This window comes from Pinus tabuliformis, chromosome 2_2 (genome assembly GCF_031772625.1).
Source record: "Pinus tabuliformis cultivar Carrire ecotype Pingquan chromosome 2_2, CPIR1, whole genome shotgun sequence".
NCBI lineage: Eukaryota > Viridiplantae > Streptophyta > Pinopsida > Pinales > Pinaceae > Pinus > Pinus tabuliformis.
The window spans coordinates 984,348,997-984,421,085 of NC_142300.1; the positions used below are offsets into that span (position 1 = coordinate 984,348,997).

Sequence of the window (72,089 nt, forward strand, 5' to 3'; positions counted from 1 at the left end):
CACCGAAGTGGTGTTATCCTTTAAAAGTTGGAGAACTTGTTGTTGATGCTCGATGTGATATTTCATTACTTGAACCTTTTTCTTCTTGATATGTCCTTCTATCTCTAGAGTTTGAGGAGTGGTAATTTCTTCCAATCCTTTACAAGATATGGTTAGATTCATTTTTTGATGCTCGATGTGATCTTTCACTTCTTGAACATTTTTCTTCTTGATATTTCCTTCTATCTTGATAGTTTGAGGAGTGGTAATTTCGACCAATGAATTACAAGATATGGTTGGATTCATTTCTTCTTTATCGATGTGATCTTTCACTTCTTGCACCTTTTTCTTCTTGATATGTCCTTCTATCTTGAGAGTTTGAGGAGTGGTAATTCCTGCCAATGATTTACAAGATATCATCTGATTCATTTCTTCTTTCTTTGGGGTGGGGTCGTGGCGTATATCTTATTCCTTTGATGTTTCATGATCATTTTATTCCTCCTCTTCATATTCTATGTAAAATAATTTCTTCTCAGCACACTTATGACCTTTAGTGCATTTGCTATCACAATTGTAACAAAGCCCTTTTTCTCTTTTTTCTTCCAATTGTTGTGGTGTAACCCTTGTAGGTTGTGGAAGGCTAGGAGAAACAACACTTTCATATTTATAGTTGTGAGGGGTATGCTTCCTGGTTTCCATAATTTTGCTTTCCAATATGTCACAAAGTGCTTTTACTCTTTCCAATTGTTGTGGTGTTTCTCTAAAAAAGGTGTTGCTCTTTGTATCCTCATAATGTGCTATCATTTCCTCCGTGAAAATTGACCAAGTAACAAGTTGTTTACGAGAACAAAGCCCTTCATACCATAAAAATTGATCCGATTCTAAATATGAAGATGCAATACATATCTTTTGTAATAGTTGTACACCATGTAGATTAAAATATTGCTCCATTTGAAGTATCCAATTTACCGGATCCTTGCCATCAAACTTCCTCATCTTGCTTTTTCTTGATTTTAGGAGCTTGATTTTGAAACAACTATATCTCTGTATTTTCAGATCTTTAAGTTCTGAAATTGTGACCTGTAGTAGCCCTCTGTGTCCTCTTTCCAATGCCACCAGTATGATCCAATTTGGATTCTCCAAGGAAGAGTTATGCACAATCTCCCAATATGACCGGATTATAGACTAGTTCAGTAGAGTGAACTTGTATTACGTGCCACGAGTCACTGTTTCAACCTTTGGATCTGAAAAATGCATACAAGAAATTACAGTCCATTCTCTTTCTATACCTTCTTATGAAATTTTAATCCAATCCCAGAGAGAAAGTTATGACGATTTTCCCCAGGTCACCTGTTTTGAATGTAATTCAGGAGTCTGCAAAAAGACCAACTTCCTCAGATCCTATCTCCGCAAATATCGCACGAAAAGCTCTGAAATTTGGATCCAAGGTTTAGCGCGATTTCTTCTCGAATGGGTTTTGTTTGCGACTTCTGAAACATCACAGAAAAAAATTTATAGAGAAAATTCCACGATGACCTGTTTGGAGCAGCGAAACCCTAGAATCCAAAGCTCTGATACCAAATGTTATGAAACCAGCTCAAGAAAAGATAGAAAAGATAGATCAACGCCTTAGAATTCAGCCTCTTCGAGGGGGCAACCTCCTTTACATTACATAAATGAACAATTCTTGGATGATACAAATGAAAAAACCTCCTTTCTATATATAGGAGTCTAAGGGGTCATAACATAATCAGAGCCGACATAACAATAATAAAGTAAGGGCACAATAGTAACAATATGGGCACTACATGGGTACATCAATATAATAAGTGGGTTGTACTAATAACAATAAGGGGTTACACTAATAGTATAGTGGCCTAACAAAAAATATCTACACCCTACCATATCGAACGAGGAAACTGAGTCCAAGTACCACACATGCCCCATCATCATGTTGGCCGTGCATGCGATAATGGTGAAGTCTATCTCAAACTGTGAAGAGAATGGCTCACCTACTGCTCCTCCTATGTTATTCTCTCCAGAATTTTTTTGTGGACATTTTGTAGCATAGTGCCTAAATTTGTGACAATTGAAAGATTTTATTTTGGACAACTCTTTCTTCTTATCCCCTTTGCTAGATTCTGGTTTGGTTTGAGACTTATTCCCTTTTCCCTTCTTTCCTTTTGCAACCAATGAAAAATTTTCTTCATCCTCCCCCTTGGATGAACTTCCATATCTGGTATTCCGCCTAATATTTTCCTGTACCAAATCAGACAATAAGAATTCCCAATTTAGTAATTTCTCCCTCCCGTTCACGACTCCTGGTAGCTATGCCAACTTTTGGGAAGTCCTAGAAGAGCTAGACTTAGCAGGTCATCTTATGTAACATTCACACCAACCCCTCCAAGCTCATCCCAAACTTGTGTAAATTTGGTGAGATGCTCTAGAATAGTATCACTCTTTTGTATCTTGATGTTTTGAAGTTTTTCTTTGAGGACTAGGTTTCTGTGGTCACTGTTATTCTCGAATAACTCTATCAGTTCCTCATACGTTGTGAAAGGAATTGCTTTCCCATGGAGGTTTGAGACAATGTGGTTTTGCACTCCATCCAGGATTATTCCCCTCGCCTTGGTGACATCTTTCTTCCATTGGGCTAGGTTCTTGGCATCAACTGATCCTAATTTTGGAATATTTTTCTTGACATATTCCAGCAAGCCATTATCATCAAGCACCACCTCCATGTTATCTTTCCATGAAATGAAATTTGAGCTGCCTCCCAAGGCATACTCTAGTCTCAGTCCATTGAAGTCCATTCTCCCAACTTTGAAGAGATCATGTTACATTGAAGCTGCAAATTTGAACCTCCTGAGAAACAACATTGAAATTATTGTTCTAATGTGAATCTCACTCTTATACCATGTAAAAATTTAGTTATAGAATTGCAACTGGTCAAGAAATTTAGTCTAAAATCAAGAGACACAATTCTACTCTATTGATCTGCAAAATTTAATTCATAATTTAGAACAACATTCAAAAACATGCAATAAGAAATAACACACATGACTAATATTTTTCTAGGGGAACCCAACTAGGGGAAAACCCGTCAACCCTCTTTGAATTGATAAGATGAACAAATAATGTATCAAAATTACTTTCCCACACTAAGCACAACATGAAAGTGAATAACCTTTCCCTCTACTCACTAAGAAGATATGACCCAAACTTAGTCAATTTCATCCTCTGCTTAAGCCCCTATTTCCTTGCACAAATCCTGAAGAATTAGCTCCTATTTTTTAGGAAGTTTCCTCCAATTTATTATGCAATTCCCAAGGATTTATCATCTAAATGCATGCAATACCTGTACAATAAAGCTAGTTTACAACTGCTTGTTACATTGCCTTAGAATCTCCAACACAGTCGGGAACTCTAATTCTCTACATGCACTAGCTATTTTTGGTTGATTGATAAATTAACTTAATGATCATTGAGTTATACTATTGTCCCACTACACAACTAACCTTCCACTAGTTTCTCTAAATGTTAGAAATAGTTTAACTAGACACAACTAGATATAAATTAATGTGATTATGAAAATTTAGCAATCACACATGCTTAACGAAACTCTAAGCCCTGTAACTTGAATTTATTGAGCTAACTAAGTGACAAGATCCATGTCACACAAGTTAACTACCTCCAAGTTGTCCGTTGATGTGAAAATTCAAATTTTCTCAATCTGACCAAGGCAAAGTCAAATTGATCCTTTCTTGCTACACTTTTCAACAAGACCATGTGAAACACTACTTGAAATGAGGTCTTGAGTCACCTGTTGCACTTGAATGCCAACCTTTATCCACCAAGAAGAACATTTAATTATTTCAAAGATGCCCAAATGTGAACAATAGCAACTTGTGAGCCAGATGGTGCCTTCGATGGGATGTAATTCCCTCTAGACATAATATGTGGTTTGTGTTCGAGTGGCCATCTTTTGTAGATGGATAACGAGAGTAAGCATAATGCCAACAACTCATGTCATAAACCCACTCCATGATTCATAATCACTAAACATTTTGAATTGAATGACATTTTGAGCCCAAACCCATCACCTTGATATTAAACCTGATCATGTCATTGTTGGTTCCTAAATTTTCCTACTTTTTACCCACCTTTTTATCCCTTTCCTATACTCAACTCATGTCCTTGTTGGTTGATTTGTATTCTAAACAACAAAGGTATACCTATTATCATTTCTTTGTGAATTATTAATTGATGAAGCATAGTCGTAGGGGATTATTGCCTAAAGCAACTTGTTAACTTAAATTTCCTTGCAGATTCGAAGGAATGATGATCAAGACCGTGATTCAGCATATGATGACTATCGAGCTGGTAGCACTATCTTTGAAAATTAGTTGCAACCTTGGTTCAACTTATTGACCAACACAAGTGCTATCTTTATATTATGTTGTATCTTGAGAATTGTTATGTATTTGTATTTTCTCAATTTGACCAAGGCAAAGTCAAATTGGTCATTTCTTGCTACACTTTTCAACAAGACCATGTGAAGCACTACTTGAAATGAGGTCTCGAGTCACCTGTTGCACTTGAATGCCAACATTTCTCCACCGAGAAGCACATTGAATTATTTCAAAGATGCCCAACTGTGAACGATAACAACCCGTGAGATAAATGGTGCCTTCGATGGGATGTAATTCCCTCTAGCCATAATATGCGGGTAGTTTTCGAGTGGCCATCTCTTTTAGATGGATAATGAGAGTACAAATAATGCAAACAACTCACGTCATAAAACCACTCCATGATTCATAATTGCTAAACATTTTGAATTGAATGACATTTTGAGCCCAAACCCATCACCCTGATATTAAAGCCGAGCATGTCGTTGTTGGTTTCTAAATTTTCCTACTTTTTACCCGCCTTTTTATCCCTTTCTTGTACTCAACTCATGTCCTTGTAGATCAATTTGTATTCTAAACAACAAAGGTATACCTATTATCATGTCTTTGTGAATTATTAATTGATGAAGTGTAGTTGTAGGGGATTATTGCCTAAAGTGACTTGTTAACTTAAGTTTCCTTGCAGATTCGAAGGAATGATGATCAAGACCATGATTCAGCATATGATGACTGCCAAGCTGGTAGCACTATCTTTGGATATCAGTTGCAACAGTGGTTCAACTTATTGACCAGCACAAGTGCTATCTTTATATTATGTTGTATCTTGAGAATCGCTATGTATTTGTAGGCAGACATCTACCATAATCTTAGGAATTTTCAGTTGTTAAATGAAATGTATAAGTAGTGTTACGGGGTTGGGAAAGCCACCGCTAAGAGATACACGAGAATTATAAGTTGTAACAACATACCTCTGTAATTTTCTTTTGACTAATGAAATTTCTGATCTTCTAACCATTTCATAGTTCTTGATCTTGCCACAACCCTGATTAGGTAGTTGGGCCCACTCACCTGACTAGATGTTGTTGGATTAGTTATGTGCATAGGTTTATTTTTGTTGCATTATTTTCTTGCTGTGAAATGATTTATCAGTGTGTTGTTGTGAGACTTAACTTGTTGTTACTATGAATGTTTTCATAGTTATTACCCACTGTTACACATTGTTATGTTTATGATTGAATGTTCAATGTTGGGTAGGGAAACTGTGGCTGCATATACCTTGCATAATAGACACCATTATCGTGGATGAAAATGTAGGTCCATTTTTCAAAAAGCATTTTTTCCAAGTTAGGGCTATTTACAATGTCTATTGTACTTTCAATTATGTGCTTTGTTCTTAAAAGAAAACTAATGTCTTAGTTATTATTTCTCGTATGCGGATACATGTATTTTCTAAAGGAAAGCTAATGCATTTATTACATGCAATAACTTGTTTTTTTTCCAAGGTCTAACATAATAATTATTCTTTTTAAGTACACGAATCCATGTTTCTCCTTAAAGGGTCCAACATAATAATCATTTCCTTTCCATGCATATTTCTTCTCAAGGATCCTACATCCTAAATGTACTTTTAATGGATGCAAATACCATATTTTCTTTTAAGAGATCAAACACAATATTTCTATTTTTTATGCAAGGAAATAACATATTTATTTTCAAGAAATCTAATTCATAAACTATTATTTTTTTTGCATGGAAATACATATCTATGTTCTCAAAAAGAGAATTTAAACATAATAACCATTAAACACATGTTTCAATTTCAAAAATTCTAACACATAATCATTGATGGTATACACATCCAAGGATTTCTTAATAGGTTGTCTTAACCATATTACTCTCACTTCTACCATAATTATCGCCTATCCATAATACTTTGTAAAACCCACATTCCTTTTTGTAAAACCATCCCGAATATCTTAACTCAGCACAAATCATTGGTAGTTCCAAACCATTATCAAGAACCCCAACCAATTCTTGATGAAACGCTTAGTCAAAAACTGAATTTTTTTTTTATTTTTTTTTCCTTGGAAAAATTCGTAATTTCCATTAATTTTGAAAATTACATTTTGTAGATGCCAAAGCATTGCAAATACAAGGCTATGTAGCCTGACAATAAATGGTTGACACAAGTGTAAAGTACAGCGAAAAAAAACTAATAAAATAAACCATGTCTGGAGCATTGGGATGCTAGATAGGGGGAAGATCAAGTTTTCCTCCCCTTTTTCTTCTCTACCTTGCGCCACTCGCCTTGGGCCGGATGCATGGGAACGAGTTGAAGTGGGTTTTCCTCACTGGGTCGAGGGTTTTCCTTGTCAGAGTCGGAGGTGTCCGATTTATGCTACCTTTTGTGTTATGAAACCAGCTCAAGAAAAGATAGAAAAGAAAGATCAATGCCTTAGAATTCAGCCTCTTCGAGGGGGCAACCTCCTTTACATTACATAAATGAACAATTCTTGGATGATACAAATGAAAAAACCTCCTTTCTATATATAGGAGTCTAAGGAGTCACAATATAATCCAGCCGACCTAACAATAATAATATAAAGCCACAAAAATAACAATAGAGGGATTCTATGGGGCACAGAAATAACAATATGGGGGTAATAGGGGCACAACAATATAAATAAGGGGTATAACTACAATAGTAATGGGGTAATCACTAGTATTATAGGGACCCAACATGCCCCTCTCCTTCAAAAAAGTGTTGTCCTCAACGCTTGAGTAGTTCTGGATACTTCTGCATAAAATTCTCATCCTCCCATGTGGAATCTTCAGCGGATAAGTTCTTCCACTTGATAAGATACTCTGAAATTGATCGATTTCGTAGCTGTCGAGTTCTTGTTTCTGTGACTGCTTCCGGTTCCAATATAATTTTTCCTTCCTCGTCAAGTTCTGGCAATATTGTTTGAACTGGGAGCTTGTCGCCTATAACCTTCTTTAAACATGAAACATGGAAAACTGGGTGCAATCGAGAAGCTGCAGGAAGCTCCAATTTGTATGCCATAGTACCAATCTTTTGCAACACCTTGTACGGACCATAATACTTTGGTGATAATTTATTATCCTTCTTAGCTTGCTTTAGGGACATTTGCTTATATGGTTGTAGCCGTAGGAATACCCAATCACCTACATCAAAACTTCTTTCACTGCGATGTTGATCTGCCTGTTGTTTCATTCTATTTTGTGCCAACACGAGGTTATCCTTTAAGAGTTGGAGGACTTGTTGTTGATGTTCGATGTGATGTTCCACTGCCTGAACCTTAGAATTTTCTCTTAAATATGATGTGATGGATGGTGGTTGATACCCATAAAGTGCCATAAATGGGGTCATTTTTGTTGCTGTATGGAAGGAAGTGTTATACCACCATTCAGCCAGAGGCAACCATTTGACCCATTGTGTCTGTTTATCAGATACAAAGCAACGAAGATATCCTTCCAAACATTTGTTTACTATCTCAGTTTGCCCATCAGATTGAGGATGATAAGATGAGCTATGAGCTAACTGAGTACCAAGACAAGAAAATAATTCTGTCCAAAAATTTCCAGTGAAAATGGGATCTCTGTCACTTACAATAATCTTTGGGTTTCCATGTAGCTTTTGAACTGTTTCCATAAATGCAGTAGAAACTGTACTGGCTTTAAATGGATGTGATAATGCACAAAAGTGTGCATACTTGGTAAGTCTGTCAACTACCACCATGATGACACTCTTTCCCTCAGACTTGGGTAAACCTGTGATAAAATCCATTGAAACCTCCTCCCAACGTTGGCTTGGAATGGATAAAGGTTGTAATAGACCCGGTGTCTTAATTGTTTCAACTTTATTTTGTTGGCAAACCAAACATTCCGCCACAAACTTTTGAATATCTGATTTAAGGCCATCCCAAAAAAATTCCTTCTTAACCCTGTGGTAAGTTTTTAAAAATCCTGAGTGCCCTCCTAAGGGAGAAGTGTGCAATTCCATAAGAATCTTTTGTTTTAGCTGGGAATTCTTACAGAGGTATAAGCGATCTTTGTACCATAACGAATCATTTTGCCAGCTAAATGTATCAGAAGTACTGGAATCTTGTTGTAGCTTTCGAATAAGTGCCCACACTTCTTCGTCATTCTTCCATTCCTCCCTTGCTTCGTTTATCCAATCTGGTTGGATAATAGAAATGGCACACAACAATGCTTCCACATCCTCATCCTTTCTTGAGAGTGCATCTGCCACCACATTTTGCTTCCCTTTTTTGTAGATGATTTCAAAGTCATAACCCAACATCTTTGTGACCCACTTTTGTTGCTCTTCAGAGGATAATCTTTGTTCTAAAAAGTATTTAAGGCTATCATGATCCGTTTTTACCTTGAAGTGTCTTCCCATTAGGTAGGGTCGCCATTTCTTAAGTGCATGGAGTATTGCCAACATTTCCTTCTCATAAATAGCTTTGCTTAAAAACTTTCCCTTGATTGGACGACTTTCAAAAGCAATGGGTCTTTCATCTTGCATTAGAACAGCACCAATTCCATTTCCTGAAGCATCACATTCCACAATAAAGGTTTTTGTGAAGTCCGGTGTAGCTAAGACCGGTGCTTGGCACATTGCCTCTTTAAGATGTTCAAAGGCCTTTGTTGCTTCCGGAGTCCATGAAAATGAATCTTTCTTCAATAATGTTGTTAGAGGTGCTGCTATTCTCCCATAATTCTTAACAAACTTGCGATAATACCCTGTCAACCCAAGAAATCCTCGCAGATGCTTTATGGATGTGGGGATTTTCCATTCCTTAATGGCTTTAATTTTGCTAGGGTCTACCTTAACTCCTTCATGAGATACAATATGACCCAAATATTCCACCTCCTGGACTCCAAAGAAACATTTGGATCTTTTTGCATATAATTGTTTCTCCTCCAATAGTTGTAGCACCTTGTCAACATGTTCAACATGATCCTTCCAAGACTTGCTGTAGATTAGTATATCATCAAAAAATACTAACACAAATTTTCTAAGGAATGGTTTGAAAATTGAATTCATCAAACCTTGAAATGTTGAAGGTGCATTGGTAAGGCCAAAAGGCATGACCAAAAATTCATAATGACCCTCATGAGTTCTAAATGCCGTTTTCGGAATGTCTTCAATCTTCATTCTGATTTGATGATATCCCGAACGAAGATCCAACTTGGTGAAGTAAATTGATCCATGCAATTCATCCAGTAATTCATCAATGACAGGAATGGGGAACTTATCTTTAATAGTGAGCTTGTTGAGCTCCCTATAATCTGGACACATGCGCCATGATCCATCCTTCTTGTGCACCAATACTACTGGAGCTGAGAAAGAACTTTGACTCGGTTGAATTATACCAGCCTCTAGCATTTCTGCAACCATACGTTCAATTTCACTTTTTTGGACATAGGGATATCTGTACGGCCTGATGTTTGGAGGAACACTTCCTGGAATCAGATGAATAGCATGATCATGATCACGCATAGGTGGGAGACCTTTGGGAGTCTCAAATACCTTGGAATGATTGTCCAGGACTTTTTGGAGATCTGGAGAAATAGATGATTCCAATGTGGAAACATCTAGCGAACATAATTGTGCAATTACACCTCTTTGCTCCTTTTTTAGAAGCTTTGTCATGCCATTAGAGCTGATTATCTTTCCTGGTTTCCCTGCAATACCCCTTAATTCAACTTCCTTTCCTTCCGTAGAAAATTTGATGAAAAGTTCTTGAAAATTAAAAGCTATTGTACCCAAGGATTGTAGCCATTGGACTCCTAGTACAACATCACACCTCCCATTGGAATGGAAAGCATTGGGCTAGTCAATACATATTCTCCCATGGATAGCTTGATATTATGGCACTTTCCAGAGCAATTTATTGTTCCTCCATTTGCAATCATCACTTGACACTCTGGTGCTGGATATAGGAAGCAATTCAATTCTTTTGCTACCCTACAATGAATAAAATTGTGGGTGCTTCCTGAATCAATCAACACTATTACCTTTTTCTTCTTGATTTGTCCTTCTATCTTGATGGTTTGAGGAGTGGTAATTCCCGCCAATGCATTACAAGATATGGTCGGATTTATTTGTTCTTCATCTAGGCTTTGTTCCTGGAATATATCCTCTTCTTTTGACCTTTCTTGCTCCTTTTCTTCTTCCTCTTCACAATCTATGTAGAATAATTTCTTCTCAGCACACTTATGACCTTTTGTGTATTTGCTATCACAATTGTAACAAAGCCCTTTTGCTCTTTTTTCTTCCAATTGTTGTGGTGTCAACCTTGTAGGTTGTGGAAGACTATGGGCAACAACACTTCCGTCTTTATAGTTGTGAATGGTATGCTTCCTAGTTGCCATAATTTTGCTTTCCATTTTTCTTGCTAACCTGAATGCCTTCTCTAATGAATCAGGTTCCCAAAGGCACACATCATGTTGGATATTATCCTTTAAAGACCCTATGAACACATCAATCCTATGCTCCTCTGGAATATCTTTTACCCTTATGTTCAATTTTTGGAACTCCTCAATGTGCTCCATTATTGAACCCTTTTGTTTGAGACTTATCAATTGGCTAAAAAAAGTGTTGCTTTTTGTATCCTCATAATGTGCTATCAATTCTTCCGTAAAAATTGCCCAAGTGATAAATTGTTTACGAGAACAAAGCCATTGATACCATACAAACTGATTTGGTTCCAAATATAAAGTTGCCATACGTACCTTTTGTGTGTTTTGCACATTATTGAGATCGAAGAATTGCTCCATCTGTAATATCCATGTGGCGGGATCCTTGCCATCAAACTTCCTCATATCGATTTTTGGAACATGGTGAGTCTTCGATCCAACATTAGAGTCTATGGAATCATGATTAACATTTCTTTTGTTCTCATCATGAGTTTCCTTTAGTACTCTTTCACCCTTAGTGACCATTTCTTGTAGCAACTTATTCATATTTATCTTCAATTTTTCCATCTTATCATCCATGCCATCAATTTTAGCATCCATGCCATTCACCTTAGCTTCTATGCCATCCATCTTAGCTTCTACGTCTTTCTTTAAACAGTCCATCTTAGCTTCTACACCTTTCTTTAAACCATCCATCTTAGCTTCTACATCTTTCTTTAAACCATCCATCTTAGATTCTGTTCCTTTTTGTGCAAGGGACATTTGTTGCACTTGGTCTTGTAATTTTGATATATCATGTTGCATTTCTTCCTCTTCTTCATGAGTCATGCTAGAGCTTTCAGGTTCCTTACTAGGTGTTTGCATTTTCTTTCCTCGGGGCATCAGTTACCGATAATAATGCTCTACTATGCCCTTTGAATTCCTTCAAAATAAATTTTCAAACCAAGCTTAAGCAAAAATTTAAAAAAATCTACACACCTTTTTTCACTTTGTAGGAGCTTGATATTGCCTCTGATGTATCTCTGTACTTTCCAATCATCTAGTTCTGAAATTGTGACCTGTAGTAGCTCTCTGTGTCCTCTTTCCAATGCCACCAGTCTGATCCAAATTGGATTCTCCAAGAAAGAGTTATGCACAATCTCCCAAGATGACCTGATTATAGACCTTTCCAGAAGAGTGAACTTGTATGAAGTGCCACATGTACAATTTTCAACCTTTGGTTCTGAAAAAGATATACAAGAAACTACAGTCTGTCCTCTTTCTGTACCTTCTTACAAAATTTCAATCCGATCCCCAGAGAGAAAGTTATGATGATTTTCCCTAGGTCACCTGTTTTGAATGTAATTCAGGAGTCTGCAAAAAGACCAACTTCCTCAGATCATATCTCCGCAAATATCGCGCGAAAAGATCTGAAATTCGAACCCAAGGTTCAGCGCAATTTCTTCTCAAATGGGTTTTTTTGCGACTTCTGAAACGTCACAGAAAAAAGTTATAGCGAAAATGCCACGATGACCTGTTTGGAGCAGCGAAACCCTAGAATCCAAAGCTCTGATACCAAATGTTATGAAACCAGCTCATCGTGGCATTCAACCTCTTCGAGGGGGAAACCTCCTTTACATTACATAAATGAACAATTCTTGGATGATACAAATGACAAAACCTCCTTTCTATATATAGGAGTCTAAGGAGTCACAATATAATCCAGCCGACCTAACAATAATAATATAAAGCCACAAAAATAACAATAGAGGGATTCTATGGGGCACATAAATAACAATATGGGGGTAATAGGGGCACAACAATATAAATAAGGGGTATAACTACAATAGTAATGGGAGTAATCACTAGTATTATAGGGACCCAACATTTTGGTTCCACTGAGTTCCATTGTGTCGAAGCCTTTTCTGGTTGCGATTCCATGGGCACTTGTGGAGATTGTTTCTACAGTTCTGCTTGGTTGTTCTCATTTGGGATGGGCAATTCCTCCTCACCTTCTTCCTCTTCCTCAGAGTCTGGTGGGGGGAATGTCCACCCTTTTTTTTTTTCCCGAATTTCCTCCTTTTTTGGCTGTCTTTTTTGAAATCTGGGCAGGCATTTTGTAGGTGCCCTGTTTTCCGACATATTCTGCATTGGGATGTTGTATTTTCATAATCTATTGTTTGCATCCAGCTAAGATCTTTATGCTTTAGTACTATGCGGTCCGGTAATCCTTTGCTAAGATCAACTTCCACACAGATACGTGCGAAAGTGTAAATTCCATCTTCCACTCGCTGAGTATCCATTTTAATATATTTGCCAAAGGAGTTTTTGATGCATGCGAGAGTCTTTTGGTCCCAAAATGTGCAGGGAGGTTATGTAGTCATACCCACACTAGCATCCTGGAAACGATGAAGGAGTTTGCATCAAACTCTGGGGTCCAAGGTGTAATGAAGAGTCCTGAAGATCCCCAAAACCACGGTCCCTCCTGAATTACTAGGGCCCTGACCTCTTCTGAAGTGAGTTTGACGTTAAAAATGCCTTTGGAACAGAGCATGACATCACAATTAAGAGACCATTTTGTGAAAATCCAGTGAAAAAGGTCCATGGGTTTTGGCCAGAAACCGTTGAAGCGACAGATGAGGGCTTGTCTTTCGTAAATGTTATGTACCTCCTCTACTTTTTCTATATCTATTGTTAGTTCAGGTGTATAGTTCAGTTGCTTCATGATATATGGGCTGGGTTCTATTCCGGCCTACTGTGGAGCTGCAGAAGAAGATTTTCCCCCTTGTAGAATATGCTTGTAAGATGTTCCTTCGCTTCTGTGTTGCTGGTGTGGTTCTGGGTTGTGTTTTGCTTTAGATCCACTGCCCCCTTCTGTTTGTTTTCGTGGGCCACTGGCCATTGCACCTCCACGTAGCCTCATGTTGAGTATAATATTAGATCCTGACTTGATGTTGTATTCGTCAATTGCTCTGTGATCTTGTAACAGTCTTCCCTCAGAGAGCAGATGTTGATATCCTTCCGGGAAGCCAATGTGATTGGCAATGTTTTTCTTCAGATTTGAGACACTATCTGAAGCTTGAACCTAGATTAGGGTTGATTTCCCAGAGGGGGGCTTTATAATGATTTGGAAGCGTGGATCTGGTAAAGTTTCCGCCACAGGGACCGTGGGAGCTATTCTCCTCTGTTTTTTATTCAAGCTATCCTCATGCCATATAGCTCCTTCTGAGATCTGGCGAACCAGATCGGTGAAGAGTGCCTGTGCAAGACCCATCACCACTGCCGGACAATGCTTGTTGAAAGCGCATTGGACTGGGTGGCTGAAGTTTGCGCGTCCCAGTCCTGATGGCCTTTCACAAACCAGAGTTCCAGAGCTCTTGGATCTTGGCGTTTCCTTTGATTGTTGTCCGGGTCAGGTAGATCCAGGCCAGATCTGGGATGTTTCTATCTATTCACAGCGGGGGGGAGCAGATCCGCTTCGTGCGACCAGCCTCCATTGATTTCAGCGTTGGATCCGATGGGAAATCCTGTAGATCCAATACCCACAGTGCCCAGGACCCCCTTCCTTTTTCCTCCTGTGGCATTGTTATGAGCATCCGGCTTTCCTGTGCTTTTCTGAGGGTGGCTCGTCCAGATCCCTGTTGCAGTAGGCATGAGCACTGCATTGCCTTTGTTTACTCTCTGTTTCAGAACCGCCCTTCCGCTGTGGCCGAGATATGCTGCCAGTGAGAGTGCATGAGGGTTCCGGGCATAATCCAGAGTTCTGTGTTTCGATTCCACGCTGCCTGGGATGTCTTTCCCAGCTTCTTACTATTCGTGGTGAAGGGTTACAGGGGTGGCCATGGGGGAAGTAGTCTCTAATTGTTCAGGCTCCATCCACTGCCATGACTACCTTCTATCTTCTCATAAAGAAAATACTCAAAACAAGTAGTCAAAAACTGAATTATATATATATATATATATATATATATATATATATATATATATATATATATATATATATATATATAGATATATATTTTTTTTTTTTTTTTTTTTTTTCTCTCTTTGTAGCATCGAAGTGATATTACAAAAGTATTTTACAATTATCTTCACAACAAAGGTAAAATTATTTCGTGTTGTATTGGTTGGCATTATATTATTTTCTAAAATATAATATTATTCTGGTTTAAATTTTATGATTATATGGAATAGCTATATATTTTATTCTGGTTTAAGTTTTAGGATTATATAGAATAGCTTGAATTAGTAATGCTTTTTTCACTTTGTGTAATTATTCTTTTAAATAAATTTAAGCTTTATTTTCATTTTTTTTAAATAAATATTTTACTTTGTGTAATTATTTTTTAAAATAAATTTAAGTTTTATTTTTGTTTTTTTTTTAATATAAATATTTTACAATTTTATAGTTTTCTTTTTCAGAAGTGATATTTATGTTTTATATCACTTGCGATAATTGAACTTAGGTGGAATAATTCCATTCCTAACTCCTAGCTACATAATAAATTTATATTTTATTAAATAATTATTTTAAACTAAAATTTTCAATTTTTATTGATATGATTTTGTTTTAAATATAATTTTAAAATATAAATAAATTTTTTAAATTCTGATAATATTAATAATTTAGTGGGACATGAGATAAGCAACGGGGAGTAAGGATGCAGCGGGGAAGGAACTCGATCCCTGGTCAAAACCTTGAACCTCGAACAGGGTTCGGGTAGGCAGTCGAGGCCAGATCTACACACAGCTGCCATCACGAAAGCTTTCCCTTCAGCTCCTTGCAACTGGCAGATGGAGGTTAAATCGCGTTTTGGTCTTTCCTAGGGTCGGTAGAGATAATTTTTTATTACTGTCAACTGTCAGCTGTTAGCAGTCTCCGTTTCTTTCGGTCTGTCGGTGGTCTCTCTCCTTCGTAAATAACAACCATGGTTAAGCCCTCCGAGTTTCTAGCACTGGACCCAGACGTCGAGGACATACTTTCCATGTGGGGCAAAGAAATCAACTCACAGAATGTGGACTATTATTTTGGATCTGTAGATACCCCCAGCCTGGCGTCTGCTTCACAGCCGGAGATCCTTCAGGTTTTTTCCCAAGACCAGGTGCCGGACAGAGAGCTCCAGCTAGAAGGTTTTGCGACCGGCCCTTCTCATCAAGCGAAAGAGACAGATCTGAGAGGGGCGTTTGCGGCATCAAAGCCCTCGGAGCCAAAGGGTCTTCCTCTGAAACCACGGTTTCCAAACCCTAAGGGGCTCGAAGAAATCTCCCAGCTAGGGTTTCCTGCGGACGTCGAGCATTCTAGATTTCCAGGCGCTCCAGGTTCGCTCACGAGGGTTTCCCTCTCCCGAGATTCACAAGGCCTACCCGAGGTTCAGCCAAGCGACCAAGGCACCTCCTTAGCTGACGGGCCGGCAGAAAATGAAGGTCAAGGGGCAGATACTTTGTCCGCCGGGAATGTCAACTTGGATCTTTCAGGACAGATCCCGCCCCTGTGGGAACCAGATACCCTCTTGGGTTCAGCTCAAATAACATCTGATAATACCGAGGATTGTGAAGGAAGAAGGCCGGGGGGGGAATGCTCAAGGCCAAGAGGCGCGACAAGGAAGCAGAAAAGACCCATTGGTTCTCAGGTAATAGCGGAGAATCTTGTTCTAGGGATGGAGGTATCGATGAGAGAAGCTATTGCGGTGGCTGACTGCACTTTGGTAGGAAGAGTTAGAGGCAAGCCATATTCTTCTGCTTTTCTTCAAGAATGGGGGGAAAAAAGCTTCACTCCAGAAAGACCCGTAAATTTCGAAGCACAAGTACTAGCAAAAGGATGGTTTAAGTTCAAATTTGAAGACAGAGAAACGGCGGATTGGGTTCTGCAGCGTTTATGGCATATTGATAACATCCCCGTTCTATTCAAAAAATGGTCTCCATTGTTTGATGCTATCAAGGAACGCACTGATTCTTTTCCTGTCTGGGTGCGCGCTCCGGGTCTACCCTCCCTTCTATGGACTGAGGAAGTTTTCAGAACAATCGGCAACCGGCTGGGGGAATACATGACTGCGGACATGTCCTTCTTAACAACAAACAATTTGGCAACCGCGCGTTTTCTTGTAATGCTCAAACCAAGTGGGGGTTTGGCACAAAAGGTAAACCTTCAATTTGACGAATATGTCCATGAGCAGCTTTTAGACTATGAATACCTACCTTTTAGATGCCATTGGTGCCATGAGCACGGCCATTTAGCAAAAGATTGCCCCCATAAGAGAAGAAGGCGACATTTTGGTAGGACTCCTGCTCACAGAGCAAATGCACAATCCGATGCTCAGACAAGGATGGAGCAGGACATGCCGGAGCCACATGAACAAATGAATATGGAGGCAGAGGAGATCGAGAAAGAACCATCGAATGCAAGCGCAAAGCCTACAAATTTGGAAGCAGAAAATGGCACAGACCAGGTCGTTGTGGAAGGGGCCGACGAGGTAACAGCCAAAGTCCCGGAAGCAGAGAAAGGCTCGGTCGAAGGAACACTTCTAATTCAATCCGACGATCCTGAGAAGGGTAAGTGCTCGGGGACTCCCTCCTCTTTTATTTCTCCTGAGCCTTCAAATGTAAATTGTAATATTGCCTCTTTGTCTTATCATGAAAAAAAAATAAAAATAGTTGAAAATTTGGGCGACCATTTATCTGAGCCGAATGTGGAAACCTTAACTGAAACATTGCCCCTCCTGGATATAAACTGTGAAGAAAATTGGCCCCCTCTCCCTCTTCCTGTGACTCGGACCCCTTGTCCTTACAATCTGAGATCCCAGGGTGGGAACCAAGTGATTCAGGAGTCTTTAGGTGGGCTGGGCTTGATTCCTTCTCAGACAAAATCCAAAAACAAACGAGGTCGGAAATCTGATCTTTTCAAGGCAAAACTCAAAGCAAAGATGGATGTTGCAGATGGCAAACAATTCTCCATCCAGGGGGTTCTTAGAGCAGCCCATTCCCCTGAGGGAGTTATCAAATGATTTTAACATCCTGGAATTGCAGAGGTTTGGCCAGCAAACCCAAAAAACTGGCCCTGAAAGAATGGATTCTCAACTCTAAAGCAGATGTTATCCTTCTGCAAGAAACCCTTGGGAAGGCCACTGAGATCGAACCTATGCTTATGGCTCTTCTTCCAGGGTGGTCCTTCAGTGCTATGGATGCCTTTGGTCATTCGGGGGGATCAGCAATTGGGTACAAAGATGGGAGAGTTAAAGTTCTCAATAATTGGGGGATGAAGAACGTTATGGGAATGGAGATAGTATCCCCTGACTTCCAGTTCCCAATCTCCATAATAAATATCTATGGGCCTTGTCAAGGCAGGGAATTTTTTTGGGATACCTTGATGACAACATCTGTTATGAAAGCTCCAGTGATGATTCTGGGTGGTGACCTAAATTTCTCTCTAGGTCGTGCGGAAGCCTGGGGACCCATGGCGAGAGAAGATCCTCTAACAGAATTTTTCCATAATCTCATCTCAGCGAATAACTTTGTTGATCCTCTCCCGATTAAGCTAAAGCCAACTTGGCGGAATCGAAGAGTTGGTGCAGACAGGATTGCTAAGAGGCTTGATCGCTTCCTGCTTTCAGATCCACTTTCTGCTAAAGTTCCCCTAATCAGACAGTGGGTTGATGAAATTGGGAATTCAGACCACTTCCCAATCTTTCTAGATCTTTCTTCTCCTCCTCACAAGCCCCCCGCCCCTTACAAATTTAATCCTGCCTGGCTACAAGATCCCTCTTTCAGTGATTTGTTTAAAAAAACTTGGATCCACCCAGATCTCAATGCAGGAGAGGAGAAAAGCTATTTGTTCATGGAAAATTTAAAAAGAATGAAATCTGCAACAATCTCTTGGGCAAGGGATAGGAAATTGAAACAAAATGAGGAGCTAAACAGTATTAGGGAAGATCTGAAGAAACTGGAGAGTTTGGATTCTGATGGATACTCAACTCAAGAATCCAAGGAAAGAATTCTTCTTTTGGAGAAGCAGCAAACCAGAATTCTCCTGGAAAGGGAAGAAGAATGGAGAATAAAGAGTAGGGCAATCTGGCTTAAGTCTGGGGATGAAAACACCAAATTCTTTCATAATTTTGCAAAAGGAAGAAAATCAATAAATACAATTTGGAGCCTTAAAAATGAAGAAGGAAGAGATGTCAAGTCCTTTTCTGATCTCTCTGGACTAGGGAAACGACATTTTCATAATTTATATTCTGATCAGAGAGAAGCTACTATAGCAGAAGTCCTCAAAACGGTGCAATGTTTCCCCAGATTCATTGAGGAAGAAGAATCTGAAGATCTTTCAATTTCGGTCACTAAGGCGGAGACTGAAGCAGCCATGAAGCTTTTAGGCAAAGACAAAAGTCCAGGTCCTGATGGCTGGACTATTGAATTGTTTCTTCATTTCTTTGACCTAATTGGAGACGAGATAACCGAAGTTGTAGAGGAGTCCAGATTGAAAGGAGATATTTATAGACCATTTAATTCAACATTTATTGCTCTCATTCCTAAGAAGAACGAGCCAGAAAGCTTTGAAGATTTTAGACCAATTTCTTTGTGCAATTGTATTTATAAGATTATTTCAAAGGTTATTGCCCTCAGATTAGCTCCAATTCTGTCAAGGAACATATCTATGGAACAATTTGGGTTCCTAGATGGCAGACAAATTCATGAAGCTATCGGGGTTGCTCAGGAGACAATCCATAGTATCAAATTAAAGAAAAAGAAAGGAGCTGTTCTAAAAATAGACCTTTCCAAAGCATTTGATAGGATTAACTGGCTCTACCTTCGAATGCTTCTTACTCATGTGGGATTCAACTACCAATTTGTTAGTTGGATCATGGGATGCATAACTAATGTCAGCTTTGCAGTTCTGGTCAATGGAGCTGCTTCATCATTCTTCTCTAGCTAGAGGGGCCTCAGACAAGGGTGTCCATTATCACCACTTCTGTTTCTCCTTGTGGCCGAAGGTCTTAGCAGGCTGATCCATAAAGCCAGAAGTGCGGACAAGGTAAAAGGTATAGAGGTAGCCATAAATCTCTTCATCACCCATCTTCTTTTCGTCGATGACATATTGATCTTTACAAATGGAAATTCCAGCGAATTAAAGGAGATAAAATGTATCTTTGATCTTTTTCTTAAAGCTACTGGAATGCAAATAAATTCTATGAAATCACAAGTTTGTTTAGCAGATGTGGACAGAAGGGAAAGGAGTCTTATAGCTAATCTTTTTCCGTTTCCTAGCCAATCCTTGGATGTTCCTTTCAAATATTTGGGGTTTTGGCTAAAACCTGTCGCTTACAGAAAAGCAGATTGGAACTGGATTATAGCAAAAATTGAAGCTAGAATATCACACTGGAGCTTTAGATGGCTTTCCAGAGCTGGTAGGCTAACTCTCATCAAGTCGGTCTTGCTAGCCATTCCGGTTTACTGGGCCGCTCTAACTTGGATTCCTAAAGGAGTAATGGAGAAAATCAGAAGAATTTGTTGCAGATTTCTTTGGGCTGGTTCTAAGGAATTCTCTGGTTTACCGTGGGTGGCATGGGACAAAGTGGCCAGATCAAAAGAATGGGGAGGTTGGGGGATCAAAAGACTTCCCGAGTTCAGCACTTCTTTAGCAGCAAAGTCTGGCTGGAGGCTTATAACCACAGAAAATCTATGGACAAGGGTGATCAAAAGGAAGTATATCGATCCAACGCCCTTGGAAGATTGGATCCGGAGTCAAAACAAGAAGGCAAAAAACTCTTCTGTAATTTGGAAGGCCACAGTGGATGCTTTCTCAGTGATTGAGCAAGGTTTAGCTTGGAAAGTGGGAGATGGTAGACATATCAGGATCGGTAGAGACCCTTGGATCGGGTGCAATGAAGCATTCGCCTTATCGCCTGGGCTCCTTCTACATCTTGAGTCCAAAGATATCACCTCATTAAATCAGGTGGCAAGAGTTGGGCAGTTCTCCATTTGGGGCCAGGTCTGGAAGGATGATGAAGAATTAGGGCTAAATATCAGATGGAAGAATGAATGGACAGGTTTTATAAAAGAATTAAAACGATCCAATGTTAGGATAAAGGAGGAACCTGATAGGTTAATGTGGGCTCACAGCAAATCGGGGGGATATTCACCAAAGGAGGGCTACTCTTATCTTTTGGGAAAGAAAGGATGGGGTGCCCCGGAATGGTGGTCCAAAGCATTATGGAAACTCAAAAGCCCAGCAAAATCAAAGCTCTTCCTATGGTGTATTCTAAAAAAGAAGGCTCCAACATGGGAAATCCTTCAATCCAGGTTTCTAGTTGGCCCAGGGCGTTGCCCCCTGTGTAAGGATAATGAGGAAACTTTAAATCATCTTTTCATCTCCTGTCCCTTCTCACGGAAGATTTGGGAGGAGGTCACTGGGCTTCTCAAGGTCATTGCACATTGGGGAAATGAGTCGCTAGTCGAATCCTGGAGGAAGTGGTGGTATACATACTCAGAGGGGAATATGCGGAACCTGCCGATTATCTTCTGTTGGGGTGTGTGGCTCGTGAGAAATAAGAGCCTGTTCCATGACCAAATTACACCGCCCTCCGCTATTGCCTCTAATATAGCAGCCATCTATCATACTCTGCCTCCCCCTGAAGCAAAGAAACCCAGAACAAATCAAAACAATCTCATATTTCAGGAGGACATCCCTTGTGGCTTCTTTGACGGAGCCTCTCAAAATAATCGGGCTGGCGCAGGCATGAGTTTGCACATCAATTCAGAACACATTCTAAAAGCCTCAGTTGGGCTGGGCCCAGGAACAAACAATTTTGCAGAACTCTCCTCTTTGCGCCTTCTTCTTTGCTGGCTTCAACACAAACACATCAACTCAATTCAGTTATTTGGGGACTCTCTAAACGTTATAAATTGGGTCAATGGATCAGCTGCTTGTCAAAATCAAATTCTAATGACAATTGTTGAAGAGATTTTATACCTAAAGACTCTCTTTAACAGGTTTTCATTATGTCATATCTACAGGGAAAGGAACGAAGAAGCCGATCAGTTATCTAAGGCAGGTATACTACAGGATCCGGACAGCTGGGCGATAGAAGAAATTTTCCAGGGGCAATCAGTCAGATCAGACTTGCCTCCTTATGATCAGTAGCATATACTCAGTTTTTGATCCGCCCCTTTTTTGTAGGCTCATTATCAGTTTTCATATTTTTTCTGTTTGTACTTTCTGTATATATTTCTCCATAGCAGATCTCGTTTTTTTCGGATGTTTAATTCTCGGCTTTCAGTATACCAATTTTTGTAAATTTTTGTTCTTACACAGTGCTGATGGACACTTTTTTTCTGACTGTAATGGAGTTGTTTTCCAATATGGAGACTCCAGATATTTTTGAACTATTGTTACAAATGGTATCACATCCTCCTCTTGGGAGGAAGACTCTCTCAGTTTTCATACAGTAAAAAAGCTCCCCGCGGGTCGAGCTGTGACTGCTTCATTAAGCCCTGCGCGGCTTAAGAACTACTGGATCAAAACTTTTATTATTATAATAAAATACTGCTTTTTTCCCCGGAAAAAATATTAATAATTTAGTAATGATTTAATATTTTAACATTTTAATTTTTAAAATTAAAAAGTTATTGAAATCTTATGTATATATATTTTTATATACCACGAAAATTGTTAATAAATCTAAATTTTGTTATATCATTCGAATTTAAAAAATTATCATATGATGATCATGATGGTTAACATCCATTGAGACCAAAATTTGGTCTATCGGACTTAAAGAAACGAATTATTTAGTTTGATTTAAGATTTTATTCCTATTCTCAAAAAGCTTGGAGAGAAGCCTCCTGAGCTCACTATAATTTTGACATTGTAAAAGGCTAGGAAGGTCAGTCTTGCAACAAAGATTATGAAACTGAGATCTAATGTGGTTGTACGTGGGGCACTCTAAGAGGAAGTGATTTCATCCTCGATGTTCATATTCTCACAGAGATGGCGGATCCTTTCCATCCATGGTGTTTTGGGAACTGCCCAACGACTTGTTTCACTATGGAGCTCATGAGAGTTCGTTCGAAGCCTGGATATATTAATTTTCTTCTTTGAGCTAGTTAAAACAAAGAGATACTTTTGATCTTCTAGGGTGGGCTTAATGACCTCCTTATAATATCTTAGTTTTCTTTTAACTGCTAAATCTTTCTCACACCACATTTTTTCTTTGAACTTGGAAGTAAGAATATTTTTAATGTTATTAATGTTTTGCTATGCAACATTATTGTTGCTCCCATTGGTTTAACCAAGCCATGGTGTCTTTATACCAATCTCATTTAAGCCTTATGTGGTTTTGGTTGGAATTTAAAGCTAACTAAGGAAATCGATGGTCTCATATATTATTGAGTTTGTGCTTGTACAACAAAAGCCTAGTCATAGCTAGGCTCTTGATAGGGGAAAGACCCACTTCTATAATATGGTGTATTACTTTTAGTTTTGAGGTTATACGTTATAAAATGTTTCTGGATTTGCTCAATATTTCTCTAGGATTCTCTAGAGATGCTACAACCCCAAAACTCACATCCATATAAGATAACAGGAATGACTAAAGTTTTAAAGAGGAACTTCTTTCTATCCCACATTACGAGGTTTTTCGTTTTACAATTATTTTCAATAACAAAATAATCTTTCCACCCCCCATTAATCCTTTTCTCAATGCTATAGTTCCAATTGAGCTTTTGATGAATATTAATTCCTAGGTACTTGTAAGAAGACACTTCGTCCAAGTTACTATTGTCATACATATAATTAGTGTAGGTGTCCTTCTTGGATTTGATAATCATAAATTTTGTTTTGTCAGTGTTCATGGTCATATCCATCGTAGAGCAGAAATCCTTAAGGAGTCTAAGCTGCTTATCGAGATGAGATGGGCACCTTGCGAGAAGAATAGTATCATCAACATAGAGAAGAAGGATGATGACTATCCCAGCTAAAACCGTGCCAGAATAGCCTGCTTCCTCTAAAAAACCTTCTAGCTTGTCAATGTAAATGCCAAATAGGGTAGGAGAAAGGGGGCAACCTTGTTTAACACCGATATTACACTTAATATCTTTTGACCAACCCTCATTACTCTTTAACTTGTAAATTACATTCTCGTATAACATATAGAGGAAACTCTCAAATCAAAACGAACGTATTAGCTCTTCTAATCTATTCCATAGGTTGTTTCTAGGAACTGTATCGAAAGACTTTCTAAAGTCAACAAAGAAACAAAATAGATTGGATTTATCATTGTGGCATTCCTCCACAATTATCCTAAGCGTAACGAGGTGGTCTATTTTTGAATGCTACCTTCTAAAATCCGCTTGGCCTTTACCCTGCTTGCCTTTTCTTTCAAGACATATGCTCAAATTCTTTTCCAAAATAATACCATATAATTTGGCTAAGAGAGGGCTGATCATAATTGTTTTTTAATTAGAGGGGTTATTTGTATCCCCAATTTTAAAAATAGGGATAATGAGGCTATGAGTCCATGGTTTAGGGAACCCTTGCTTGACCGCTTGATTGAAAAGCTTGTGGATGTGGAGGATGAGGACATGACCTCCAATTTTTAAGATTTATGCCTGGTAACCTTCAATGTCCTTAGCTTTCCCATTTGCCAGGTGTTTAACCCCAAAATCAATGTCTTCTAATAAGAATAATTCTTTCGTTGTGAGCAAGGTTTCAAAGTTATCCATGACATTTGGGGATTCATAAAGCTTTTTAAGATAGGAATTACAGTTGTGTAAAGCAATTTAGTATTATCTTTAGTTTTCCTAATTAGAATCTACCTCCATAATTTCTTAGGAGCTACCTTAGAGAGGTGTAAGAGATTCTCTTGTCTTTTACAAATATAATGCCTTTTTCCCTTTTATTTAGGGCTTTGTACATTTTTATCTGGCCAATTTTAGGAGATTCATCAGCAACTTCCTTAATTTCTCTCCTCGCATTTTTACAATCTTTGTCATACCATGGGTTGGTTTTCTATTTCCTTTATTACTTGAAACTTCAGTTGAGAACTTGTTAATAAAATATGAGAGGGTTGTAGTAAAATTATGGTAGAGGTCTTCTATGTAGTCTATACTAGATAAAGGAAACAAATTAGTTTTTAATTCATTTAGAAAGAGATTGTTTTTATTTCTATCAAAGATTAATTTCTTTTGGCTATAAGGATTATCTTCTATGGGATCTCTATGCATGAAAAAATTGAGATTTATAAGTAATCATAGTCAGCCTCGTGGTTGTTTAAGACTTCAAAATTTATTATTTTGTTGTATAAAGGGAGATCGGAAATAACGTAGTCTACCACGCTGCTACCAAGCCCATGGATGCAGGTCATTTGGCTAGAATTGGGCCACTTCTTTAGACTGTTGAAAATTATGAGATCATAAGCACTACAGAGCTTGACTAGCTCTGACCCAAACAACTTCTCCCCAAGGTCTTTAGAGCTCCTTTTGTATCGGCTAGCCAGAGTAAGATGAGGTCTTCATCTGACGAAAGAGAATTAGGTTTAAAATGATTTCTTAGAAGAGTAGATTTGTTGCTTGAAGTTCGAGCATTAAAGTCACCCATTAAAAGGATATTAACTTCATTCCTTAGGCTAGAAATATCATTCTCTAAACCATTGTAAGGATTATTTTTATCTAGATTATTTTTCTTATAGAAGTTAGAATTGATGGGGAAAATAATAGATTTATATGTAGGTCTTTTTATCATTAATGTTAGTAATCTCTATCCAACTATATTGGTTGTAAGGGTTGTTTTTATAAATCCTAGAATGGGGGGAGATGTTCTTCTTAATGTAACAAGCTATACCCCCAATGCCTCTACCGGAGAATCCTAGCATGGGGGGAGATGTTCTTCTTAATGTAACAAGCTATACCCCCAATGCCTCTGCGGGAGGATCACTTGTTCTAGGTAGACCATAGTGCAAAGCCATCTATGTTAGGGACCTTGGATTCTTCGTGCTCCTAGGTTTCAACAAGCAATATAATATCAACGTTATTCCAGATCCAACTTAGCTTGGGGCCTTTGTTCCATGGAAAGCCCTGACATTTCCAAAAAAGAATCTAGAGCATGTTGAATTGCTATTTATTACTATCTTTTGGTTTCTATTTGGAATAACGGCTTTTCTATTTATGATTATTGCCCATTTTCTTTCCTTCCTAGCTTCTTTTACTTTTTGAACTTCTTTTTTTAATTCTGCTTGATCTTCTAGAATGAGATATTCATTTATAAATATTCCTGTTCCTTTTAGACTGAAATATAGAAATACATATCAAAATATTTCAAAATACTAAAATATCTTAAAAATAACAAAATTAAAAATTAAGTTTTAAAATATTATATATATATATATATATATATATTAACAATAAATTATTTCAATTTCTTTTTATTTAAAATATAATAGTATTAAAATGTTAGTTTATTTTTTTAATCGTAAAATAGTTAATTTGTGCATTATTGTATGTTAATTATAAAACTTAGTTCTTACCATTAAGCGATATTGATATTTTCATTAATCATATTAATTATAGTACTTCCATCTTAAACTTAACCAATTTTAATTTTTTTTAATCATATAATTTGATTTTAGATAATCCAGGCAAATATTGATATAGACCGAAGAAAAATATTACTCTATGATGCAGTGTCACTTTCAGACCGCAAGCGAGCAGAAGTGAGTGACAGTGTCACTTTCAGACAACATAGGGTAAGTTCTAGATTTTGTATTTTCACCACCAGATTGGGCATTGTATCTAGAGTTGCGTTAACTCTATGAGATTATGCTTAAAAAAACTATTTTTAGACCAGATGTAAATTGTCGCTGCAATTGCTTATTAGTTTTGTTCGTTGGCTGCTTGATTTAACAAGCTGTGAGGTTTTCTATTGAATCCATGGACATGGCTATGCTTTCGCTAAAGAGAAGGTTAAAAAAGAAGGTTATCACAGATACTTATACAGGTGAGTCTAGAGGTAAAGTTTGGCAACTCATTTCAGGTGGCCAGGAACTTCTGTCAGCCAACCCTGGAATTTATCAACTTCTCTTATCCACGGAAATATCTGACTCATTGGAGAATCTCATTATCAAAGACCGTCACAAGAATTATTTCAAACAACAGAAGGGCCTGGACAGAGATCTCTGCATAATCTGTTGAAGGCCTATGCTGTGTATGACACAGATGTGGGGTATACACAGGGGATGAATTTCATAGCTGCCATCATTCTGCTTCACATGAAGGAGGAAGAAGCCTTTTGGGTTATGGTGGCACTGCTCAAAGGAACTGTGAATATGCCAAAGGAACTGTGAATATGCCAATCCGGGGTTTGTATTTGGAAGGTTTGCCTTTGCTACAGGATTACCTGAATGAGTTTGCAATGCTGGTGAATGAGCAGCTGCCTGAACTGGGTCGGCATTTTGAGGAGCAGATGATCACACCTTACATGTATGCCAGCGGATGGTTTATGACTCTGTTTTCTGCATATTTGCCTTTTCCCTTCACTCTTAGGATCTGGGATGCATTGTTCTCTGAGGGCCTGCAAAAGACTCTTTTCAGAGTGGGCTTGGCACTGCTAAAGCACTTTGAAGATGATTTGTTGAATTTGCCTTTTGAAGAATTGTTACAGTTCCTACTGCACCTGCCTGAGGAGATCAATTTGGATCTGGATTTGCTGTTGCTGCCAATTGCTAAAGTACCCACGTCGGAGAAGCACAATTATTGGGAGGAGCAAAAACTTGCATGGAGAAGTCTGCTGTGAAATCTGAACGTTGTAAACTGATGATCTTTTATTTTTCAAAACCTGTCGGGCGAGTGCTTTAGCAGCCCACCGGTTAATTCGTGCGCTCCTTCCATTGCACTGAATCTATCTTACTGCTTATATTTACCTTTAAACAGAATTCATGTCTGGTTCGCATGTACCGTGTCATATCATCACTGTATTTTTCAATTATTAAAACAAAATTAAAATGATTTCTCGTATTTATTCTGCGTTTTCTTGGTTGGCAATTTTATGATTAAGTATATCATTATTGGTTTCCCGGAGTTTACATTGTAATCTTATGGAATAGCAAAAGAATGGAATGTTTTTTTTATTTTACATGTACATAAATTTTATATATATAGTTTATAATGTATTGCAAAACATAAATAACATTAAAGATATTGTTACTTCTAAGTTCAATAAAATCTTAAATCAAAATAAATAATTTGTTTCTTTAGGTCCGATAGATCAATGTTTGGTCTTAAGGGACATTAACCATCATCACCATCATCATCATCAATTAAAATAGATTTATAATTTTATTAAATAATTATTGTAAATATAGCATTTTTTTAATTTTTTTTTTAATGACAAATCAAGCAGCTATTTTTCACTCACCATAACTTTTACCCTCCATCTAAATTCCTCATCAACCGAGACCTTCGTTAGTAGTATAGCCCTACTCATTCTAGCTTGCATTCCAAGAGGAGAAGCAACTACAGGACATCCTACAGGAATCCTGTAGCAGCTGATCCCTCTGAAAGACATACTCCAGAGACAGGGACAGCAAAGCATGGCAGAAGAGACATGCATGGAGCTCTTCTTCAATGTAAGAATATCAGTAGCAACAGAGGCCAGCATGCAGTGTGCATACAGCAACAACAAACGCAGGAATGGGTTCCAAATCCTGGAATCTGCATAACACGGCCGCGACCACACAGGTAAGTGCCTAAACTCATTCTTCAATTGCATAAATCATATTTTAAAAGCTGCATGACTATGGGAATGGTTTGGATTGAGTGGAATCGGTCACCAGTCAACTGGCCACTCTCGACCAGTTACATATCCTCGTGAAATCCAAATGAGCCCCGTTACATTCAAAATTTCCGATTACATGTGCAGCCAGCATGTGTGTAGTGTCCATTCAGGGAGAAATCGTCAGGACTGGTAGTGGTGGCGGTGGATAACAGGAGAGAGGAGGTGATGGCGGTTAGAAACACGTAGAAACATTATGGTTATGACATTGGATCAATGGTCTGGTCCGGCCACCTCATCCCCTCACCATGAATCATGTCGCAGTTAAAAGACGCTTAGTCGAAACATGCACCACCCTCTTTTCATTCTACACTCACGACGTTCTCGAATGGAGTACATATCCACCACTTTGAGAACAGTTAACCAGTCATCCTCCACTATTTTTTCTGCCTGATTTCGAAAATCTCTCGCTTATCGGGCTCTATCGGAAGCACAGATTCATTCTACAGGAATCGGGAGCCTTCTACAAGAAGGGTTCTACAGGAAAGGTAGAGGATAGCTCTACGGAAGGAAAACCAGGAATTTTCATTGAATTTGAAGCTCCAAATGAGGTAGGCTCGAAAAAAACTTCTTTGTGCATGATTTATTTGTACAAGGTGGTGAATTGAATGACATTAGTTTGAAAAATGAGACTAAAAGTCTGCCTGTGGATTGAGAAAAAGCGTGAAAGTTTGCCTGCATATTCCACTGAGTTTACCCAGTTCTTCCTCTGCATTCTGAAATATCCTCATCATTTTTAAATTCTCCTGTAAGGAAGATACTTGCAGTAGTAGAGGGCCACCCTCTGTGTGTGGAAAAATTGAATTTACATATCTATCTATGTGCTAAGAAGAGAACTTGTGTCCCTATGCTCTGTTCTATAAAAACAATTTTTTTTCTTTTCATAAACAGACAGTCAAATTCTGGGTGACAACAGTCTTAAAACAAGGGAATTATTGCTATTTGATATTGTAAGGACCACATGAGAAATTCCTTCTAGGGTTCAGAAGAAACTGAATTCAACTATCCTCTGTTCCAGTGATTGACTATTTGTTTTCCTAATCATTTTCTCTTCTGGTTAAAACATAAAAAGAGCACTCAGCACCATGCCAGGAGGATTCATAAGGAAAGAACCCTCAGACTCTAGCAAGTTGCATGAGCACCCTGAGGTGGTGGACCTTTTCACCCGAGCAAATTGGATATCCTTCTTTGACAAAATTTAGGGTCATGATGAGGAGATAATTGAAGAGTTTTTAATGTCTCTGAGACGACATCCAAAGACACATGCCACAGTTAGTTTTAGGAGTTTGACCCTAGAACTAACCCCTGAGCTCATCAGTAGAATTACTGGTCTACCATTGGGGATCCCTTGGAGCAAAGAAGAGAGATCCTTGGGCCAAGTTGCTAAGAAATCATTTTTTTTGCCCGAGGAGCATCCTGTAGAAGACAAAAACAGAGTTAGAAGGACAAGCTTGCCTCCTCTCTAGAGTGAAGTTAGTTATTAAATTATGAAGTACATCACATGTGAAGGTTGGTTTAGCATCATCTACGAATATCATTTCAGGTTGTTATGTGAATAAGGCATGGGATTGACTTGCCTCTAGCCAAGAAACTGAGCATCCCGTATTTCCTTCTTTGGTCCTTAATTGAATGTGGTACAAAGCTAAATGAAGGGATCCCAAATTAGTTGGCCCACCATGGGCTCATCAAACTATTGGTGGAAGATGCTTTACACACCTATACTGTCCCCATATCTTGGGAAATCTTCAGAAACATGTCCAGGGATGACAACATTAGAACTTTGGCTGAAAAAATCACCCCATCCAGCAGTGAGGATAGGGAGCACATTGAAGAAATTGAGAAAAACAATGATGAGGGAACACAGAACATTTAAGCAGAGGGAAAAACAGAAGAAGCACAAGAATAAAAGAAAGAAATTGGCAAGACTGTTAGGCCTAAAACAGAGGAAGAAACAACAGCAAAAACAACAAGGGAAAATAGGATACAGAGTAAAAAGGAAAAGGCTGAGAAAGCCCAAATGAAGGCTGCCACAACCAAAGCAATCACCCAGAAGGAAAAGGGAAAGGCACACCCTGAGATATCAGTTATACAGATAGAAATAGTGCACACAGACATTTCTACAGGAAGCGAAGAAAAAGACCAGCAGGAAGAGAAATCCCCAGAGACATTGGCAAGGGAGGTAGCAACTATGCTTGCTGCATTAAGCACACCTACAAAACAAAAAGGAAAGAGAAAGAGGCAAACCTCCATGTACTTTAAAGCCAGGAGAAGCACAAGGATCAAAGTGGGCAAACCCCAGCCACAATCAAAGGAACCAATTGTCATTGAGGACACAACCACTAAATTGAAAGAAGAGTCTCCTTCAAAGATATCTATCACCTATGAAAGAGGAAGCCCAAAAACCTCCACCTGGAGAGAAAGAATTAGGATGATGGACTCAAAAACAGCTCTACAGGAAGCTGAAACATCTCTATAGGAAACTCTAGCGATGTTAAAAGAGACTGAGAAATTGGAGGAGAAGGCAACCAAACAATCACAGGGAGAAGAAAAGATCGAGGAGATACTGGAGCCAAGCCCTCAGCCTAGCTTGGGCTCATATTACAACCTGTTAGAAGGTGGGAAGATCATCCCACAGAAGTTTGTTGTACCACTTTTCTTTGCATTGGAACAAGAGCGGGTTAGGACTCACACTTGGATGAGGATTGCCAAATCCAAGGGCGTTGCAGACATAGGCCACCTAGAGGAATAGCTAAAAGAATCAAGAAAAGAGTTGGCCATGTTGAGGCAAATGGAAAGCAGTTAGAGAGCCAAATTACAGGAAGAGAATGAGCTGCTAAGAAAGCAGTTGCAGCTATAGGAAGGCCATAAGGAAGATATGCCGTCCATTGGGGGAGAGCAGCAACAACAAGAAGGACCTCTAGCAGATAGGGAAACAACCGAGGAATAGTAGAGAGAGGAAAAGCTGCCAACTGATGTTGAGATGCTGACGAAACTGCTACAGGAAAAGGAGTCATAGGCAGCAGAAGAAATACAAGCTTTAAAACAACAGGTGCAAGAGAAAGAAGCCCAAATGGCCTGCATGGCCAGTTGGGCAGTAGAAGCCTTACAATCTAGGCAACCTGCTAACTCATATGAATTATATCTTAAAGATCAATGGTTGCAATTTCAAATTAACACACTGGCCCAAAGGGACACTATTCCATTCCAGAATTACAATCAGATCATGTATTTGTGTGACAGTAGCTCAGCTAAAGATAAGGCCAAGTTAGCAGAATTCTATTTACACAACTTGGCACTTCCAAACATGAATCTATGGGACCCCAATGCAGCATTGGGAGATGTGCAACTAATGGCCATGGCCTCTTGGTTAAAACATGAGGAAAAGAGGGCAGCATAAATTTGGAAAGTTATGGACAGGGAGCTAAGTGAGCCACTCATGATTAGAGTAGAACCAGAAGATCCCTCAGCTTTAGTGTATGCCCATCAACACCTAGCCAACAACCCTTAGGTTCTCCTAGACTACATTGAAAGACAAGCTCAGGCCATTGCTCACTTTGAGGACATGGAAAGATTGTTGGGTGATAACTGCATTCATTCTTGCACAAGGAGATGGAACACATTGTCCCACATTCTGAAAATAAGAGAGTACCACTCCCCAACAAGGATGCAGGAGGCCTCGGCTAGAGTACCACTTTACAAACAGTCAATGCAAAATCTAAAGGCCAACTGGATTGGCCTAATGTTCAGTCCTCCATTTCTTTTGGGACTGCTGGAAGGGGTCAAAGAAGAAGAAGAACATAGGCAATGGGAGGAGGTAGAGAGAAAAGCAGGGTTTCATGACCAAGAAGAGGACATCACCTCAGAAGCTTGGGATGTCAGAGAGGCAATCAAAGCAATCAAAGATGATGAGCTAGATTAGTTGCTCAGATGATGAGCAACACATTCAGCAGGGGGGTGATGATGAGCCCCAAAAATGGGTAACTTATTGGGCTCATTTTGCCTATTATTCTCGATTAATCCACCATTTTTCATATTTCTATGCATGCTTTTGAATATATTTATGTTAATTGAATGAATGAGAATAGCCACTTGACCACAAAGTCTAATACGTGATTATTGCAGATTTTTGGACATCTTTTGGACCAAGGTCAAGCATTTATGACCAAGTTAACAGCCAAATACGAAGGAACAAGGCTGAGGAATTGTAGGAAGGGTGTCTCTTGCACTAAATGACCCCTTCCTCGAGTTCTCCACCATCAGCTCGGAGTTCAACAACCCACCAAAGATGATTTCAAGGGGTAGCCGAGTAGATTTTGTGAAGTGGCTGATTAACTGCAGTTTGAGTAGCCAAGCTCCTAAATTTAAGGAGGGCTATTGGGAATCCTTGTGGTGCATAAGTAGGAAGGCTTAAAGCCTTGGTAGTTTATCTATTGAACAGTTTTTTTTGCACTTTAGTGCAGCTCTGCATTTCACCTCATTTTCGAGCTCTTGGTGTAAACAATTTTGTGACATGATTATTTTTTGAGTAATGGAGATAAATTTCACTTTGCACTAGCTCTGAGCTTTCATAGGAGGTTGTAGCTCTTGGGGTTGGGCCCAACCCAAGTGCCAGTACCTCCTTTGTGTACTTTTATGTGTTTTTCTTGCATTCATAGAATAATTTCTGTTACCTAGGTTAAGATCTTGCTTTTTTACTTAGGTTGCTTTTGATGATTAAAATAGATTTTAGTGCTTCAAGTTGATTCGAAAGTTTGGAGACAGAAAATATCTACAAAAAGGCCATCAAGCAATCCTTGATCTCACCTCTCCCTCCTTGGGACCATGAGCCGAGACCAAGACATACTTGCTGCCACAAAAACACTGCTTTTGCCTTTCCATGCAATTGCTAGTATTAGATTTTTAGTTGGGAAAAGTTGCAACCAGTTGTACTTGCATGTTTAGATCTATTCTTGCTTATTTTCCATAGTTATCTTGCATGATTCCTTGTCTATAAACTTCTGTTCATCATGTTTCTGGTTTTTAGGTTAGATTAGGTCAAAATAGATAGATCTTCGGTTTCTTCAGTCTATGTTCGATCAGTTTTGGAAAATAGTATGCATAGAACCTGTAACGCATCACTACCTATCTTTCCTCCATCATACAACCTGATCCAACCCATAATCCAAGATGCCTTCCCTTCATTTGCCACACTTTTCCAATTTGCCCTAATTTCTACATTCTTGTGCAGCATTGCTCCCTCCATCCTTGAACAAGTCCAACCACCTTCATCACTCCTTAGCTTCATTTACCAGGTCCTAGACCCCTTAAAATCCTCTTCCATCCTCCATTTCCACTTTCCCACCGTTTTTTCCACCATCAACCCTCGAAAATCCTCTTTCGGCTCTTCCTGTAGAACATCCTATAGAACCTCCACAGACTTCCTGTAGAAGTTCATGTGAGCAGTTTTTCGAGATCTGATCACTGTGAAACTCTTTGAAAGGGTGTTAGGGACCCCTTAGGCCCTCTTCTCACCTTCCCAACCTCCTGCAAGCATCTACTCTATTTCCTTCTGCCAATCAACCTCTGCACAGTAAAAAATCGTTAAAGCACATGCATAATAATTCTGCAAAATTACTCAAAGATACAAAAAGATGTTTTTTCTAGATTTTACTTCAGAAGTAGCTTAGTCACATGCATTTTACCTTTCCAAGATCCAATGGCATCCATTTCTGCAGCTTTCATCTCTTTTCTTGCACCAGTAGGGTTGGCCGGTAAAACTAGGGTTTGCTAGGGTTTGCATTTCCTTTAAGCTTTCAGCGTCTTTTTACAAGTAGACTAGCCTCTTTTGAGTTAGCTTTCATCCATCACAGTTAAAACTTCTTCTAAGAGCTCATAGAAGTTGGCTTAAGCTCCTAGCAGACTTGTGCTAGCTGATAAAGTGACAGCCTGTGGTAAGAGCTAGTACTTGTGCATATAGCACTGTCGCTTCCAAGTTTGTTACGAACAACCAGGTTGATAAAAGTAAAGAAGGGAGTCCCAGGAGTCCCAAGAGTTGCAGCATCATTGCTGCAATACTGGAGCTCACCAGTTGCTGCACTGCTTCCTCAAAGGAAGAAGTTTCGGTCTCTACACACTCCCCAACCAAGGCCATGTAACCAGTGTACCGCTCGGGTTATCTCCTCTGTCCGCACTGAGAAGATGGTTGTCCCGCATTCTCTCTCGCATCCAGCATCAACTTGTTAGCTTCCCTTGAGCATTTTTGCCCATATCTAGAAGACTCTGCATGAGTGGATGTATCCGCTGCCGGATCCTCTGCATGCAGGTGCTCCACATCAATTTGAGGCTCCTCCTCCTTAAGAACCAAAAGTTCCTCCTCTGCATGCAACTTGAGCTCCCTCTCAAGGGACACTCGCATGGATTTTTGCTCATCGAACCTCAGATCTTTGCGTACCATTGTCCTCTGACTGGTAGGCAAGAACACCCAATAGTTGTGGGGTGTATCAGTGTACCCCACAAGTATCCCCAACTCAGTTGTTGGATCTAGCTTCTTCTGGGCATCTTTGGTCACATGAGAATAAAATGATGATCCAAAGATCGTGAAGTGACTCACATCTGGTCTCTTCCTGGAAAATGCCTCCACTGGTGTCTTCATTCCTAGTATATGATGCGGGCTTCTATTCTGCCAGTATACTTCTGTATTGCATGCCTCATCCCACAAATGAAGTGGTAGGCTTTGGTCATGCAGCATCGCTCGAGCTGCTCCCTCAATCGATCTGTTCTCCCTTTCGGCCACCCCATTCTACTATGGGTTATGGGGTGTCGTCAACTCCTATTTAATTCCTTCTGCTGCACAGATTTCCTTAAACTGTTGGGAGACATAATCTCCACCATTGTCACTTCATAAGGCCCTTATTTTATTACCAGATTCTTTCTCTACCAAGACTTTGAACTCACAAAACCTTGAGAAGGTTTGATCCTTCTTTTGCATGAACTAGATCCAACATCTACGAGAAAAAACATTAATAAAAATAACATAGTACCTTTTTTTAGCAGTGGAGGCTGCAGAGAATGGTCCACACACATCTATATGAACTTGATCTAGGTTGATCCAACTCTACTGTCTCGATCCTCAAAGGAATATTTCACATACTTACCCAAGGTACAACCTTTGCACGTGTCCACTTGCTCCAGTTTTCGCTTGGAAAGTCCAGTAGAAATCTGTTGCATGATCTTCAAGGCCCCATGGTGCAAGTGGCCCAATCTTCTATGCTATAGCTTGCCAACATCTTGGCTCTGCACCAACTCAGCTTTGGAACTCAATGTAGCACAATTGTCTACCTCCAACTTGTAGAAATTCTTTACTCGAATCCCAATCCTCTTGGTCTGTCCAGTGCCGATATGCATCAAGAATTCCTTTTCTTTACTAAAGACTACATCATAGCCTTTGTCTTCCAGCATAGCGATAGACATAAGATTCTTCTTCAGACCAGGCACATACTTTACATCAGTCAGGGTGAGAGGAGCTCCATGCTCCCTCTGAAATACAACCGTACCTTCACCTGAAACACGGTACCTTCCATCATCGCCCATATTGATGCGCATCTCGAGGTCCTTCTCCTCGAAGGTACTAAATAGATTATTGTCATCGGTCATGTGGAATGAGGCTCCATTGTCCAGGTATCAAACACAACCCAGCATCAATGAAGCCATGCATGCAATGAGGGTGAAATCCAATTCGAACTATGAGGCCAGTGCCTCACCATATGATCCCTTTGAGGATCCCTTCTTGGATTTATTCTATTGACAATTCGTAGCATAATGGCCCACCTCATGACAATGAAAGCATCTCACTTTTGATTTGCCAATCTTTAGAATGGGATGCCTTCCCCTTCCCTTTCCTTGCCTTACTCGCTAAGGCTAGATTTTCTTCATTATCTTTCTTTGATGAAGATCCATCTTTGGTGCTTCTTCTTATCTCCTCCTGCATCAGATCTGACCAAAGTCGTTCCCAATTTGGCAGTTTCTCTCTTCCATTTACCAAGTCTTGGTAGCTATGCCATCTCTTAGGAATACCAACGAGAGCAAGACTCACCATGTCATCATTGGCTGTCGTGATCCCTACATTTCCAAGCTCATCCATGCAGGTGGTGAGCTTGTTTAGATATGTAGAGATCGTGTCGCCCTTTTCACACTTGATTTTTGAAGCTTGCCTTTCAGCACCAGCTTCCTCTGATCGTTATTGTTTTGATATAGATCCTTCAATTTTTTCCACATTGAAAATGGTGTCTCCTTCCCGCAGAGACTTGAGACTATGTGGTCTCGAACTCCCTCCAAAAGAATCCTCCTCGCTTTAGCTAAACATTTCTTCCATTTCGCTAGTTCTTGGGCATTAGTAGCTTCTGGCTTGGGGAATTCTTAATCAATGAAGTCCTTCAAACCATTTTCCTCTAATATTTCTTCCACGCGATCCTTCCAGGCCAGATAATTCGAGCTTCCATCAAGGGCATACTCGAGTCTCAAACCGTTGAACGCCATTGGTGAACTTTGAGATGTGATAAGAATTCGATTTCTATAATCAGGGACTTCAAACTTCAAACTTCTCCCTTCTTTGTATATTTTTCTTCGTTTTGATCACCTTTTCTCTGATACCATGTAGAATTTCCCACTTTAGTTCACCAGATAATGCAATATACTAAGGAAAATACTTGATCTACTTCTATAAACAAAATTGCGGAAGCTTGATCGATTTTGAGCAAGATCAAATAAAACACATATAACAGAGAATGAGAAATCAATCACACATGAACATAGAAGAATACTCTGGGGAAAGATTCAACTAAAAACCCTGATCTCTGTATTATCATACAAGTGGAAATATGTCCGGATTACACAAAGCTTTAGCTCACAAGCTATTCAGCTCTTTAGACTGAATAGACAAAACATATGCCTTCCTTCAATCCTCCAAGCCTCCTATTTCCTTGTGCAGTTTCTCTTGGGTCCTCTGGCTACCACCTGTGTGAATTCACCTCTCACACAACTCACCAAACTCAGAAGTAACTACGCAATCTCCAAGGAATGAATCCTTCTGCATGCAAGAGATATCCTCAATGTAATATTCCAGCAACTGATAGTACATTGTCCCATAATCTGATCTCAATTGGGTCTCTGACTGAGCTGACATGCATGAGTTATTTATGAGAGAATATTCAGTTATCTGAAGTGCAGTAGTTACATGCATGCATGCATTAACTAACCGAACTCACAATCAATTCCACAAACTGTTGGAACTAATCTAACTGGACTTAACTCAGTTAACTAAGCTAACCAATTACAACTCAAAGTACAATTCATCCTGATCTCCTTAATCAAGGGATAACTTTCTCAATCAAAGGGAAAATTGTTGCATGTCTTCACATAGACTTCATGTTTGATTTTCTCCAACTAATTAACTCAAGATGAATTAATTAATTATTTTTCAAACAACTTCTAAGATCAAATTCGAATTTTAATTCTCAATTTTATTTCAGGGACTAACTAAAATTGGAATGTATCCTGAAATGCTATTTATAACAATGATATTTTTATCACTTCTATATTTAGCATTCTTGTTGCTATTTTCAACATGGGGCTCCTCCAACATGCTCCAAATCAACAAAGTTGCCTCAAGCTTTTTTGCCGATTACCATCTTGGAAAAAACTTTTCCCTTATTGATATTATCTTATCTCCAGGGAGAGGAAATCTGGGAAGGCAAGTTCCATCAACCCCTCTAGGCCAACAATCACCATTAACCTAAGGCCTCCTAGCCTTTCACAACTATCCACAACTGTCTTGCATGTGAAATTATTTTTTAGCACACTTTCCCACAACAATTTACATAATAAACCATATGCACATTATCATTAAAAACAAAAGAAAAGTTTCTGTACATCATGCATTCATACAACATGGGTCCACAATATCTAGATTGACAGGAAACATAACTGACATACAGGTGGTATACATTCTAATTTTACAAATAGCACAATCATGCATATCATAACATTATACTCTCTCATTTACAATTGCAATTCACATTGCAACATTTTACCTTCATGGGTCTTCATGTTTCCATTAAGCTACCCATACTTAATCCCATCAACAATGTTAGTCATAAATATACATTGTTTAAACAAGTATTAACTTTCGCAACCATTTTAGTTTCATGCATACAATATTGTCATGCATAAAAGTATATACAAATATCCAAACATTTCCAATTCCCATAGTGTACTATCAGCAACATATTGGTACATGAAGTAACTACCATAATCACTTTTTAATAACTTGCAATAAGCTTAAATCAAACCCAATTCATGCATATGTTTTAATATTTAGTCATGCAACACTAACTAATCAATGCTACCAACCATCTTAATGCAACCATGACAAGACGCAATCAACAACTAGCTATTACAGTCAAGTCTCAGTACTCCACTCATTGTTTATTTTATTTTTAATCTAAAGGGCTTCTTTCAATATCTTTTAAAACATCCTATTGTACTATTCAAGGAAAACCCCTCCCACCTTTTACACATGCTTTTGTTTCACACAAAATCACTATAATATGCATTTATCCTTTATAAATAGTGCATGATAACTTAAATTATGTTCATTAAATGTATCATTAATGTTATCACACATGTAAAGGTTGGTAGACAATTCTCACTTTCACTAGTTAGTGCTCAGGATTGTTCATAAGTGTAACAAAGGTTTATTGTCATTTATCCTAATCTTGATTCAAATGTCATGAACATATTTTTGCAGGAGACTTTATTACTTACTATTCTTCAATGCGGTTATAAACATGCACCATGCATCTCATGTCAAAAGTAGTTTATTGCATTTATTAATATGTGGATTTTTAGACTCATACCTCAGATGATGCCCAATAGTAGCATACCTTGATTTCTTTTTTGCTTAACAATTCCCAAAGGAGCCATTTTTGCAACCTTCAGCGCTTATACCACTTGTAACATCCCCCAATAACCATGCATGAAAATGCATAGAGTTAGAAAATTTTACAGAATTTACCCACGAGTAACTATTCAATTTACTATTCTAGATTCGTCGCTAACCATAAGATAGAATCCTCATCATTACATAGAGTAACTTCAATAAATGAATAGTAAGTTAGATAAACATTAACAACCACTGTTGTGGCATATTAACATAAACTTTTTGATGTGACCTTGCATCAATTCTATGATTCTTTTAACTCAATTAGTTAATCACATTCTTGATAATATAACCATCACATCATAGAATGGATCAACATTATAAAAACGACACAACAAGAAACCACATCATTAGACGCCAATATACCCTGGAAACCCCATAGGGTGAAAACCAACAAATGTTTATTTTTATTATTAAACTCATTTGACGGTGTTCACCCCTCACTCAATGGCTTATAAGGTAGTCCATCCCTTAACCATTGTCATAAAATATACAAGAAAATATCAATTAAATACAAAATATCTAGTTAAAATATAGTACAATCATCATGATATCATTTACCCATAAATCTTCAATATTTATATCTTTGTGGCATAGTTGTTCCATCAACGGACCATCGTGCAACTTTCACTCATCTGCATGGACAAATAATTATTTACCTGCCACCATGTTAAACATAATCTATCCTTTGCACAAGTCGCCATCCTTTCCCGCCATCATTGTCATCAACATATGTTGATATTGTTAGAGTCATTATTTCCATACTACCATCAGTGATCAAAATTGCTCTTTTCATATTCATTTTAGGTGTCCCACATATAATTTTTTTATCATTCCACTAGGTCATGAAAAAAATTTAGTCACTGATGGTAGTCCTAGTCCAAAAACATCACTCTTCCCTAATTGTGATTACTGTCTGGCATAGTTTCATATCTTGTTGACTGTGCATCATCCATGAAGTTATTTTTATCATGCCATTTGTATCAGTCATGAGGTCATTATGTCATCTTCAAATTCAGTCCTTCAAGGTCTCATTAGGTATTTTAGGGCTTTTCAAGGTTTCATTAGGTCATTAGGTTTGCCAAGGTTCCATTCCATTGCATAAGACCAACAAGTAAAGGGTGATCAAATAAAATCCCTTCACCATGTGAATATTATTTGTAAAGAGAAATTCTTATTTCATTATGTAATTTTATGTCTTTCAAATGTAATAATTTCACCATCCCAAGATGTTAGCTTAGTGTTCCAAAGATGCCAGACCATCAAAAGATCAATTTTTCAAAGGAAATAGTCAAGTGAAATGGTAAAATTTCAAAGGGTTAAGTGCATGCCAAAGGGAGTTGTCTTTTCCAGAGGGTGTCCAAATCATCATTTTCCACAAGCACTAAACCCTAATTTCCTCACCCATTGAGCTAGGGTTGGCTACAGAATCAGAGACATATGAGTATATGAGGCATAAGGGAGGTTATTTTGGCAAGTATGAGGCCATTTCATATCATCAAAATCAAGTCTCCATCATTTGTCAAGAAGTCATTCCAAGGGACAAGTCATTTACCACACATAAGGGCTGATTTTTCTTCAAACTGTATTTCTGACCAATAAAATGTGAATTTGACACAAGTGAGAGAGGTTTTTGTCCATCATAGAACAAGGAAGAAAAAACTCCTTCACTTTTTACATAGGTGTCATGGTTTTAGAGAAATGTCAAAAATGCAGTTTCTACAAGAGAGTTGCTGCACTTCTGGAGTGACTTTGGAAAAATCTATTTTTCTTCTATCTAGAGTCTCCAAATGACTTTCTTGATGAGTCAAATGATAACTAGACAAAAATATCTTTCCAATGAGCTATCATGAACTCAATTTGGAGTTGAAAAAGATCTCCAAAAGTTTCCTGCAAGAAAACACTTCATTTTTGCACCCTCATTCTGAAATTTTTGACCAGTATTGGGAGAATTGACTTTTCAAGGGCTATAATTGATCATTTTCAGTTCTTAATAGGTCCATTATATAGCCAAGAGAGAGAAATTTCCAACGAGCTATCATGGGCTCAATTTGGACAGCGGGAGAGCCTCCAAAAGTGGCCTGCAAAAAGGAGCTGCACATAGAGTAAGAGGCACTGCACATAGATTACGGAGCGCTGCGCATACAGATAGAGTGTTGTGCATAGGGCTTATTTTCCTATGCTTTTTTTCATGGTGCTATGCATAGAGCTAGAGCGTTGTGCACCTATACAAGGAGCTGCGCATAGGGCCGGAAAGCACCAAAACCACCCTATCAACCATCCAAATTGCTCTTTTTCCACCTAGAACCTCTAAACAAGTAAGTACACTAATTGAACTATCCTCCTCACACTCATTTCATGATTTTGAAGTTGGTCTTCTATTTAGATTTTCAAACCCTAGGTTGCGTAAAAAACCCTCCCTGCTTATCATATCCTTTATTCTCACATTCGATTAACAAAATCCCTCCACCTATCTCCTATACCCTAATTCCCTCAAACAAAATCCCTCCACCTATCCCCTATACCCTAATTCCCTCAAACAAAATCCATACACCTATCCCCTATACCCTAAATCCCCAAAACAAAATCCTTAAACCCCAATTTACTAAACAATCCCTACCAAAAAATACCCTCCTTCTCACTCTCACATCATATATATCTCATCCTACATCACACAAACTCCTCTCCCCTTCCCCTATCCCTATTCACCATAACTCACTTCTTGATTACCCTCTCTAGGGTTTCAAAGCTCCAACTTCAAAATACATAGATAAAGATGATAAAGGTTATGAGGAGGAGGAAAACAGTGGCAGTGGAAGCATGGGAGATGAACCTCAACATCAGAGAAAACCACATAAGGGAGGCAGAATGATCAGAGAGGAACCATCAAACATCAGAGAGTTACATGATTCTCATATTATTGTCTCTTGTTTCAGGCATCTAGGGTGTTATGAGTTTTATGAGCAGGTAGAAAGAGTTCAACATCATCCTGATCTGACCAGGATTTTTGTAGCCAATCTCCATGATAACAAGATAACTCTTGCTTGGGTGACATTTATAGTTTTATCCTCCATCATTGCGATGCTACAAGGATTCCAAATGTGGGGGAAAAATGGCATAAAACACAAGACTTGGATGAGCACTACTATGAGCCATACATTAAATCTAGGTACAGGAATGAAAAGAAGATGATCTTTACTTTTAGGTTCCTTGAAGACAAGTATGCCCCTATGATGAGGATCATTATGAAGTATTTTACATGTGAGGGCAAATTTTCTGGATTGTACACCTATCATATTAGGCTTCTTATGCACTTCACAAGAGTGAAAATGTTGAACATCCCATATTTCTTATTCAGGAACATTGAGAAGATGACCTACATTGTATAGAAAAAGCCATACCCCCAGCAGATGAGTAGTATCTATCACTATTCCTTGATTAAGATGATTGTGCTACATAATCTCAACCTCCTCAACATCTCCTGGGATACATTTATTGCCAATGACATCTTCAATGGTCCTCAGATTCCTCCATTGGTGCCCCAAGAAGCAGAAAGGCCTTCTAGCAGTGCCAAAGTAAAGAAAAGTGAGAAGGCTGAAGAGACCAAGGTTGTTGAGAAGCCAAAAACCTATAAAACATATTAGAGAGGGGCTAGAAAGTTGTTTGCAATGGATAGGCAAGTGTTTACTCCATTTGATGTGGAAGGGGACTTGCCTTCTTCTTCAACTCATAGGCAAATGATTTCTCCACAAACTATGGAAGGGGATTTGCCTTCTTCAACACAATGGGTACAACAGGTGCAACAAGTGCATAAAAGGAAAGAAAAGATGCTGGAGGAAAGCCTCAATGATGATGAGGAAAGGGAATTTGATTTGATGGAACATGATGGATTAGAACAACCACACATTCATCATGGCATTGAGCTAGTCGACTTGGAGGCTCAAGATGAGACAAATGAAAATATAACCATAAGGGAAAAAGATGCACAGATCCGAGCATTGATGTACAATTTGGCGAGAGCTAAACATGTCATTTCATACCTTGAGCAATAGAACAAGCAGCTAAGTGACAAACAAGTCCTCATGGAGCTGGAACTTCTCAAAGAAAAGAAGCAAGTTGACAAAGGAAAATCAAAAATGAAGGAGGAAGAAACCCCAGCCACCTTGACTACAAAACAAAGGCTTGAAAAGGACATTGAGGAGGATAGAGAAACATGGCTTGATAAGGTCAATTTGCATTTGCAGAAGCTGCTACAAAGGGTCATCAGGGACAATCAAATCATGAGGCATATGGCTCGCCATTACGGGACCCAGAACAATATTTGTAACATAAGAGTCAAGTAAATGAAGACAAGGCTAAAACAATCACTCAAAGGCAAAAAGGAGGGTGATAGGCTTAGGTTTCTTGCTGAAGCGTCCTTGGCTAACCCAGACACTTGATGGTGGTTTTCTCCACAAATTTTGAGAATTTTTGCCTTCTTGAAGAATTTTGCAATTTTTGACTCAGGAAAATTGGCTCTATGCGCAGTGCCATTAGCACTGTGCTTTTCCTAGGGGCATCTAAATAGGAAATGGTCAGTATTTTTGGATTCACAATGATGAGTACATGCACCTTGTGCATTTACTCAACCAAAAGGTCAAAAAACACCCAAAAATGACATTTTTGCCTTCTTTTTGAGCCACAGAAGCAATCTTGGGAGAATCACTTTTTGCAGGGTCAAATCAACTCCAAATGGGAAACTAAAGGGAGATTTGGGAAGTATATAGGATATGATTTCCAATGAGCTATCATGAGCTCAATTTGGGCATCGGGAAGACCTCTAAAATGGTCCTTCAAAAAGCACTGCACATAGAGCTTGGGCGCTGCGCATAGGGCAATTTTATCATGAATTTTCACTTCACTATGCCATGACTATAATTTTGAGTTTTCTCTCAGATGATGTCTTTACTGATGTAAATGGTAACTAGGCATGTAAATAGGATGGATAATAGTTACTAGAAGGTAGATTCATTAGATTAAAAGTTATCTTGAGGACAAATGAATCAGTTTCCTCCCTTTTAGAGGCAAGTTGTTAGGTTGCCTAGATTCCAGTTTCTTGTTCAGTTTTTGATGGATTAGTTCCTCATCTTAGGGATTCGACCCCTGAGGATGGGAGGAGGTTGAATCAATATATATATCTTCTTCTTCTTTCTAATTGTAAAGGGTTGGACTCAATTGGATGCTTAGGTTTTGAGCAGACATCATTTTGTACTAGTTACAACAGGAGATTAATGAAAAATTGTAGCTATTTCTTTGGGATCCATGTGGTATGATGCTGAGTTTAATTTTTCTTATGTTTTCATGTGTTCAAATGTATTGTTGACTCCATTTCATCATTTCATACTCTTTATGTGAATGTATACAAGTCTAAAAGGCATAATCCATAACTTTTATGCTCTGTTTTGGGTAGACATTTCACAGTGTGTGTTTTCTTCAGTTTAGGAAGAATCCATGAGGTTTACATGCTATTCCTATCTCCTCACCTTTATTTTCACCTCATCCATCAAACCCTAAGGTTCTGATCGTTGTGCCTACCTTGCCCTATCAAACACCCTATAGTTTTGACCTAATTTCCTTACCCTAACTATTTGGCTCTTCCTAATCCAGCAAAACTCTTCAAAATCAAATCAAACCTTGTGCTACTATACCTAGCCTAATATCAGTTTCTAGATCCAGTCAATTTGGTTGAGATCCTTACGGAGAGAGCCCTCTGTTGGCCTAGTAGGGCTAGCTACATGGCTAAGCGTTGTTTGTGGTTACCCTAGCATTGCCTTCCTTCAACCTGAGGTTCAATCCAACTGATAATAGATATCATCATTACATAAAGTATTAATCAACCAATAATCAATCTTAAATAATGATTCTTTAACATCTACTCATGTGCATACATGAAATGTAAATATAATATCACAACATGCTTCTTGTAACAACACTGCTCATGCATTAATTATAAGAAAATAATTATCAAAGCATGTCAAAATAAATACCACATTACTATGATCCTTCTCACAGAAGCACATTTTATTTTCCAAAGGAAAATGTTGTAACTCTCCATTTTCATTTAAAGGATGCTAACATTGTTGCTTTGATTTCTGTGCATTTAATTAGATAAAACTTATTCAAAGAAAGTTGACCCCTAAATTTTTTCTTTGTGCATGTAACTGAGTAATCTTTCTCAATGCAATATATTATTATTATTATTATTATTATACATGCAAATGCATGCCCCCTCTAAGGGAAAACTACCATAATAGACACCATTATTGTGAATGCAAATGCAAGTCCCTTTTTCAAAAAGCATATTTTCCAAGTTAGAGCTATTTACAATGTCTATTGTACTTGCAATTATGTGCTCTGTTCTTAAAACAAAACTAATGTCTTAGTTATTATTTCTTGTTTGCGGATATATGTATTTTCCAAAGGAAAGCTAATGCATTTATTACATGTAATAATTTGTTTTTTTTTCCAAGGTCTAACATAATAATTATTCTTTTTTTGTACACAAATCCATGTTTCTCCTTAAAGGGTCTAACACAATAATTATTTCATTTCCATACATATTTCTTCTCAAGGATCCTACATCCTAAGTGTACTTTTCATGGATGCAAATATCATATTTCCTTTTAAGAGATCAAACACAATATTTCTAATTTTTATGCAAGGAAATAACATATTTCTTTTCAAGAAATATAATTCATTAACTATTGTTTTTTATGCATGCAAATACATGTCTATATTCTCAAAAGGAGAGTTTAAACATAATAGACATTAAACACAAGTTTCAATTTCAAGAATTCTAGCACACAACTAGTATTTTCTCTGCATGCAAATACATATATTTATAACACATTGGTTGTTCTTTGTGCATTCACTAAATAATCTTTTTTCAAAGGCCTAATGCATATCACCATTCTTTCGTGCATAATCACACATTCTTCTTTTCCAAGAATTTAATACAATAATGCATGCACAATCTTTTCTCTGATCCAAGAGTCTAATACGATAATGTATGCAAGGCATTTCACTTTGAAATATAATACAATGATGCATGCAATTAATATTTCCTTTTCAAGAATTAGCATAGAAATTCACTTTAAAAATTAAAATGTAATGGATATTATTATTGTGCACATATTTCTTTAAGTGTCTATAGGAATCATGCTAATATCTCCAAGGAAATTAAATCTAATTTTCTCTCATTATTTCTTGGAAATGTTTTTTTTAATGAAATAACTTATTTTCTTTCTCTTTTCATAAGAAAAGTTTACATACATTATTTTCAAGAACAATATCATGATTTCTTTAATATTTTTGTGAATCGGTTTCACGTGTGTTTTCTTTAAAAAACAACACCCCTAACTTATCTTTTTATTGTACATAAACTAAGCAAAAATTTTCAGGAACTTAGCAAGATATACACATACATGCATGCAATATTTTAATACACACGAACTTTGCATGATTTTCCAAAGAGATTAACAAAAATACCAAACAACTTACTCTTTTCAAATAGTACCACAAAAATTAACTACTCTTTTAACCAAAAAAATATAGTTACTTATCTCTTTGGTGTGGTCTGGCCTCGCCTTGAAAGGTGCTATGGTCATTCCTTAACTCCCAACAATCTTTGCATCCTTTGCACTCCACATTAGGCTGTCAAGATTGTAGGGAATCTCACATTTACAGTACATTGCCACTCTGTCCAAGGTGAAACCACCGGTAGCATATTTTCACTAAAATTGGTAGAAGTAATCATCGAAACCAACACTCTCGAGCTTGGTGTAGTTCTTGAAGCTATGAACAATACTTTTCCCTCAATTGTGTTAGCATTCTACACATAAAAGTGGTCAGAGAGGAAGAGATCCTTGGCACCACAAAACTTCCTCTGCCAACCGATGGATTTCTGGGGCCTGTAATACCAAAAAACCTTCAATTTGATTAGTTAATATTATTTATTTTAATTTTCATTTTGATTAGTTAATATCATTTATTCTAATTTTCTTATAGTTCAAAGAATAAATTTTCTTATAATTTATATTCAAAAATTGATAATCATGGAAAATTAAACTTAAGATTTTAAAGTTTAAATATGTTTCATTTGCTATTTCTATAATTAATTAGTATTTTTACAAAATTTCTCATTAAAAGTTATAAACTTCTGTCAGCCAACCCTGGAATTTATCAACTTCTCTTATCCACGGAAATATCTGATTCATTGGAGAATCTCATTATGAAAGACATACATCGCACTTTGCCATCACAAGAATTATTTCAAACAATAGAAGGGCCTGGACAGAGATCTCTGCATAATCTGTTGAAGGCCTATGCTGTGTATGACACAGATGTGGGGTATACACAGGGGATGAATTTCATAGCTGCCATCATTCTGCTTCACATGAAGGAGGAAGAAGCCTTTTGGGTTATGGTGGCACTGCTCAAAGGAACTGTGAATATGCCAATCCGGGGTTTGTATTTGGAAGGTTTGCCTTTGCTACAGGATTACCTGAATGAGTTTGCAATGCTGGTGAATGAGCAGCTGCCTGAACTGGGTCGGCATTTTGAGGAGCAGATGATCACACCTTACATGTATGCCAGCGGATGGTTTATGACTCTGTTTTCTGCATATTTGCCTTTTCCCTTCACTCTTAGGATCTGGGATGCATTGTTCTCTGAGGGCCTGCAAAAGACTCTTTTCAGAGTGGGCTTGGCACTGCTAAAGCACTTTGAAGATGATTTGTTGAATTTGCCTTTTGAAGAATTGTTACAGTTCCTACTGCACCTGAGGAGATCAATTTGGATCTGGATTTGCTGTTGCTGCCAATTGCTAAAGTACCCACATCGGAGAAGCGCAATTATTGGGAGGAGCAAAAACTTGCATGGAGAAGTCTGCTGTGAAATCTGAACGTTGTGAAGCAATGTTGGTGGAAAACATCCCACTGTTATTAGCAGGAACATAAATTTATTGATTCAGCCCAGAATTGTGAAAAGGCTCTCTTGTGATTAATTAAAGGCAATTGACTGTCAATTGTTGTGGCCTATTAAGCTGCAGAACTAAATCTGTCAGGTTCAGAGACGAGATGATTGGCCTCTGCAGGCCAATGCAGGCCAAGTTAAATTTATGAAGAAGAGGGCAATTTGAAAAAAAGCGGGCTAAATAGTCATCCGTCATTCGGGTATGGACCAAGGCGCACTCAGTGAGATGTCTAAATCCCGCAAAATCTGTTGGAAAAGCGGTGAGAATGCAGCTGTTTAATGTGAGCAGAGTAAGAGTACTGCATGAGAAAAGGGAATGCGACAGGGTTATCATTTGGAAGGAATATTTGAGAAAGAGACGTTTCACATTCTTCGTCGCAACGCACCGCAGCCATTCAGATAGGCTTTCGTGTGTAAACCGCCGCGGTTTACACACGAAAGCGTATCTGAATGGCTGCGGTGCGTTGCGACGAAGAATGTGAAACGTCTCTTTCTCAAATATTCCTTCCAAATGATAACCCTGTCGCATTCCCTTTTCTCATGCAGTACTCTTACTCTGCTCACATTAAACAGCTGTATTCTCACCACTTTTCCAACAGATTTTGCGGGATTTAGACATCTCACTGAGTGCGCCTTGGTCCATACCCGAATGACGGATGACTCTTTAGCCCGCTTTTTTTCAAATTGCCCTCTTCTTCATAAATTTAACTTGGCCTGCATTGGCCTGCAGAGGCCAATCATCTCGTCTCTGAACCTGACAGATTTAGTTCTGCAGCTTAATAGGCCACAACAATTGACAGTCAATTGCCCTAAATAATGGAAAAGAGGATAAAAGGAAGGTGAAATGTCATAGGTTGCAAGTGAGGAGGAAAATGAGGAAAATAATGGAAATTGAAGAAAATAGAGGCTTCATTGATTATAAAAAAAAATGCTTATGAGGATCAGTTCATAGCTTTGTTGAAAAACACGACACTCGAGGATAGATAACTCTTTCTCACCATTGTCCTACAACCCTTTTTTTTTATGATTACTTGTAAGCGTGTCTAAATCATTGGATATTTCCTTTTAGTGCATACTTATCTACTCCTAGGGTTTTGGTTTTGAGTAGGGATTTGCTTGTTTCCTTTGGTTTCTATTGTTGTTTTTTTTCACCTATGGTTCTAATCTACATTGCATGTCTAAGTAATCAATGGGAGGGTGTAAGGATCGTATTCATATCTACATTTAAAAAAGATATTACCTTCCTTTATGTAGGTTTCATTGAAAAGAAGAGATTGCATGAGAATTTTATGCATTATTTTCCTTTAAGACAAGTCACAAACATCATAAAAGTTTCACACCATTTATCTCTGACTTAATCAACAACCATTAAAATCAATGCATAGTAAAAATAATTCAATATTTTGCTTTTCTCTAGTAACAGACCCACAATTTCTTTGGTTCTAGAGCCTTGGAATAGGTTGATGAGGTAAACTATCCAAGGCCACTAAAACAAACATAGAATTGTGAGATAGGGAGGGAAAATCCATTTGTAGTTGCATATTTCTTTTGAATCCCTTCTAACAAAAGGGTCAATTACGACATCACATTGGTTCTAGTGGAGGGATCTACCCTACTTTACTAGGTCTTGGTGACATTGGTCTACACGTACTTGGGAGGGGTCTTGTTAGGGAGGCTTTGGGCTCGATACCTTGCCTTTTTTCGTAGACTCAAATAATAGTTGTTGCCAAAGTCAAGTAACTGTATGTGGTAACCTTAGTGGTCGTAATATTAGGGACCTTAGATTGGTGAGAGTGGGGGGGATGTCCTTGATTTACTTAGGAAGACGTTGATCAATACTCACTCAATTTTCCTAGAGGGTTCTTGCACATAATTAAGCGTACTTGTATGGGGCATAAGAGTTGTTAAGAAGGAGGCCAACATAATTGTTCCAACCATATATTCACAATCAACTTAGGTATTGATTAACCAAGCTCTAGCTGTGTGAAGATCCCTTTGATGATTGGTTTGTGTGTTTGATCCATAGATTTGATAGGTGTGCATTGTTTAGCCATGTCTAATGGCCTTAGGATATTTGTTTTACATACTTGTGCACAAATCCTTTCACCATTGTGATAGAGTTTATTTTGTGTCATTCTTGTCACATTGAGGGCCTTTATCCTCATGAAGATGGTCCCCTTACCGCTAGATATAGAGTTAATGCTTCCACCACCATAAATACACCTGTGTCATGGATCACTTTGGGTGTTACTCAAGTGGTTGAACCATACTTTCACAATCAACATGGGCATTGATTAACTAAGCTTTAGTTGTAGGAATATCCCTTTGATGATTAGTTTTTGTGCTTGATCCTTAGATTTGATAGGTGTTTGTTGTTTAGTCACATCTGGTGGCCTTAGGATATTTGTTTTACATAGTTGTACATAAACCCTTTCGCCACCATGAAAGATTTTACTTTGTGTCATTTTTGTTGCCTTATAGACCTTACTCCTCACAAGGATAGTTTTCTTAACCATAGACACAGACTTAACCCTTCCACCACCATAGGCACACCTGTGTCAAGGGTAAATTTGGGTGATACTCAAGGGGTTGAACCTTTCCTTCACGCGGTGATTGACGAGAGTGTTCCACATCATCTTCATCCTCCCATTACTCATAACTCATAAGCCATCTCCTTAGGTGTGGGTGTAGATTTGTTTAGATTTTTCACAGTCCTTACCAAAGTCCATTGTGACTAGTACCACATCCATGGTAGAATCTAGTGTGTCCACGCCTATTGTTACTATTACTACACTATTCTCTATGACCACAACTCCTATCCACACTGCATTCACTAAGAATATATTCTCCTTCTGGTAGAATATTTTGAGATCCTTTTCCCTCCACTTAGTACATCCACTGCAGGTACCTCCACATCATCGACCATGCCCCTCCATTTATATTTGGTAGAGGATTTATCTCTATTATGAGTATCATACCTATGTCACAAGTCATAGGTTCGAACTCCAAATTCACATATGTGTCCTCAGTTCCCACTATTGGTTTTGACATATCAATAGGAAGTATGTTCATATCCAATGGTGGGTTTCCATTTGGTTGGAGTCATCTGGGCACACATTTGTTTCTAGTGTATTAACACCTCCTTAGGGAAATCAACCACTAAGGGAATCTAAATTCTAAGAGACCATGCCTTATCCTTGGAATGTTTAGGGGGTTTGGAACACTTTCCCTAGCAACATGTTTGATCCTTTGGGTACCAATATTTTTTATCAAACTTTTGGCACACCCTTTGGCACGGGAGATCAATAATCTCTAAAGAATCATTTTGCTACTAGGGGAACCCACCCTAGGGGCACTAACCCTCATCATATTTATATGGGTGCTAGATTTAACACCTCTAGTCAACCCATTTCTTTGAGTCAAACCACCACTAGAAACCATGCTATGGGTGGAGCACCTCCTCCACTTGGGTCATAGGGGTAACATACCCCCCTCCCAATGCATCATTCAATTCACCCTGCTTGGAAACCCTTGCACTACCTGATATTTCAAAGTTGATGAATGATCCCATTAAGCACAATCATCCATGGCGCCAGGTCCCACCTAAATTGCAAGCATGTATACCTAAGTTTAATGGTAAACTTAAATAAGACCTTGGAACTCATACCACCACTTACCACTTATGGTGCTCATCCAACTCTTTCATGGATTATAACATTATGCTTCATATTTTCTAGAGGACTCTTATGAGTGGTGCCTCCAAATGGTACCTTGATGTAGAGAGAATCACTTGTGATAAATTCATATCTTTAGATCAATAATTTGTTAATCATTATCAACTTCCTATTAGGTATGAAACTAGAACCGACATTCTCATTAACTTCTATCAGGACACCTCCACCCACTTTTTTTTATCATATTCATGAGTGGAGAAGAAGACGATGTCTCTTTAAAACCAAGTTTCCTAATGATTTGTTGCATCAGTGGTTTACCAAGTCCATCCTTCTTAGGATTGTTGAATATTTGGCTAAGGTAGGAGCCCAAACTATTACTGATTCAAAACATTACATATAGTTTACCTCTATCTTACGGGCCACCCAGTAGGGAAACCGGCCCAATAACATGGATTGAGCTACTTCAAATTACAAGTGTTTCTCTTGATAAGCATTTCTGACACAACAAAAAGATGAATAGAGCTGAAGCTATTATGCATAGAGTTACAAAAGGATTGACTCTTTTCAACATAGCTAGCTAGGCAATATCAAAAGTAGGAGATATTATCCATGTTTGTTGGAGCGTGGGTGTTAATTAGAAGATTAATTATGAAAATTAATGTAAATGTAAAATGCGATGAAATTGAAATGACAAGTGATGTAATTTGAATGGAGGGAAAGTTTGTTAGAATATATTTCTAGGAAATGATTAAAATATTCCCCTCTCGATTCTAGGGTTAGGGATTATGTAAGAAGAATTCGAGATATCTCAAGTCTGTCTTATTTTTTCTAGAGGTTGCATAAGGTCTAGGTGAAGAAGAAGAGGGTGGAAGGAAACGTAGCCTCCTTGCCACCATGGTAGGGATGGTTGTACCTTATGTCAATTTTCTTTCCAGTCAATGAAAGGAATTTGAATTCTAATGTTATGTGGGTTAGTTTCAACAGTGCCTTATTGTGTGTTTATTGCAGTTATTTGTTTTATTTGGAGTGGTTATGTTTTGTTTAAGTTATAGTAGGTTATATGTGATGTATCTTATTCCTAGTTTGCTAAGAGTAGATGTTATTTGTGTTGTATTTCTAAAACTGTTTTGTTTTCAATATATGGTGGTTGTTACATAATGGAGATTTAAGTTTTGCATTTTCTTTTGCTAGCCCTCCTATCAATAGGTGTTCACAATTTGCACCAGCAGGGAAGTACCTAGTCCCCCTCTTAAATTGGCCAATCAACATCATATTTTTCCTATCAAATGGTTTTGAGGAGTGCATGTAGACATTGATGAGGTGACAACCACTCGCAATTTCAAGGTGATCAAAATTGTAAATGACATCAATCCATATTTGAATCTTTTGGAGGTCATTAGGGCCTTTGATAATAATGTAATTATCAATTTAAAGAGGAGGAAGATCATATTCAAGGGCAGTCATTGCACCACTAGATCCATGTGAAGGGGACCAATATGTCGATCTTATGAAATGTGAGCTTAGCCGAGAGAACTCAAAGCTCAACCGGATGACTATGTAAATCTGATCGCTGACAGAGTGTTGAGCTGATGCATCATTAGGGCATGTGCCTCTTACTCAGAAGAAGCCTTGGAGAATTGGAAGAATCAACTGCATGAAGTCAATACCACGAGATGCGCACATGTTACGAGGATGGTGCAACGTATAGGCACTGACATGCATTAGCAGGAACATAAATTTGCGCGAAAAAGCTTTGGCTGGGAACTTTTAACAGTTAGCCTGCTTTTCGTTAGTGTTGTATTGATAAACAACTTGTAAATCTGGGAGTTGTTGGCCCACTAAACTAGATGATCTTTTATTTTTCAAAACCTGTAGGGCGAGTGCTTTAGCAGCCCGCCGGTTAATTTGTGCGCTCCTGCCATTGCACTGAATCTATATTTGTAGGCTCCTGCCACTGTACAATTGTGACTCTTCATCTTACTGTTTATATTTACAAAATTCATGTCTGGTTTGCATGTACCGTATAATATCATCACTGTTTATATAATATGCATGTACCGTAGAATGATTAAGTATATCATTCTTGGTTGGCAATTTTATGATTAAGTATATCATTATTTGTTTCCCGGAGTTTACATTGTAATCGTATAGAATAGCAAACCAATGGAATGCCTTTTTTATTTTACATGTAGATACACTATATATATATATATATTTAAAATAAATTTATAATTTTATTAAATAATTATTTTAAATATAATATTTTTTAATTTATTATATTGGTATTTTTATAAAAAACAAATTTATTTTTAAAATATAAATAAATCATTTTAATTTTAAATATATATATATTATATATATATATAAAAAATTGTTATTTAAATTTAATGTATGATTCATATATATTTACATATATTATAGGGGTAAAAATGCTTTTAATTCTAAATTTTTGTAGTAAATGATGTGGAATTACTATTGTTTGTTGTAGCAAGTTTGAATTTTAAAATTATTCATGTGTTTCGCCTCTCAATTTGTTGCTTGTATCAGGGGTTGGCAAAAAAATAAAATTTTTACCAAGTTGATTTCTTGTGAAATATACCTACAACAAATTTATTGGTGTCAACAAGGTTTATTTACCCTAAGCATACTATCGTATAAGTTATAAGAGTTTCCCAAGAAAGATCTAATACCCATTCCATTTATGACTTAAATCAATACTTCTAGCAAATTTTGGCATGAACAACTCGAATATCCAAATGAATGGAGTGTGAAATTGATGGTGAAACATAACATGGTTACTAGACCACCTAAGGTTGCACCCCAAATGAAGTATTTGAAACATGTATACTTGGTAAGCATCATTGGGATGCCTCTCAAATAGGAAACTCTTGGAGAACAAAGTCTTAATTGGACTCATTGATGCAAACAATGTCTTGAATTTCATTAATAACTTTTCCATATATAATTGGCTATACTTCTTGAGTAATAAGAGAAATGTCTTTAAAAGTTCAAGGAATTTAGCATTGGATGAAAAACAATGTGTTAGGTCTATCTTTGTTCCTCTTTCCCTATCTCTCCATCCTTTCTCCCTCTCACTTTGCCTCCCTTCCATCCCCCTTCTTTAACCTTTTCTCTCTCTTCATACCCTCTTTATCCTTAAATCTCCCTCCTATATCCCTCTCTCTCTCTTTCATTAAGCCCCCATTCTCTATGTATCATCCCTGGTTAAAGTCCATGCAATAAAGTTAATAAAGGAAAAATAATAACAATGGTCATGGGACACATATTCCAAGCTGAATGTTGGGAAAAAAACATAGTAATGGGGATCACTTGTGATTAATTAAAGGCTATAGAAATTGGCAAAGGAAATGGTAAATGCTTTGGAAAGACAGTGGCATTTATTGGCATCTATTTATAAAAATAATGGAAAATAGGCTAGAAGGAAGGTGAAAGGTCACAGGTTGCATGTGAGGAGGGAAATGAGGAAAATAATGAAAATTGAAGAAAATAGAGGCTTCATTGATAAAAAAAAAGGCTTATGAGGATCAGTTCATAATTTGTCAAAAAATGGGACACTGGAGGATAGATAACTACTCTCACCATTGTCCTACAACCATTTTCTTTTATGATTGCTTGTAAGTGTGGCTAAATCATTGTATATTTCCTTTTAGTGCATACTTACTGTTATTACTCCTTTAGATCTCCAAGGCTGAGGAAGAGTCCAACGGAGGTAACCACAGACCAATCTTTTGACTTGGTAGCTAGCCCTACCAGGCTGGAGAGGGCTCTCTCCAAAGGATCACAGCCAAGAGGGCTGGATAGATTAGGGTTCTAAGCTAGATATAAAGTGCAGAGGGTTGTTTGATTTGATTTTGATTGGGGTAGTCACTAGATGAGTGAATTAGGTCAAAGAGTGAACTAGGTCAGGGCAAAAGAGAATCATAATTGCAGACATCTGATGGAGCAAGGTAGGCAAGTTACTTTAACACGTTGTAGTATAGTGATGAAATGGTTTAGACTGGTGAGGTACTAAAAAAAACAAGAAAATCATGTATTCTTTTTAAACTGAATTAGGATGATTTTCCCAAGAGAGAGCATAGAAGACGAATTCTGCTTATCACACCTTGAAAACCAAAGATATTTAAAGTGAAATGGATCATGAAAGGTACAAAACATTCACACATATGTAACTAAAGAGGAAACAATATCAAAATACCATGCCACAGGAATCCCACCAAAATAACTGCAACTCATCCAATATATTTCATGCCAAAGTCTGAAACACTAATACAACATCCAATTGAGTCCAAACCATAGAATGATTGAAAAATTACATGATATAGGCCTCAAAACAACTTGTCCTAACCTCACGGGTCGAATCTAGGAGAGGAGGAGCAGTTAAAATAAAAACTGAACTGATAGCTAGAGTGTAGGGTGGTCAAAGTGACTCATCCCTAACTTAAGAAAACTGATTCATTACAAGCCATGGAGGCCATTTACCTAATGTATTTACCCTAGGTAACAGTAAAAACATAATAATGACATAAACCACATCAATTACATCAGTAAAACAATGATTTCCCATACGTAAAAACCAATTTTGGAGAGAAACGGTGAAAAACTCGGCTAACTCTCAAACGTGTAGTGCCATCTTCAAGCTGACTTTTACCTGCCTTCATGTTGTCCAAATTTAGCCCAGGATAACTCATTGGAAAGCTTGTCCTATCTAGTTTCCAAAAATTCCCTTGTTTTTCAAAATAAGCTTGATTTTCCCCCTCAAAATTCCATTTTACAAGGACTACTCAAACCCACAGCGCCTCGTCCAGAAAAGAGGCAAAAACATGATTTTTAGGTGGTTTTTTTCCTTTTTCACCTACCATTTTTGCTTTCCAGGGTTGGGAATATGGTTTTCATGGATGTATTGGTCGCTTTAAATCCACTGGTGGTTTCCATCCCTCTAAAAAATTCCTCAAAAAAGTGCACAACGCCTAGGGCATTATGCATTTGACCAAACTGCTGATATGAAATTGCCTGAAAAAGGATAGGAAAGAAAAATTTACAAAAAATGAGCCAAAAGTCTTCAAAATTGGGCAAGAAGCTGATGTTTGATGTTTCTAGGCATGGAGTGAAGCCTCTGCAAGTATATCAAGCTTCTTCTTCTCTCCTTGTTGAATTAGGGCTTCAATTCTTACATTGGTAGCCTTGAGCTTTGCCCTTGCTATTTGATTTCTTCAGAAATAATACTTTGTCGTCATTCTCTGAATGTTATTGTCCCTTTTGGCCTTGTATAGGAGGTTTTAAAGATGGTTTTTCACCCTCTCAAGCCAATGCTCCCAGTTCTCATTGACCATTTTGGCAAATTGTTCACTTAGGGTGAGCTCATTAGCTAGTTCAGCCTCTCTCTATTTTTCTAGCTCCAATGCTCTTTTTAGGCCTCTGGTCCTTGGTCTTCTTCTTGGTACCTGTTCCTCCAGCTGATCAATATATTCTCCATATGCTTCATCAAGTAGAGCCTTATCTTTTTCAGTCCCCCTCTTTTCCTTGATGAGTTGAATCTCCATGAGCTCATGTTTGGTCTCAAACTACTTGTTTTCCTACTCATAGTATGAAATGATGTATTTTTCCATCTACAAGTTGTCTTGGAGTTCCCCTATGAGTGCATCATTTTCTTTGATGATAATTCTTGTGTTTTCACTATCGTCATGCTCACTTAGGTCAACTAAGTGAAAATTCTACTCTATCTCATGGAGGTCCTCCTCTTGCTGCTAAATCTCTATCTCTATCATCTTTTCCTTGCCCTTATGTACCTGATTTGCTGATGAAGAAGGCAAGGCCCCCCCACAATCTATGGGGCAAACACTTGCCTATGCCCCCTCTAATAATTATGTGTCAAAGTTCCCAAACCAACCCCTTTAAGCTTGATGACCTCACCCTGTTCAATATGCTCTTGCTCTCTGATTTCATCTCTGTTAGGTGAATGAATATGCTCATGGAATGGCAAAGATGGAGGTGATGGTGAGGCTGACTCATCAGATGAGGATGAATGATCTATGGGATGAGATGGAGGAGTGGAGGTGGAAGGATGAGATGATGAAGGGATTCTTTGAACATTCTGAGTAGATCAATGAGTGAATATGGGATTAGCTATGAAGGTACTCCAAGCAATGTTGAGTTCCTTGAGATGATAAAGGACTATAGTTTTAATGAGGGAATGATGAAAGACACTCTTCGTTTGATCTTTATACTCCCTCTTTTGGGCAATGTGGGCCATCTTCTCAACACTCCGAAAAATATAGTAGGGTACATTGAGCATTTTTACCCTAGTGAAATGCATTAAAAGCTGGATGTGATAAGAATAGAGCCTAGAAAAGCTACCTTCACATGAAAAATATTTCATAATAATCTTCATCATTGGGGCATATCTATCAAGGAGGCGTGAAAAAGGAAAATAGCCCCTTCTTTCATTTCGTTACCATGGTTTCATGTAAGGTTCATAATAATGCCTTTCCAAATCACCTTGTTTAAACCATTTCTCCCCAACATCTGGGATTCCGGTGGGAGCTGATATAATGGCAGTAGATAAAGTAAAAGTGATACCTGCTAGAGTGACTTAGTTGTCTTGGAGTTTAGGTATGAAAAGCCTAGTCAACTTTGGATTGTGTTGGATTGCCTGAACTTGCTCACAGAAATCATAACAACCTAGCCATTTGAAGGAGGCCACAGTCATAGGGGATGCTAAGAGTTTTGTTGGGTCCCTATAATACTAGTGATTACCCCATTAATATTGTAGTTGTATCCCTTATTATTATTGTTGTGCCCCTATTGTCCCCATATTGTTATTATTGTGCCCCATAGAATCCCTCTATTGTTATTTTTGTGGCTTTATATTAATATTGTTAAGTCGGCCCGGTTATATTGTGACTCCTTAGACTCCTATATATAGAAAGGAAGTTTTGTCATTTGAATCATCTAAGAATTGTTCATTTGTGTAATGTAAAGGAGGTTTCCCCTTGAAGAGGCTTAATTCTAAGGTGTTGGTCTATATTTTATATCTTTTTCTTGAGTTGGTTTCATAACATTTGGTATTAAAGCTTTGGATTCTAGGGTTTCGCTGCTCCAACTAGGTCATCGTGGAATTTTCGCTATAACTTTTTTCTGCGATGTTTCAGAAGCTAAACAAAAAACCAATTTGAGAAGAAATCGTGCTGAACCTCGGGTCCGAATTTCAGAGCTTTTCGTGCTATATTTGTGGAGATATGATCTGAGGAAGTTAGTCTTTTTGCAGACACCTGAATTACATTCCAAACAGGTGACCTGGGGAAAATCATCATAACTTTCTCTCTGATCATTAGATTGAAATTTTGTAAGAAGGTACAAAAAGGGGACGGACTATAGTTTCTTGTATATATTTTTTAGAGCCAAAGGTCGAAACAGTGACTCATGGCACGTTGTACAAGTTCGATCTACTGAACTAGTCTATAATCAGGTCACTGTGGGAGATTTCACATAACTCTTCCTTGGAGAATCCAATTTGGATCAGACTGGAGGAATTGGAAAGAGGACATAGAGGGATACTATAGGTTTCAATTTTAGAAATGGATGATCAGAGACAATATCGAGCTCCTACAAAGTGAAAAAAGGTGCGTAGATTTTTTTAAATTTTTGCTTAAGCTTGGTTTGAAAATTTATTTTGAAGGAATTCAAAGGGCATAGTAGAGCATTATTATCAGTAACTGATGCCTCGAGGAAAGAAAATGCAAACACCTAGTAAGCAACCTGAAAGCTCTAGCATGACTCATGAAGAAGAGGAAGAAATGCTACATGATATATCAAAATTACAAGACCAAGTGCAACAAGTGTCACTTGCACAAAAGCTAACAGAAGCTAAGATAAATGGCGTGGAATCTAAGATAAAGGGTTTGGAAGCTAAGATGGACGATTTGAAGATAGATTTGAAGACAGATTTGAAGAGAGACATGGCAGATTTGAAGACAGATTTGAAAAATTTTCTACAAGAAATACTTACTAATGGTGAAAAGGTAGTAAAGGAAACTCATGATGCGAACAAAAGAAATGTTAATCATGATTTCATAGACTCTAATGTGGGATCGAAGACCCACCATATTCCAAAAATCGCTATAAGGAAGTTTGATGGCAAGGATCCCGCAACATGGATATTACAGATGGAGCAATTTTTCGATCTCAATAATGTGCAAAACACACAAAAGGTACGTATTGCAACGTTATATTTGGAACCAAATCAGTTTGTATGGTATTAATGGCTTTGCTCTCGTAAACAAATTATCACTTGGGCAATTTTTACGGAAGAATTGACAGCACATTATGAGGATACAAAAAGCAACACTTTTTTTAGCCAATTGATAAGTCTCAAACAAAAGGGTTCAATAATGGAGCACATTGAGGAGTTCCAAAAATTGAACATAATGGTAAAAAATATTCCAGAGGAGCATAGGATTGATGTGTTCATAGGGACTTTAAAGGATAATATCCAACATGATGTTTGCCTTTGGGAACTTGATTCATTACAGAAGGCATTCAGGTTAGCAAGAAAAATGGAAAGCAAAATTATGGCAACCAGGAAGCATACCACTCACAACTATAAAGATGGAAGTGTTGTTGCCCTTATTCTTCCACAACCTATAAGGTTGACACCACAACAATTGGAAGAAAAAAGAGCAAAAGGGCTTTGTTACAGTTGTGATAGCAAATACACTAAAGGTCATAAGTGTGCTGAGAAGAAATTTTTCTACATAGATTGTGAAGAGGAAGAAGAAAAGGAGCAAGAAAGGTCAAAAGAAGAGGATATACTCCAGGAACAAAGCCTAGATAAAGAAGAAATGAATCCGACCATATCTTGTAATGCATTGGCGGGAATTACCACTCCTCAAACAATTAAGATAGAAGGACAAATCAAGAAGAAAAAGGTAATAGTGTTGATTGATTCAGGAAGTACCCACAATTTTATTCATTGTAAGGTAGCAAAAGAATTGAATTGCTTCTTATATCCAGCACCAGAGTGTCAAGTGATGGTTGCAAATGGAGGAACAACAAATTGCTCTAGAAAGTGCCATAATATCAAGCTATCCATGGGAGAATATGTATTGACTAGCCCAATGCTTTCCATTCCAATGGGAGGTGTTGATGTTGTACTAGGAGTCCAATGGCTACAATCCTTGGGTACAATAGCTTTTAATTTTCAAGAACTTTTCATGAAATTTTTTGTGGAAGGAAAGGAAGTTAAATTAAGGGGTATTGCAGGAAAACCGGGAAAGATAATCAGCTCTAAAGGTATGACAAAGATTCTAAAAAAGGAACAAAGAGGTGTAATTGCACAATTATGTTCGCTAGATGTTTCCACATTGGAATCATCTATTTCTCCAGATCTCCAAAAAGTCTTGGACAATCATTCCAAGGTATTTGAGACTCCCAAAGGTCTCCCACCTATTCGTGATCATGATCATGCTATTCATCTGATTCCAGGAAGTGTTCCTCCAAACATCAGGCCGTACAGATATCCCTATGCCCAAAAGAGTGAAATTGAACATATGGTTGCAGAAATGCTAGAGGCTGGTATAATTCAGCCGAGTCAAAGTTCTTTCTCTACTCCAGTAGTATTGGTGCACAAGAAGGATGGATCATGGCACATGTGTCCGGATTATGTGTCATTGATGAATTACTAGATGAATTGCATGGATCAATTTACTTCACCAAGTTGGCTCTTCGTTCAGGATACCATCAAATCAGAATGAAGACTAAAGACATTCCCAAAACAACATTTAGAACTCATGAGGGTCATTATAAATTTTTGGTCATGCCTTTTGGCCTTAACAATGCACCTTCAACATTTCAAGGTTTGATGAATTCCATTTTCAAACCATTCCTTAGAAAATTTGTGTTAGTATTTTTTGATGATATACTAATCTACAGCAAGTGGGTTCATGTTGAACATGTTGACAGGGTGCTACAACTATTGGAGGAGAAACAATTATATGCAGAAAGATCCAAATGTTTCTTTGGAGTACAAGAGGTGGAATATTTGGGTCATATTGTATCTCATGAAGGAGTTAAGGTAGACCCTAGAAAAATTAACGCCATTAATGAATGGAAAATCCCCACATCCATAAAGCATCTGCGAGGATTTCTTAGGTTGACAGGGTATTATCGCAAGTTTGTTAAGAATTATGGGAGAATAGCAGCGCCTCTAACAACATTATTGAAGAAAGATGCATTTTCATGGACTCTAGAAGCAACAAAGGCCTTCGAACATCTTAAAGAGGCAATGTGCCAAGCACCGGTCTGAGCTACATCGGACTTCAAAAAAACCTTTTTTGTGGAATGTGATGCTTCAGGAAATGGAATTGGTGTTGTTTTAATGCAAGATGAAAGACCCATTGCTTTTGAAAGTCATCCAATAAAAGGAAAGTTTTTACACAAAGCTATTTATGAGAAGGAAATGTTGGCAATACTCCATGTACTTAAGAAATGGCGACCCTACCTAATGGGAAGACACTTCAAGGTAAAAATGGATCATGATAGCCTTAAATGCTTTTTAGAACAAATATTATCCTCTAAAGAGCAACAAAAGTGGGTCACAAAGATGTTGGGTTATGAATAGGAAATCATCTACAAAAAAGGGAAGCAAAATGTGGTGGTAGATGCACTCTCAAGAAAGAATGAGGATGTGGAAGCATTGTTGTGTGCCATTTCTATTATCCAACCAGATTGGATAAACGAAGCAAGGGAGGAATGGAAGAATGACGAAGAAGTGTGGGCACTTATTCGAAAGTTACAACAAGATTCCAGTACGTCTAATACATTTAGCTGGCAAAATGATTAGTTATGGTACAAAGATCGCTTATACCTCTGTAAGAATTCCTAGCTAAACAAAAGATTCTTATGGAATTGCACACTTCTCCCTTAGGAGGGCACTCAGGATTTTTAAAAACTTACCACAGGGTTAAGAAGGAATTTTTTTGGGATGGCCTTAAATCGGATATTCAAAAGTTTGTCGCAGAATGTTTGGTTTGCCAACAAAATAAAGTTGAAATAATTAAGACATCGGGTCTATTACAACCTTTATCCATTCCAAGCCAATGTTGGGAGGAGTTTTCAATGTATTTTATCACAGGTTTACCCAAGTCTGAGGGAAAGAGTGTCATCATGGTTGTAGTTGACAGACTTACCAAGTATGCACAGTTTTGTGCATTATCACATCTATTTAAATCTAGTATAGTTTCTATTGCATTTATGGAAACAATTCAAAAGCTACATGGAAACCCAAAGATTATTGTAAGTGACAGAGATCCCATTTTCACTGGAAATTTTTGGACAGAATTATTTTCTTGTCTTGGTACTCAGTTAGCCCATAGCTCATCTTATCATCCTCAATCTGATGGGAAAACTGAGATAGTAAACACATGTTTGGAAGGATATCTTCGTTGCTTTGTATCTGATAAACAGACACAATGGGTCAAATGGTTGCCTCTGGCTGAATGGTGGTATAACACTTCCTTCCATATAGCAATAAAAATGACCCCATTTATGGCACTTTATGAATATCAGCCACCATCCATCACATCATATTTAAGAGAAAGTTCTAAGGTTCAAGCAGTGGAACATCACATCAAACATCAACAACAAGTCCTCCAACTCTTAAAGGATAACCTCATGTTGGCATAGAATAGAATGAAACAACAGGCAGATCAACATCGCAGTGAAAGAAGTTTTGATGTAGGCGATTGGGTATTCCTGTGGCTACAACCATATAAGCAAATGTCCCTTAAGCAAGCTAAGAAGGATAATAAATTATCACCAAAGTATTATGGTCCGTACAAGGTGTTGCAAAAGATTGGTACTATGGCATACAAATTGGAGCTTCCTGCAGCTTCTCGATTGCACCCAGTTTTCCATGTTTCATGTTTAAAGAAGGTTATAGGTGACAAGCTCCCAGTTCAAACAATATTGCCAGAACTTGATGAGGAAGGAAAATTATATTGGAACCGGAAGCAGTCACAGAAACAAGAACTCGACAACTACAAAATTGATCAATTTTGGAGTATCTAATCAAGTGGAAGAACTTATCCGCTGAAGATTCCAAATGGGAGGATGAGAATTTTATACAAAAGCATCCAGAACTACTCAAACGTTGAGGACAACATTTTTTTGAAGGAGAGGGGCATGTTGGGTCCCTATAATACTAGTGATTACCCCATTAATATTGAAGTTGTATCCCTTATTAATATTGTTGTGCCCCTATTGTCCTCATATTTTTATTACTGTGCCCCATAGAATCCCTCTATTGTTATTTTTGTGGCTTTATATTATTATTGTTAAGTTGGTTGGGTTATATTGTGACTCCTTAGACTCCTATATAGAAAGGAGGTTTTGTCATTTGAATCATCCAAGAATTGTTCATTTATGTAATGTAAAGGAGGTTACCCCCTCGAAGAGGCTAATTTCTAAGGCGTTGATCTATCTTTTCTATCTTCTTCTTGAGCTAGTTTCATAACAAGTTCCCTAACATCCGTGGGCTCAAATCTGTGTATCTAGCCTCCTTTGTGAGCTTTCTTTACCTCTGTTTCTTCTCTATTAGTTTCCTCTTCCTCATTGTGTGGTTTTTATTCCCCATCTTCCATGGTGTTTAGTATCAAACCCTAGGGATGTGTAAGGTAGTGGGACTATCCTTAGATGTTACTTACTTGTTTGGAGGTCGAATGCACTTTGGTGGAGTTGAGGAGGTGACTGTAGCCTTTCTCGACAAACGCGCAACGCTAATGTAGAGTATGCAGTGCGTCAGGAAAACCCATAACACCTTAAGGGAATGCGCAACACCCTAAGGAAACTTGTAGTGCTAGGTAAATGCATAGCGCCAAAAGAGAACATGCAACGCCCAAAGGAAACGCGCAGCACCTAGCCTGTTTCTGCTGATTTCTCCCAGAACTGTGAAAAGGCTCTCTTGGGGTTTGCTCAATGAGTGCTAAGAGGTAAATGAAGGTGTGTTTGAAGCCAAGAAGTCCTTTATAGGTGAGTGAGTTTTATCTTTTGCTTTTCAAACTCACTTTCTAATGTTTCATTTGACCCCTTTTTGAAAACAATGTGTTAGGTCTATCTTTGTTCCTCTTTCCCCATCTCTCCATCCTTTCTCCCTCTCACTTTTCCTCCCTTCCATCCCCCTTATTTAACATTTTATCTCTCTTCATACCCTCTTTATCCTTAAGTCTCGCTCCTATATCCACCTCTCTCTCTTTCATTAAGCCCCCATTCTCTATGTAACATCCCTGGTTAAAAATCCATGCAATAAAGTTAATAAAGGAAAAATAATAACCATGGTCATGGGACACACATTCCAAGTTGAATGTTGGGAAAAAACATAGTGATGGGGATCACTTGTGATTAATTAAAGGCTATGGAAATTGGCAAAGGAAATGGTAAAGACTTTGGAAAGGCAAAGTAGCATTTATTGGCATGTATTTATACAAATAATGGAAAATAGGATAAGAGGAAGGTGAAAGGTCACAGGTTGCATGTGAGGAGGAAATGGAGGAAAATAATGGAAATTGAAGAAAAAGGGACACTGGAGGATATATAACTCTTTCTCACCATTTTCCTACTACTCTTTTCTTTTATGATTGCTTGTAAGTGTGTCTAAATCATTGGATATTTCCTTTTAGTGCATACTTATCTACTCCTAGGGTTTTGGTTTTGAGTAGGCATTTACATGTTTCCTTTGGTTTCTATTGTTTTTTTTTGCACTTATGGTTGTAATCAAAATTGTATGTCTAAGTAATCAATGGGAGGGTGTAAGGATTGTATTCATATCTACATTTAAAAAAGATCTTACCTTCCTTTATGTAGGTTTCATTGAAAAGAAGAGATTGCATGAGAATTTTATGCACTATTTTCCTTTAAGACAAGTCACAAACACCATACAAGTTTCACACCATTTACCTCTGACTTAATCAGCAACCATTAAAATCAATGCATAGTAAAAATAATTAAATATTTTTCTTTTCTATAGTAACAGACCCACAATTTCTTTGGTTCTAGGGCCTTGGAATAGGTTGATGAGGTAGACTATCCAAGGCCACTAAAACAAACATAGAATCGTGAGATAGGGAAGGAAAATCCATTTGTAGTTGCATGTTTCTTTGGAATCCCTTCTAACAAAAGGGTCAATTATGACATCACATTGGTGTTAGTGGAGGGATATAACCTACTTCACTTGGTCTTGGTGACATTGGTCTACATGTACTTGGGAGGGGTCTTGTTAGGGAGGCTTTGGGCTCGATACCTTGCCTTTGTTTGTAGACTCAAATAATAGTTATTCCCCAAGTGAAGTAACAGTATGTGGTAACCTTAGTGGCCATAATATTAGGGACCTTACATAGGTGATAGTGGGGGGGATGTCCTTGATTTACCCGAGCAGACGTTGGTCAATACTCACTCAATTTTCCTGGAGGGTTCCTGCACATAATTAAGGGTACTTGTATGGGGCATAAGAGTTGTTAAGAAGGAAGCCAACAGAATTATTCCAACCATATATTCACAATCAACTTAGGTATTGATTAACCAAGCTCTATCTGCATGAAGATCCCTTTGATGATTGGTTTGCGTGTTTGATCCATAGATTTGATAGGTGTGCATTGTCTAGCCATGTCTAATGGCCTTAGGATATTTGTTTTACGTACTTGTGCACAAATTCTTTCACCATTGTGATAGATTTTATTTTGTTTCATTCTTGTCACATTGAGGGCCTTTCTCCTCATGAAGATGGTCCGCTTACCCATAGATATGGACTTAATGCTTCCACCACCATAAACACACCTGTGTTAGGGATCACTTTTGGTGTTACTCAAGTCGTTGAACCATATTTTCACAATCAACTTGGGCATTGATTAACCAAGATTTAGTTGTAGGAGTATCCCTTTGATGATTGGTTTGTGTGCTTGATCCTTAGATTTGATAGGTGTTTGTTGTTTAGTCACGTGTAGTGGCCTTAGGATATTTGTTTTACATACTTGTACATAGCTCCTCCCGCCACCATGACAGACTTTACTTTGTGTCATTTTTGTCACCTTAAAGGCCTTACTCCTCATGAGGATGGTTTTCTTACCCATAGATATAGACTTAACCCTTCCACCACCATAGGCACACCTGTGTCAAGGGTAACTTTGGGTGATACTCAAGGGGTTGAACCTTTCCTTCACTTGGTGGTTGACGAGAGTGTTCCACATCATCTTCATCCTCCCATTACTCATACCTCATAAGCCATCTCCTTAGGTGGGGGTGTAGATTTGTTTAGATTTTTCACAGTCCTTACCCAAAGTCCATTGTGACTAGTACCACATCCATGGTAGAACCTAGTGTGTCCACACCTATTGTTACTACTACTACACTATCCTCTATGACCACAACTGCTATCCACACTGCGTTCACTAAGAATATATTCTCCTTCTGGTAGAATATTATGTGATCCTTTTCCCTCCACTTAGTACATCCACTGCAAGTACCTCCACATCATCAACCATGCCCGTCCATTCATATTTGGTAGAGGATCTATCTCTACTATGAGTATCATACCTATGTCACAAGTCATAGGTTTGAACTCCACATTCACATATGTTTCCTCAGTGCCCACTATTGGTTTTGACATATCAATAGGGAGTATGTTCATATCCAATGGTGGGTTTTCATTTGGTTGGAGTCATCTGGGCACACATTTGTTTCTAGTGTATTCACACCTCCTTGGGGAAATAAACCACTAAAGGGATCTAAATTCTAAGAGACCATGCCTTATCCTTGGAATGTCCAGGGGGTTTGGAACACTTTCCCTAGCAAGATGCTTGATCCTTTGGGTACCTATATTTTTTATCAGCCTTTTGGCACACCCTTTGGCATGGGAGATCAATAACATTTCAAGAATCATTTTGCTACTAGGGGCATCCACCCTAGGGGCACTAACCTTCATCATATTTACATGGGTACTAGATTTAACACCTCTAGTCAACCCATTTCCTTTAGTCAAACCACCACTAGAAACCATGCTATGGGTGGAGCACGTCCTCCACCTAGTTCATAGGGGTAACCTACGCCCCACACCTTCCACCACCCCCCGCCCCCCCAATGCATCATTTAATTCACCCTGCTTGGAAACCCTTGCACTACCTGATATTTCAAAGTTGATGAATGATCCCATTAAGCACAATCATCCATGGCGCCAGGTCCCACCTAAATTGCAAGCATGCATACCCAGGTTTAATAGTAAACTTAAATAAGACCTTGAACTCATACCGCCACTTACCACTTATGGTGCTCATCCAACTCTTTCATGGATTATAGCATTAGGCTTCATATTTTCTAGAGGACTCTTACCCGTTGTGCCTCCAAATGGTATCTTGATGTAGAGAGAATCACTTATGATAAATTCATATCTTTAGATCAAGAATTTGTTAAACATTATCAACTTCCTATTAGGTATGAAACTAGAACCGACATTCTCATTAACTTCTATTAGGACACCTCCACTCACTTTTTTTTATCATATTCATGAGTGGAGAAGAAGACAATGTCTCTTTAAAATCAAGTTTCCTAATGATTTGTTGCATAGTGGTTTACCAAGTCCATCCTTCTTAGCATTGTTGAATATTTGGCTAAGGTAGGAGCCCAAACTATTACTGATTCAAAACATTGCATATAGTTTACCTCTATCTTACGGACCACCCAATAGGGAAACTGGCCCAATAACATGAATTGAGATGCTTCAAATTATTAAGAATTTTCGACACAACAAAAAGATGACTAGAGCTGAAGCTATTATGCAAAGAGTTACAAAATAATTGACTCTTTTCAACATAGCTAGCTAGACAATATCAAAAGTAGGAGATATTATCCATGTTTGTTGAAGCCTAGGTGTTAATTAGAAGATTAATTATGAAAATTAATGTAAATGTGAAATGTGATGAAATTGAAATGACACGTGATGTACTTTGGATGGAGGGAAAGTTTGTTAGAATATATTTCCTGTAAATGATTAAAATATTCCCCTCTCGATTCTAGGGTTATGGATTATGTAAGAAGAATTTGATGTATCTCAAGTCTATCTTATTTTTTCTAGAGGTTGCATAAGGTCTACGTGAAGAAGAAGGGGGTGGAAGGAAATGTAGCCTCCTTGCCACCATGGTAGGGATGGTTGTACCTTATGTCAATTTGCATTCCTATCAATGAAAGGAATTCGAATTCCGATGTTATGCGGGTTATTTTCAACAGTGCCTTATTGTGTGTTTATTGCAGTTATTTGTTTTATTTGGAGTGGTTATGTTTTGTTTAAGTTATAGTAGGTTCTATGTGATGTATCTTATTCCTAGTTTACTAAGAGTAGATGTTATTTGTGTTGTATTTCTAAAACTGTTTTGTTTTTATGTATGGTGGTTGTTACATAATGGAGATTTAAGTTTTGCATTTTCTTTTGCTAGCCCTCCTAGCAATAGGTGTTTAACAATTTGCACTAGCAGGGAAGTAGATAGTTCCCCTCTTAAATTGTCCAATCAACATCATATTTTTCCTATCAAATGTCTTTGAGGAGTGCCTGTGGACATTGATGAGTTGGTAACCACTGGCAATTTCAAGGTGATCAAAATTGTAGATGGTATCAATCCATATTTGAATCTTTTGGGGGTCATCTGGGCCTTTGATAACCAGGTAATTATCAATTTAAAGAGAAGGCATATCATATTAAATGGGAGAGACATTTCAGTCATTGCACCACTAGATCCATGTGAAGGGGACCAATATGTCGATCTTATGAAAGGTGAGCTTAGTCGAGAGAACCTGGATAATATTTATAATTTGAAAGATTGACCGGATGACTATGTAAATCTGATTGTTGACATAGTGTTGAGCTGATGCATCATTAGGTCATGTGCCTTTTACTCAGAAGAAGCCTTGGAGAATTCGAATAATCAACAACATGAATTCAACACCACGAGATGTGCACATGTTATGAGGATGGTGCAATGTATAGGAATTGACATGCATAATCCACCTCCCTTCTATGGGCTATCAAAGTAGATATTTATGTTTAAGAGTATGACAAGTCTTGTGTTGGATGTTTCATTGTGTGCTACAACAACCAAATGATGGGTTGTGTAGAAGGAGCAAGTCATGGGATGCCGACAATGTAAGGAATTTTTGAAATTTAGGTTCGGGACTAACTATGGGGTCCCTAGGGAGAAATACTCAGGTACAAACTTCCCTAGATTCCATTTGAAGTAGTGTGTCTTAGCATGAACTAGGGGATGAGTACCATAGTACGAATGGCCACATTGATTTATCCACACCCTAGATGTTATCCCATCCAACTAGTATATATAATTGGAGGGGTGTAGCAGAACACGAGATTAGGATGAAGTGGCGCAAAATTTTAGGGTAACATTTAGCTTTGAAGTAGATTATCCAACATTGGAGGAATCTCTAAATGTGTTATGAGGAAAGATATTTTCTATTGTTGATCTATCCATGACCATGGATGGACCACTATGTGATGCACATTAACACTTGCAGCAGGTACCAGATTTTCTGGAATGCAACAATGTGGAAGAAGAGGAAGAGGACAATGATGATCTCTGAAATATTCAAACTATGGAAATTGAAGGTGAGCATGTAGTGGAGTGACTGACATTGCAGTTCAAGGACTATACAAAACCAATCAAGTCAAGGAAGGTAAACATCAAGACCGGAGAAAGTACCAACATGTTGGCTACTGCAGATTTACTAGAACAACAATATCATTGAAAGGCTTATAGGCGCATCGTATTGGGATCTGGCTCTTGGTGATGCTAGGGGAATGGGAAGCACTGATGAAGCCTAGGTCAAAGATGTGGAGGCCAAAAGAATGCTTATGTGTGGGGAAAGGATGGGAACGATTTGTGGCTACCACATCTTTGAAGAAGAAATTTAAATGATTAAGTTACAGTAGGAAGGAGGTGCGGTGTGACATCCCTTATGTACATATGTAAGATTTATATAAATAAATTCAAAAATGCATAGGAATAATGTTTAAAGTCATTTTGGAGTTGTTAGGGAGAAGAGGGGTGAACTTATCCAATGTGTTGGAAGGAAGGAGGCTAAGCCATAAGTTACATGAGTGTGGTCAGAGATAGGCAATGCACTATGTTGAGGGAAACATCATTAACAAATAATAATGTGAATATATCACCAAATCTCATTTGGTGGTAGGAGACAATCGGAAAACTATCAATCCACCCATGGATTGTTGGGACAAGATGGTCAAGCAGAGTTAATACTGAGGTGAAGAGACCTAACTCGCTTGGGACTGACCGGTGTGTCATATCACTCACGTGAACCATCATATAAGGCTAAGCTTGGAAATAACCATGGAATAGGTTGATGCCAATTGAGGTGATTCAAATCAGAAACCTATGATGACTAGGTTGAAATCACCAAGAGGCATGATGATGGAGTGGGAGGGAGAAATTGTATAAATTAACACTCAAGGGCCTTAAGGAGAACAATAAAGAGTTTAAGGATAAGTTTGAGACTCATAGGTAAATAGTGGGAGTAAGGAGCACCGTGACGTAGAAAGGAGAAAATCATGTAAGGGTAGCGTGATGAAGAGAGGATAGTTGTAGGTACACACAAAGAACATGAAAGAAAGAGAAAATTAAGTTAAGGGAATGACGCAAGGAACAATCCTAGACATGAATGTTGAAAATATGATGTGGGTATGGAAAATGAGATTATGGAAAAAAGGCCTATGTAAG

At 38.1% G+C, this 72,089-nt stretch overlaps 1 protein-coding gene and 1 pseudogene across 1 annotated transcript; both read left to right on the plus strand.

Annotated features, from left to right (window-relative positions):
• The first annotated feature begins 26,729 nt into the window (after positions 1-26,729).
• Positions 26,730-27,591, plus strand: LOC149196611 (uncharacterized; annotated as a pseudogene).
• An 810-nt stretch (positions 27,592-28,401) lies between these two features.
• Positions 28,402-48,545, plus strand: LOC149196612 (uncharacterized). The gene is made up of 2 exons (XM_089408369.1): positions 28,402-28,535; positions 47,765-48,545. Exons 1-2 carry the CDS (start codon positions 28,402-28,404, stop codon positions 48,543-48,545), a joined length of 915 nt encoding a protein of 304 aa, XP_089264495.1.
• Positions 48,546-72,089: the final 23,544 nt, after the last annotated feature.

Bases quoted from the DNA above. Each gene is read 5' to 3' on its own strand.
- LOC149196612 (XM_089408369.1), top strand. From the start codon at position 28,402: ATGCATGGAGCTCTTCTTCAATGTAAGAATATCAGTAGCAACAGAGGC. The intron at 28,536-47,764 runs GTAAGTGCCTAA...ATAATTAATTAG, and splicing joins ACACGGCCGCGACCACACAG to TATTTTTACAAAATTTCTCA.